Source organism: Strigops habroptila, chromosome 3 (genome assembly GCF_004027225.2).
Source record: "Strigops habroptila isolate Jane chromosome 3, bStrHab1.2.pri, whole genome shotgun sequence".
Lineage (NCBI taxonomy): Eukaryota > Metazoa > Chordata > Aves > Psittaciformes > Psittacidae > Strigops > Strigops habroptila.
The window spans coordinates 67269032-67322049 of NC_044279.2; the positions used below are offsets into that span (position 1 = coordinate 67269032).

General features: G+C 41.4%; 1 protein-coding gene and 2 long non-coding RNA genes across 8 annotated transcripts; all 3 read left to right on the plus strand.

Moving 5' to 3' along the window:
• The first annotated feature begins 10380 nt into the window (after window positions 1–10380).
• On the plus strand, window positions 10381–14884 carry LOC115605966. 2 transcript variants are annotated; one of them, XR_003990769.1, is made up of 3 exons: window positions 10381–11076; window positions 11200–11292; window positions 14818–14884. It is a non-coding gene; the product is annotated as an uncharacterized LOC115605966 (long non-coding RNA). The 2 variants fall into 2 exon arrangements; XR_003990768.1 differs by lacking the exon at window positions 14818–14884 and adding an exon at window positions 12429–12631.
• A 1819-nt stretch (window positions 14885–16703) lies between these two features.
• On the plus strand, window positions 16704–41169 carry RESF1 (retroelement silencing factor 1). Of its 5 annotated transcripts, none has more exons than XM_030481139.1 (4): window positions 16704–18032; window positions 33648–38795; window positions 39577–39651; window positions 40845–41091. In XM_030481139.1, the coding sequence occupies exons 2-4, from the start codon at window positions 33683–33685 to the stop codon at window positions 40985–40987; spliced, it is 5331 nt and encodes a 1776-aa protein (XP_030336999.1). In that variant the 5' UTR covers window positions 16704–18032; window positions 33648–33682; the 3' UTR covers window positions 40988–41091. The 5 variants fall into 5 exon arrangements, with proteins under 5 accessions (XP_030336999.1, XP_030336997.1, XP_030337000.1 ...); XM_030481137.1 differs by having other exon boundaries at window positions 18014–18159; XM_030481138.1 differs by lacking the exon at window positions 16704–18032 and adding an exon at window positions 23741–23795.
• A 4633-nt stretch (window positions 41170–45802) lies between these two features.
• On the plus strand, window positions 45803–50819 carry LOC115605967. Its single transcript, XR_003990770.1, has 3 exons — window positions 45803–46178; window positions 47207–47912; window positions 50192–50819. It is a non-coding gene; the product is annotated as an uncharacterized LOC115605967 (long non-coding RNA).
• Window positions 50820–53018: the final 2199 nt, after the last annotated feature.

The following is a 53018-nucleotide window of genomic DNA, read 5'->3' on the forward strand; positions in this document are numbered from 1 at the left end:
GATTCACTTACATTTTATTCCGCATTACCTGGCTTGGCCCTAGTGAGGTGCCTGTAGCACTGTGGAGGGGCAGAAAGATGCACAGACCAAGTAAGATCTACAGAAATACATACTTACAAACAGCGTTCTCACAGTTTTTCACTCATGTAATAATAAGCAAAACTGCTGGAGAACCTAGCCCAAAGATGCACTATATATTCTTACAGCAAAATAAACCTGAAATAAAAGGTGATGATGAGCTGTTAAATTGGCTCAGCCCTACAATGGACTTTACTTTCTGGATGTGGTTTCAGAAAGGAATAAACTGATGGGATGGAAGTAGGTGTTACTCCTCCAGACCTCACCCTGCCTCCTATCTATGCGGTGCCAACCTCACCCTTGCACTACTGCTTTTAGTTTCCACGGGAGCAGATGAAAATAGCTAGCTAACTAGCATGTTATTTTTGTTGGTGTAAAAACTCTCCTCTGAATTAAACCAATATCCTACAGTGGATTTTAAACTGGAAAATACAATGTGCATGGGGATAATGAGTACAGGGGGCTCCTGGTGGTTTGGAGCTGAGACACTGCCAAGACAAAGCTGAAATCCACATCAAGGGGACAGGACTAACTGCAAAAGAAATGTGCCCCACAAGAAACCCATTTTCCTATGGTGTCTAAAAAATCAGAGTAATTATGATGTTTAAAGAAGAGTGAACTCAGAATTTTTTATGCTGTTGCTTAGAAATTAATAGATTTGTGAGAATGAGGGTACTTTCCTGGGAAAAATGTTGTGCAATCGGTGGAAGTGAGAGTCTCTGAATTTGTTTTTGATTCAACAGAAATGAGGTTTAGATTCAACTGGGCTGCTGAGCCACCAGGTCTGCAGAAGCAGTTGTTTCCAGCTGTTGACAAACAGCTGTAAAAGGAAGCTTTTTAGCTTGGTCATGCAAGGTCCATCATGCTTTAGATGTGGACCACATCAGTTAGGTTTGTACTCATAAGGCATGAGTGGGCCACGGATGGTAAAAAACACCTTATACTTGCTTCAGCTATGGCCAGGAAGAAGGTTACATGCAAAAGCTTTTTAGTATAAATCTAATACAGTTATAGAGATATTTAATGATTGAGAAACGAATGATAAAGGGTAGTGTGAATTGTATGGTTTATGTTGATTTATACACAAGTGTTTATGGTGACTCTAAACAGTCATTAATTTAACATGAAACTCCTGTATTGCTTAATGCCTGGGGCAAGAGCTGTAGAGCTGTATAACTTTATCTAACCTCATGTTTGGAGGAGAGAGGCGTCACGGTGGATTTCAGGAGGTCCCTTTCAGACCATGATTAACATATGTTCCTGTGACCCCAGAGCAAGGCATCTCTCATGTAAAATTCTTGCATGGCAAAAGACATAAACCAGCCTTCCACATCCTTCCCACACACCTCCACTTGCTCATGTACTCAGAACTTTGTGCCGAAATGATTTATAGCTGCTGTAATTGTTTAGGTTATGTAGTTAAAGTAGGTGCTTTGAGATTAAGTTTGCCTGTAACAAACACCATGAGTCAAATGATATAAAAGAACTCATCAGAAATGCACTATATGACATGACATATGTGCACATGTGAAATTGTTTTAGAATCCCTCGGAAGTGCAGGGAATTTGCAGAAGCAACAGTACTCCTTAGACAAAAGCAGGAAGCTAGTTGTATTTCCCATAAAATGTTCTGTATTGCAGGCAGGCTTTAATCCAGTAATCCTGAAAATCCTCCAAAACAAGCACTAAATACCTATCCTTAGAAAAAAAAGTAAATACTCCAATGCCCCAAGGCTTGATTAATCAGATAAGATGGAGGCTTAATGAAACAAAGAAAAATAAAGATTCATCTTCAGTACCACAAGAACCGTGACCATCACCATGACATTTCTATCACTTACGCAGAGTTCCTGCAAACTACAGCAAGGGGAAATAACTATCTACTTGTCTTTGTTGATATCATTAACCAACTTGATTGAAACTCTCCCCTAAAAAAGGATAGCATAGATGTTTATGCACTTCTTTATCTGACAGAACACATGATTTCCAAAGGAGGCACTTTCAGTGTCGTAAAACCCAGTCATACTTCATGGAATAATTAGTTTGACTGATTTGTAAATAGCAGGTTACACAAGAGACTTCCATGGTACTAGATAATCCCCAAGTCGATGGGAATGCAGGGAAATCAAATCAAACCATTATAAAAACCTGAAGGAAAATGGTAAGTGCAACATTTAAATTACCACTGATCTCAAAGATTGAGCTTCTACAAATTCTCCAGCCAAACTTAGCCTATTTGAATCAATGACTGAGTGGCAAAGGTACCCTTCAAAACTGGGGTAGCTCTGACTCTTCTCTTGAGAGACCAATGTGCAATAAACTGGGCTGCAAGCTGACGCATGTAAGACAGCATGCTGTTTAGCATTCTGGTAAAAATCAAATATGTTAAAGAAGGTTTGTATGCAGCAAAGGGGCTGATCTATAAGTTATCTCTGAACCTAGCCATGCACACGCAAGGCATTACCAGCCTAGCTTTGGGATGAAGTTTTTCCATCAGATTATGTTGTGGCTGGGACTATTCCATGTGAAAATTATGGAAACCCAAGAGAGGAGCTGAATAAATGGTGACTTTTGTAACTGACAGTCACTGGCTTGATTTTGCTCTTGTTTTGTCATGAAATGTTCTGTAATCTTTTAAGCTCTCTGCAATGTTGTGCATGACACATACTTTGTTCAGAGGGATAAGCCGAGAAAACTACAAGCCTACTTTTAGGACATTTGATAAGCTTCAGCTCTTAAGATAGTACATGATCCTAGGTTGATAAGTCCACAAATGCTGAATATGCCTTAGCAAGCTTTATGACAATATATTAGCCTATACTGAAAGCATTCTTACTAAAAAGATACAGAAGAACTGGAAAGCGTAACAGAAAAAGCACATCAGAAGCAAAGAGCTTTCCTATGGTGAATCTAGCTAGAACTTGTTTGACAACAGAACAGACAAATAAAACTCCAGCCCTCGGATCACCTTTGTGGAGTTTTCTGGACTTGTTTGAGCAGGTCCACATCTTATATTGGGTGCCCCAGAGCTGGACACAGTACTGGTGGTGGGGTGTCACAAGAGTGAGGAGAATCACCTCCCTCAACCTGCTGGTCACCCTCCTTTTGATGCAGCCCAGAACATGGTTGGCTTTCTGGGCTGCAGGTGCACACTGGTGGGTCATGTTGGGCTTCTTGTCAACCAACTCCCCCAAGTCCTCCTCCTCAGGGCTGCTCTCAATCCAGCCTCTGCCCACCCTGTATTTGTGCTTGGGATTGCCCCAGCCCAGGTGTTGCCCTTGGCCTTGTGGAACTTCATGAGGTTGGCACTGGCCCACCTCTCAAGCATGTCCAGGTCGCTCTAGATGGCATCCCTTCCCTCCAGCATCTCGGCTGCACCACACAGCTTAGTGTTACCAGCAAACTTGCTGAGGGTGCACTCCATCCCACTGTGTCACCAACAAAGATTGTACTCAGGTTGTTCTGGACAAAGTGAGAATGGAAATGTGCTTGGGCAAGTGGAAACATGAGAAGAAACAGTAGAACAAGGACTGAAATAATGGTATATATTGTTACCTAAGGTCAGCAGTTCACCTGGATCACAGTGCAACCTAGGCATAGTTTCATTCAATAACCAGATAGCAAGAAAATGAAACCGTAAGGTAAGATGAAAGGATGATGAAGGAGCTGGTCTACAGACAACTAGATAGGGAAAACAAAAGCAGAGCATTGACTCAGCAGTGTTGACTAAGATGCGCATAGAGTGAAAATAGATATGGAGGCAAAAGCTCACAGTGACTGTTGACTCTTTAAGAGTATATAAGGCCTACCCAAAAGCAGTTTGTTCTCAGGATTGAAGAGCATATTAAGACATGCAGTGAGGATTCAGTACTGGCATGTCTCATCCTGTATGTCATCCACAAGTCGTTATGATTACTTGGACACACACATACTGATACTTCTGTTGCTGAAAATAGGAGTAAAAAGAGTCAGCTAATTTACAAAGATTAATTAAAAATCACTTTCCCTATTTCTACAGTCTTGTAGTGAGTTTTGTTTCATTAACTGCCACATTAGTTGGTAGAGAATCCAAGGTGGGAAAGCAGTTGCCTCTTTGTTGTGAAAATAAGTGGTTGGATCCATTCATTGGAAAAGAAAAAAGGTAGGAATTACACACAGTGACTGATAATTCAGATAGAGAAAAAAAAGTACATTTCTATATAGTGGTTGGGTCTATTGATGCAAAGATTTGTAACAGAAGTATTAAGATTAGTAAAAACACATATATGTCTGAAAGTACCACCAGAAACAGTAACAGAAGGGTTAAAAGGTGAGTGTTGGTGGCATAGAGACCAGATTGTCAGCAAGATCACAGAATATCAGTAAGAATAGTGGAGAAATGATGGACAGAACTGAAGATGTGAAGAGAGAATGACAGGAAGATAAGGAACAGGATTTGATCCATAAAATATCTGAAGAGAGAGGCACAATGAGGGGTAAACCAGCAAAGTTAACTCAGGAAGGTTCAATAAGATAAAAAGACAAAAGATTACAATTACTGTCAACTCCAGAAGTGCCTTCAGGAGTGGAAGGCACATTCCAAAGCCAGTTCATTTTCCCCAGCCAAAAGAGAGATATGATGACCACTCTCCAGCTCGTACCCCTGTTTCTCCTTGTCATGCAAAAGCAATCTCGGCCAGACCCAAGACTCTCTTAGTGGTCTGGCCAAGATGCCTTGAATATGACAGGTACTCATGAGGCTGGTGGTATTAAGATCATGAGTGTGAGTGAAATCAGTATTGTTTAAAACAAAAAAGCACCTTCTCTTTCTTATTTTGCTACATTAGCAGCAACATAGACTGAAGGCTTATTGGCTAAGGAAAATGATAGCTCTGGGCAGACCAGCGGTAGGTGTTGGCTGATAATGAATAGGTTTAGAACTAAAGAAAATAAAATAGAAGTTATGTGTTGGAGAACCCATCCATTCTCCTGAAGACAATTCAAGAGCAGGTGCCTGGTTATTGGACTGATAAAATGAGACCAGACAGTGCAGCCCTATGTGACACTGAGAAAAGTTTTGATCGATCATCTCATACTTTATACAGAATAAGTGAAAAGAAGCAAACAGCATCAGCTTTATGCTATCCAAAAGGGTATCCCCTCTCAGAGGAAGAGACCGTGTACTTATTCTCAGAGATGGGATAGTCAAATAGGAAGTATAACAATGTAATAATTAAACTCTGCAAGAACCAAACCAGGGAATACAAGTAGAAGTTATAGAACTGCAGATGTATTTAACTGCTACTGTGCATGTCCTGGGTTCAGCTGTAGCAGTCATTTTTCTCCTTCTTAGTAGCTGGTGCAGTGCTGTGTTTTTAACTTTCAGCCTGGGAACAATGCTGATAACAGCGATGTTTTTAGTTGTTGCTAAGTAATGTTTGCTCTGACCAAGGACTTTCTCAGTCTCATGCTCTGCCAGGGAGGAGGGGAAGCCAGGAGGAAGCAGAGACAGGACACCTGACCCAAACTAGCCAAAGGGGTATTCCATACCATGGCATGTCATGTCCAGTATATAAACCGGAGGGATTTACCCGGAAGGCCCAGATCACTGCTCGGGTCGGGCTGGGTATCGGTCGGCGGGTGGTGAGCAATTGTATCCTCTCCCCTTGTTATTTCACTAATCATTATTACCATTGGTGGTAGCAGTAGTGGTTTGGTTTAATACCTTAGTTACGGGACTGCTCTTATCTCAACCCATGGGAGTTACATTCTTTCGATTCTCCTCCCCATCCCTCCGGGAGCGGAGGGAGAAGAAGTGGGGGAGTGAGCGAGCAGCTGCATGGTTCCGAGTTACCGGCTGGGCTCAAACCACGACAGTGCAGAAGATAAGTGAGTTGCAAATAGGCATGTATCAAGCAGATGGCAAGCCTACAAATTTTGATTTTAAAAGTTGACCAAACCCAAGATGATGTTACTACAACAGATAAAGCACAATGAATTTTTGCTAAATGAATTACATTATTGTGTCTGAGTAAAGCAAAATATAAGGAGGCTGATATCTTACCTCAGTTTCACCCAAACCAAATGAGTCATTAGTCAGGTGCTGGTCTTTCTGTAGGGAAGGGCAGTTTTGTGATGAATGGTTCTTCTCTTTTATCTCTTCAGGGATTACTTTCTTTCATGTTTGTGTGTTAACATTTATGCATTAACTTCTTTTTGCTACTTCACTGTATGAATAGTCTTCTCTGTCAAGACAGCACCATCCTAATTTCATTCCAGTTTCATGTCAAAGTTTTCAAATCAATAGCAGTTTCTTTTAAAAAGCTAATGACTATTTTGTATCAGGAGGTGTCACTTCTTTTTGGTTGCCAACAAGAAAGGCACAAACATGCTCAAGAAAAAGTTAATTTTTTAATGTCCCAGAAAAGATGATAGCAAGTTATAAAATCCTGCATCCTCTGTGTTACTTGGAACCCTGAGATCGCAAAGCATAGGATGGGCCTCTGGTGATGGCACAACACACTGTGCAGATCCCATCCCTGGCAAGGTTGGCCAGCTCTGTGCTCACCTGCACTCTTACAGAGCTTTGCTCACAATACAGATTGATCAGCCCTGATAGTAATGAAGTTTGGGATGCAGACTTAGCTTTGAAAAGTCCCTTGGCAATACACCCTAATATCCTTTTCACATTAATAAACCTTCAGTTCCTAGGATCAATATATGCAATTGGTCATCAAAGACACACAGGATTCCAAGTGGACATAACACTATACTACATATGTGCTTATGATTAAACACATTGATTAATTAAACAATATTTATTGTCAAATAGGGTTGAGAAATGGTCACATGGTATTCATGATACAGGGGCAAGCACCTGGATTAGGTGTTATGTGCATGTGTGAGAGCCTGGACAATGATCTTGTCTCAAATACTGCTTACATTGCATAGTGTGAGAGCCAGGAAACTGAGCTTGTCTGAGACACTATTTGCATTCAATTAGGTGAGGCCTTGCAAGAATTATCACAAATGAAGCAAACAACAAGGATGTTAGCTCTCGATACTGCATAGACAGGATCATAGAATCATAGAATGGTTTGGGTTGGAAGGGACCTTAAAGATCATCTAGTTCCAACCTCCCCAACCCCTTTGAAGCTGATAAGCCCCCACAGGACTGAAAAATGCTTAACTCAAGCTGACTCAAAGGATGAAGTCAAATAGCAGACATCAAGATATGAGGGACAGCCTGGAGGGCCTTCAGGGAACCCCACCTTTGGAACTGCATATGTGCTCACTAAACTACACCCATAGTTATCATATCACACCTCTCTATGCTTTGTATGCAAATTATGGATAAGACCCCAAAAGAAAATGAATATAAAAGGGCAGGGCTCAGGTCAAAGGAAATGCTCCCACCACTGGCAATACCCTGAGTGAAGAGGATCAATGAGATGTTGCTGGATTGTCGGTGGTGATACTTCTCTTTCTTTCTCTCCCTTTATCCCTTCTCCTCTACTCTCTTTTATATTGAATATTGACTAGATCTAAGTAAAAACATGTGTCACTGGACTTGCTGATCTGGTTAAAGTAATCATTGTTGAGTTATTATATCTAACTACATGCCTTCTATTTTAATAATATTAATTTATGATGAATAATATTTATTTATGATGAATAAATCATAAATCTGGTTGATTGGTGTTGTTTCACCTTAATTCAGTACAAGGGGCATTGGTCCCAAGGGGAGGGAGGTTGTTCTAAATGGCTCTTTTTGGGTTGCAACAGGATCACTGATTCTTCTCACAAGTCTTACAGGCTGCATACTACCAATGATGTATGTAGAAATTCTATGCATCAGCAAAAGATTCTCTACAACTGTACTGTAAGCTTAAGATGCTTATGGGACACATGGGAGGCTGGAAACTGCATCTATCATAAGAGCCTATGCTAAGGCACACATCTATGCAGGCAAAGGTAAGGCTTTAACAGAGTTAGAACTACAGGAGATACGAAGCAGGAAACGTGAACAAGAACTAGCAGGGTGTTAGAAGTGGTCAAGCAAATGGAAAATCAATCGAAATAAAGGGTGTCAGATAATTGGAAATACAATTGTTACATCAGGAATGTCAAATGGAAAAAACAAAACCAAAACTAAAAGCTTTGCTTGAAACGCCAGTCCCTGTAGGGATTGCTAGGAATGGTATTGGGAGAACTGCACCACCAATTTGCACCTGCATACTTTTAAATATGCAGAAATAGCATATCTGCTAACACAGTTGCAAAAGAAGGAAACAGAGTGGGAATGGGGTCCAAGGCAGGAAGTGGCTGTTAGACAAAATTGGCAACTTTTCAAGCTGCAAGGCTAAAAATGCCAGATTCAACACATCCTTCCTAGCCACCATACAGTACTACAGACAATAGCCTTATCAGAAAAGCAAGCTGGTCCAAGCTACAGATCCAAAAAATACAATCAGCACTGAATCAGATAATACAGTCCATATTTGGACAAAACAAATATTTTGTTGTTGTTGTCATCTTAGGTGTGCATCTAAAGATGATTTCAGCTCTGTTATCAGTTACATGCATCCTCAGATTCTACACATGGTCAAATTCTATGTCCCTTATGCAATGTTTGAACTGCAGGATTTTGGTTTTCTTCAATATTGGGCTGCAACATGTACCATTTGTGTGGTCTGAAGAAATACACTTTACTAGCACAACCAATTTACTGTTTACATTAACATCAAAGCATTGTAATCACCCTGGTGGCAACGGTACCAGCAACAATATTTTAATTAATGTAATTACTACAGAAAAAGGCATTAATTAGCAGCTAAATATGCTAATTGTACTAGCAGTTAAAACTGCTAGTTGTACAGAAAAGCAGTTAAAACTGCTGGATGTACAGAAACTTCATAGTATCTACTCCTGTTCTCTGGTGTTAGACTCACTATGCCACTGCCCCTCTGACCCCAAAGTTTGATAGTGACAACTCTTACTTGAAAAGAAGAGTTATGGTGATTCATTGGCATCCCTTGTTCTTCAGTGGGAGGAATTTGATGTTCATGGTAAGGACTTCCTCCTCACTAGAGGGTCTGTGCTTGGATTTATTTTTATATATTTTGTAACATGTACCACGTCTTCCTCTTTCACAGTTCCTTATTATAACAAAATTCACTGTCTGTGTTTTAGTTCATATAATGTTGGATACTTGCTCTTTGTTCTCTTTGTTACCCTTAAAACCGGTTTTAGCCAGCTCCCAAGGATGCATTCCTTTAGTGACCAGTAATTGACCACCAGTGCTTTGTTTATAAACCTGGGGCCCCCCGGTATCATCCTGTGCCTGTACTTTCAAGGTCTGCTTGTACTGCAGTTGTACTCCTCTACATTTCGATGTCACATGCTGTTCCCTCTATGTGGAATAATGACCTATTTTCACCAACAATAGTTACATCAAAACTACTATAACACTGCAGCATACAACTGCAAAAAGCTAACTAAAGTTAAAACAATTTAGGTAATATTATAAGTAATCTTATTGTTAGGCAGCTGCTGTTACAGCTAAACAAGCTAAGAGAATGCCCCAGGCAGGCCAAGACAAGCCCAGACAAGGCAACTGTTGACAAATCCTAGCCTTGAAGCAGTGCAAAACTAAATCACAGCCTCTGGCCTCTGTACCAGCAATGGCAACAGCACTTTACCTGGGCTACATGGCTATTCCATGAAGATACAGTTTCCTGAAAATCCAGCATTTTCATTTGTGACTCCATCAGGTTTACATCTATTGAGGTATTAATTCCTTGGTAGCATAGCTCATGTTTTCTCTGATGTAGCTTAACATAATTTAACATATAGTGTCTTGACAACTTTATCTGGCTGTAGAGTCCTAATAGTCTCAGCACACTCCAGTATGGTCTTATTTCAGAGTTCTAGCAACCTTCAAATTCACTTTATACATTAATGGTAAAATAATACATGAATACATTTTTTTTTCCCCCCAACTATTTGTCCTTAAAATCTATCTAAATACAGCATCTTACCGGTATTAAAAATCTGATTCTTTTCAGGGTATGATATCATGCCCTTAGTATTAAGGACCAAAACATGAATGCCCAATCACTGTGAAAGAATACCCTATTGGTAGAAGGCTTTGACACATGGGTGCATGATTTCAGCACAAGCAAAATTTGGTTCACTGTTGGAAGTTTGTAGCAGCTGCACCCACCTTGATGGAAGAATCACTGAGCCACAATAACTGCTAATAAGTATATCTGCTGACTGTGGTCTCTGGTGAAGCATAAAGATATATCTGCTAGTGCTAACAGACATCTGCAGATTTTGGTCTGGCTTGGGTAACCACGAAATCTGCTGATTCTGGTTACAACAGGCTTGCACAAAGGGCTGTTGCTAGACCCACACTTTGGTTGAAAGCCAAGAACCCTCAGACCTTATTTCTGACCACAGATCAGATTTGACTGGGGTATAAATGGAGTCCTGCCAGAGGGCAAGAGTTGAGTTGGTCCTCTTCAGAGCAGCGCAGCTGCTGTAGAGGGCTCTCCCTTCTGGTCAGGACACTGCCTGAGGTAACTCCTCAAGGTTGAGAGCCCTCATTTTGACTGGTGAGTGAAATGTTTTTTGGGTTAATTCCCTTTAAAACCTAAGCTTAAATCAGTTGTATTTGATTCTGCTTGGCATCTAGAACCTGTAGTTTACTAATGTTGTTGGAGTATTAAATTATATTTTTATTAGAATAAATTTCCTTTGGGGCTTGTAACCTACCTTAGTCAATTTTGTGGGCCTCTGTGACTAATAGCATGCTAAATTTTGAAATCTTGACTATGTGACATAAAGGATTGATTGTGCGCATATATATATATATTCCTTTATATACCGACAGTTGACCAAGTCTGGGACTAGGAGTGGATCCAGCTGCCCCTAACCACTTCTTTGAGAAGGTGCTTAGAAAGCAAGGAGTTCTCCCTGAACTTCATGACTTAATAGGAGGATCTCCCTCACAGTTGTATGTAACCCTGTCCTCTATGCAGTAAATGGTCAAATGAACTTTGCCATCAAATTGTATTAAACCCCTGTACACCACTGAATTGTGTTATATCAATAAAGTATATTGTTGCTTCTTTCTTAGGGGTGAAGTTCTGGACTCCTCCATGGCAAAGTTCAACGTTAAGTGGAAGATGGCACATTGGATGTGCAGCCCCGGGGACAAACTCCTCAGCAGGTAATCCAGCCCTGCAAGCTGGCCTGCAAGTAATTTTAGAGGTCATGAGGTAATAAAAGGGTGGGTGGTTTGAGATTCAGATTATTGTGTGCAGGCAATACAATTCTGGATATTTGCTTGAGCAAAAAGGTGGTGGAACTCAGGAGATGGGAAGATTATTTTAAATAAGGATCCATGTAAAGAGACTGTTAAATGGATGAGCCAGTCTGGGAACCATTTGTGGATCAGACATGTGAAGGCTCATCAGGGCAATAGGGTTAGGAAGCTGAACAAAAGAATGTCAAATATGCCTTTTAGAGAAATTGCCATCCTGAGGCATGTGATACAATAAGTAACAGCAAATATCAGAAACATGTCCAACAGAAACATGAAGATCAATAAAACAGGTAAGGGAAAAGAAGACAGAGACACATATACACATATAATGCACTACATAGCAAGTGGGAACACACCCCACATGTGCAACTCCACAGGCCACTGACTCAGCAGGAGTCCTTTGCTTCAAGGATTTAGTGACCATGACTAGCCTCCAAGGTCCGCGGATAAAGCAAAGGTTCCAAGTGCCAAATGACCTTCAGTCATCCTGACTGCATAAGTGGTACATGAAAACCAAACCATTACAGAGGCATTACGGAAGATAGTGAAGAGCAGGAAGGACTGAAATTACCAGTTACCCCTGATCTTGAGAGCTTTAAGAAGCTCCAGATGGTTGGCATGTGGGATTTAGTTCTTCCAAACCCTTTTTTTGAATGACAATGCTGTTCATTATACCCTTAGCTTCACTAAAAAGTCCTCCAGCATGAAGAATTTTAATCTGGATAACTGAGGTTCACCAGGAATGGTCAGAGATACTAGAGAAAATAAAGCAGAAGATTGAAAGAGTAGGAATGATAGAAGTGAAGGTGCCCTTTTGAATATGTATATATGCAGAGACTGGGGACACAGTTTTGCATTTGAAGTTGTTGACGTAACACAATTTGTAAGATAAAAGTGAAGGTCCATCTGTGACTATAACTAGGATAGTTCCTCTGTCATATCAAATCAATGAAATGCTCTAATGAAAAATGAGTACGTGCATCTCAGTTCAAACATATGGACTGCTATATCCATTAGACAGCAGCGTTATTCATTTCAAGGAGAGGCCTTGGAAGACTGGTGAGGAATCAAGGACATGGCTCGGTGCGCATGACCTAGTCTCAGTTGACAAAGCGAACTTCCTGCCCCAGATGATAATCATCAGTTCACAATGACCCCAGTTTCTAATTACAGCAACATTGAATCGTTTGATGTGCAACCATGTGAGCATGATAATAAATAATGCGCTGTCAAAAAGAAAAGAGTATGTAAGTGGCGGCAGGGACATCCCTGAGATAAGTGACATCTGGATGCCGGCCCTGACTGACTGCTTTTCCCATGGGCAGCAGAGAAGAGCTGGCAGTCAGGGTTATCCCACTGCTCCAGCTGGGAGCAGGACGCCGCTGGGACATAAGCCCATGGATGGAGGTCAGGGTCAGGCCCAGCAAGGGGAACCCGGGTCAGACACAGTCCCAGGATGGCCGAGCAGGACTTGTGGATGAACGAAGGCTGGGACAGGGCATCAACCTGTGGGTTGGAACAGCTCAGTGGGACCCATGACCGGGCAGGGCAGGGCTGTGAGGAGCTGGAGACTGACACTGCTCTGTTGTCACTGGGGCAGGGAGTGGCAGCCCTGGGAAGGCTCTGAACTGGGATCTTGGGCCATGGGCAGGGTACATGGAGCTCTTGGGGAGCTGGACAAGGACACTCAGGGCTGCTGGTGCCCTCAGGTTTGTGACATGCACCCCAAGACACAGTTGGGCTGTTGGCCCAACTTTGCGCTGCTAGGGCACACTGTTGATTCATATTCAACTTGCCATCAACCCAACCCCCCAGATCTCTTTCCATGAGGCTACTCCAAACCCTCTCATCCCCCAATTTGTGTGTACAACCAGGATTACCCTGTCCCACGTGGAAAATCAGCACTGGCACTTGTTAAATTTTATACGGTTGGTGATTGCCCAAGCTCTCCAGTCTATCCAGATCTACCAGAGTAGTCCACAGCTCCTCCTAATTTAGTGTCAGTGGCAAACTTAATATACATTTGACTCCTGTGTCCAGACTGTTTACAAAGACATTGAAGAGAACTGGCACTAAAATTGAGCCTTGTGGGACCCTGCTGGTGAGTGGATACCAGCCTGATGTAATCCCATTTACCATAACTCTTTGAGCCTATGTCAAGGTCCGACTGGAGAAAAACCCAGTGTTGGAAACATTTTGTTCGTGATCCCCAGAGTGAAATTAAGATGCAAGCGAGGTCACGTACCGCAATCATTCAGTTTGTTTATTATAAAAAGATAATTATTAAAGATCGTTATTATAAAAAAGATGAGTATTAGAAAAAAGATAGCAACAGGACAGATAGGAAAAAAGATAGAAATTAAGCAAGCATTCAGAGTGCAGAGAGAGATAGTCACCACTGTGGATCCAGCAGCATCCCAAGGGTCTGTAGTCATCTTTGGTGGCCGGTGTCACAATGGTAATTACTTTTTTTCCCTTTTATTATGTGTTGGGGAGAGTATCATTGTTCTTAATGTCATGTACTGCACATTCCCGGTGGATCACATGCATCCAGTTTCACTGGTCTTGCAGCCAGCTCTTCAACTGCACATGTCTGTCGGCAATCCTTGAGATAATGGACAGCAATTCCTCGCACCAATCCTTGAGATAATGGAGGGAGGAGTCTTAGCTCAGCTCCTCACACCCATCTCTCAGGCAATGGACGATTGGGGTCTTATCTCAGCATTTCCCGTCCATCTCTCAGACAATGAACAGTGGGGTCTTAACTCCTCCCACCCACCTTTCAGACAATGGAGGGTGGAATCCCATCTCAGCTTCCCACACCAATCTTTGACACATGGGCTGTGGAGTCCGATTTCAGTTCAGTCTTCCACAGCTCAACGCATCAGCCAATTGATCACCCAGTGTATTACGGACTTGTCTAGCTGTGTGCTGGACATTTTGTCCAGAAGGACACTAAGAGATGGTGGAGCTTTCAGTGCTGATTCTCTGTTGTTGATGCCACCTCAGTCTCTGAGTAATCTTTCAATGCTTTCTCTTTTTTTGCACCACAAGATATGATAAATGTGTTTGTGTTGTGCTAGGCGTTTTGTTAGCGAAGAGAAGAACACATAACCACTCTAAGGAGGTTATACGTGGTGCTTTATTTCGAGGCCCCGGGAACTAGGGATATGCACCCAAATCTGGTTCCAAAGACCATTACAAAGTGCTCGTAATTTATCCTATTGAGATTTCACAATCTAATGTATATTCAACTGGTTACAACATCTTCTCATGCATGTGTATTTACAAATTGCTTCATCTCTTGATTACAACATCAGTCGCTTCTGCGCTTGCGCAGCCCCCTTCTGGTGGTCGTCAGAATGAAGTAAGTAGTCTTCCTCAGATGAAGTAAGATGTCTTCCTCGCTGTGTCCTTTTCACCTTTCAGAGTCCTGGATAAGTCCCAACGATTGTGCTTGTGCCAGCATTCTTCGATTTCTCCTTGACTGGTTCTGGTATGCAACTTCGTTTCTTATCTTAATTACAAGTTCTACTTGAATAATCCTTAGAATACTGTTTCTACCAAACCATCACCTTATAAGGATATTGCTTAAACAGTCCCATACATCTATATCCACATCCTAGTTACCAGACTCCTCTGGCCTAGTAACAAAACTAACAAAACACAAATCAACTAAATTAATAAGGCTAAATATTCCATATATATATATTGATTAAAACCTGATTAAACTTCTGTTGATCAAACGTTATGATTTCTAACAGTTTGATTAGTGTCCTGTCATGGCACATGATCCTATTTCCCCTGCTCTGGGTCTGCTGTCTCTGGCTATTCTTGGATTTCCTCTACTATATGTGTTGTGTTAAAAGTATAGAAATTTGGCAGAAAATAAACCCCCTTGCATTCCAGCCAGTCCTCAGAGATCAGAGGGGCTGGGTGCAGCCAGGCTTAACTTCTGACTATAACCAATTCAACATTATATGTCCAGTAGCATTCAATAAGAACTATCACAATTACGGATTCACAAATAGTGTAGTTTATTGAAGCAACAGAAATACAGATTTGGAATTGCTGTTCATAAATTCACCTACTGCAATAGCGCTAAAATCCAAGGCTAGGCAACGATTAATTGAGCTCATATGGAAAAAGAACCAATTGGTAATTCATTAAGCTTGGTTTCACCCGGTTATCATCTGAAATAGTTGGAGGTGTAAATCTTACAAACAGGCTTCCCTGCTTTGCGGAGAAAAGAGGAGAAGACTGTAACTGCTTCACTCTCCTCTCCTGACAAGGAGACTTTTCTGCACAGTGGGGTTGTATTCTCATCCTCTGCCACAGAGGAGTTCAAGTGCCAAATTTATACTTTTGGGAGAAGTGGAGATTGTGGTCAAATTATTGTTTGCTGCTGTCATAGATGGTGTGTGTGGGAAGCCACTTTCTCACTTTGGTGTATATTTTATATGCAAATGAGGGATAATGAGAGTTTCATTTGCCTTCAGTCAGGCTGCTCAAGGACTGTGGGTCTTGCACAAGGACAGAACAGAACTCTGAAACCAGCATCACGCCCTCTTTCACCTGGCTTGGGGCAGCATTAGGGTCCATCAGGCCTTTGACAGCTTAATCACCATCACCATCGGCTGGAGTATGTGTCTCCATTATTCTTCTTCCTCTGAGGGTTGAGTTGGTGACTCGTGTGCTTTCAAAAGTCAGAGTCTAGATTATGATTGCTGTATTTTGTGCTCATTACTAATAATTTGACCCGATCTGCAGGATGACTCTGCAGGACTAAAAAGCCTAGCTAACTGAAATTTTAGGTAATAGGAAAGCTACGCTAATTGCTAGAAATTCTTTGTAATGATAAGCTATGCTGACTGCTAAAATCTTTATATAATAATAAAGCTCTGTTTATAACTACAAACTTGTGGTCAGCTGTCGGTCTACCAAGGATCCTTTAAGAAACCTGCCTGTCACTGAGTGACAACTGGCCTGGAGCCAGAAGGTAGCTAGAGGTAACTAGAAAGGGAAAACAAAAGCACAGCATTGACTCAGGTATGTTTCCCAAGACTCACGTGGAGGGAAGATCACAGTAACTGTTGATGCAAAAGGTTATATATATATAAGGCTTATCAAAAAGCTGTTTGTTCTCAGCAGTGTGCAGAATGAACCCCGCAATCACCAATTAATGCCCAAAAAAGAGATAGAGGAGTCTTTTAATGAGCTTTATTCGAATAAAGGGAGAGTCCACAGTGGTATGTCTCAAATTGGTCAGAAGACGCAGCCTCTTTTTAATCCTATCTACCTGGCTGCATACCACCCTCTCCCTTTCCCCATTGGCTTAGGTACTCGGGAGGTACAGATTTCTCAATACCCATACTACACGTTCCCCTTAGTATGTACTCCCTTTACTTCATGCATTGTATGATCATTATTTCCTACTTTATGCCTCTCCTGGGTGGAGAAGTTAATATTCTAACCCTATTAAGCATGTGCACTTCTTCTAGCAGTTCCGAAGTTCATAGCCTTAAGCTTTTTGCAACATTTTGCTACTTGCCGATTACACCATTTTCTCACTCTTTTTGTGGAGGCACATCCGTCTCTGTTCCTGTGCTGTTTGCTGATTACACAATTTCCCTAATCTATTTGTAAAGATACTCTCATTTCTTGCTTTCGTTTCAGCAGTAAAGAGGAACTTGGGACGTACAGAGAGGATCCAGCAGCTGCCATCTTCTCCATCACATTCCAGTCCCTCAATCTACAGGTCACACCATCTCGCTTGGAGACAAGCCCCCCAGTGCTTATGTGAGTGAGCAGAGTCAGCTCACGTATAAAGCTTAGTAAAAATTACTTTTCCCGACTATAGAGTTGAATAAGGAGCTTTGTTTCCTTCACCGTTACTCAGGATACATAAAGTAAGATCGATTCAGTATAGGCTTGTCAGTTGTTTAAAACCTAAACCTTTTAAACAGATCACAGCCTTCTGATAATTTTGTAATGTGAAATTTATCTATAAGTACTGCATTGCTTACATGTATTTTATTTGCACGTTAAATATACAACCTTTATTTATCTATTTTTTACCACAGAGCCTTTACATTTATCAGTCCCCTGCTGCTCTAATTGCAGGCTCCCCTTTAAGTCCCAGCTGGTCTTCAGCTTACGGTGGGAGGTGAAAGAATCACTGTATTTCTCTTAGAACGCGAGGTTCCTGAAGCGGGGAGCAGCGGGAGTGCTCTGGGGACCTGAGGAGGCGGGAGGAGGGATCGCTCTGCAGGGATTGGAGGAACCGAAAGCCCAACGTGACCGCGCTGCACAGCTCCCTGTCAGCGGCTCGGTGAAACTACAGCCACGCTTCTGCTCCCGCCTGCCCTCTCGGGCGGCACCGGGCAGCCGCAGCGTCTGAACCGCTCACCGCTACCTTCGCACCGCTTCCCGGCTGGGCGGGCACGGCTCTGCCCGCCTCAGGCCCCTTACGGCCCGGCTGGACAGTGCGGCGGGAACCAGCAACCCCACCTCCCCGCCGAGGGCTCCGCCTGGAGGTGGGCCGTGTTACCCGCCCCGCCGCTGGCAGCGGGCTCCTTCCGTCTCTCACCGGAGTCACTGATCGCTGGCTCCGCCTCTACGCGCGGAGCGACTCCCCGGGCTTGGTGAGGACGGGCAGCGGGTAGTGGAAGGGGGCGGGCGGCAGTGGAGGACCCGTGGCGGGCCCATGCCTTCCTCCGCCCTCGGGGCCGGGGACCCCGCCGCTGCGGAGAGCCGCTCCTCGGGCCAGCGGTAAGGGCCGCGCCGCCCCTCCGGCGGGGCTCGGGGCGGGTGGTGCCGTCATTCTCTGGGGCTGGGCCGGTGAGGCCTTCTCCGGCTCCTCCCTGTGGGAGCAGGGGAAGTGGCGATGGAGGCGGCCCGGGGGCCCGCAGCATGGCGGTGCCGTCCTGACAGGCGAGGGGCATGGGCGCGGGGAGCTGGTGCGGAGCGGGGCCGGCAGGTTGCGAGTGAGTTCGCTGCTCGTGTCGCAGAACGAATTAACTGCAGTTAAGCGCCCTGTGGGTAGCTGAGGAGACACAATGCGGTCCGCGGGTGCGGTTGTCGGCCGAGCCATTTGCCTCCAGAAACACTCTCCGCCCTTATGACTTTGAGCAGAAGTTTATTGTCTTTATTGTGTGGCGATTCAAGGAGGTAGGACTGAAAAATGTTATTAAAAACCCGGGAGAAGTAATGCTTTGAGGGTTGTGGGCTCTCTGTTTTGAGTCTCCTGTGTTGTAAGCTCTTGCGATGGGAGTCCAGTGCTTGCTGTGATTTTTGCTTCAGCCTTTCAGGTAGGCATGGCAAGGTAAGCGGTGAGGAGCTGGTGCTCGGCCTTGTGTAAGAGGGCCACCTGCAGTCGAGTGTTGTGGTTGAACTGATAAAGCCTATTTATATAACTAACGGAAAAATAAAATGGTTTTAGAGGTATAGGTTGCTATTTCTGCTTTGCGTTGTCTTGAGTAGTACAGTTGAAAGGATTGCCTAGCTTATTCCCTCTGCAAAGGCAGATGGAAATGTGAGGAAAAAAGGCAAGTACCCCATCAACACTTCTTTATCAGCTCTCTTTATGTGCTCTGGGAAATATGTTTCACATGGTTTTGGTATTGGTGAAATAGAAAGGCATCAGGTAGGACGTGGGTGGATTTTCCCCTGAAGCACTGGATATCCTTCAGAAGTCCATAGGAATGCTGGAGGTTGTTTTCCTGGAAGTTATGAGGTTGACTCAACTCTTTCTAGGAGCTCTGTGGTAATGTCGGGCCTTTCCCTGCTCTTAACTAGCCTCCTGGGACGACTTAAAAGTAGAACAAAACAAACCGAGCTCCTTCTGACTCCTGGTAAATATTTTCTAGCTCTTGCATCTGATAATGATGGGAGTAAAACTTGTCACTAACATCAAAAGCTCCTCACTGGGCTCTTATCTCCCTGTTTCCTTGAATTAACCAGCCAGTGTCCCAAAACATTTAAGATAGATGTTCTTGGTAGAGAAAGCAGACTTGTATTAATGATTACTTTTGTATTATTGTCTGCAAAATTAAATCCTTTACTCTCAGTAGCTGTGCCGGTATAAAAGTTCCCCTGAGTCTGCAAGCAAAGCCTTAGCCAGTGTGCTGAGGTCGCTCTGAGGGTGTTTATCAGGAACTGCTGGTTCAGTCTTCGTTAACTCACTGCAGTAGGGTGCTTAAGAGTTAAAGGATGAAGCCCTCCTCATGAGTCTTAAACAGTATTTTTTTGTTTGTTTTCAGGAAATAATATATTGTCTGATGGTTTGGCAGGAAAAAAAAAACCAAACCCAAAACATTACAACATGCTTTGTATTGAGACCAAGCCATTAGGCCCTAGTTAACATAACGTTGCTATTCAGCATGAGTATGACTTGGCACTTAAAAACATGACCGCACACGCTTAATACAAACATGTCTGCAAGTAAGGACCTGCCCTCCTGGTAGGGCATAATATACAATAAGTTAAAACTTGGGTACATAAGCAACTTACAGAAGCAGATGCAAGGCTGCCTATAAACAGGGACATCCCTAATGGCAAAATATGATAACAATTTGAACAAAGAACTAAGCATGTAGCTTGCAGGTATTAGCAGTTAATAATACTAAGCTAAAAGGTAGACAGTTGTAAGAATCCTGATTAATACTAACCCATAGACTATTGTTGTAGCCCTAACCCAAGTGCACAACAGGACAAGAAAACCACAAGTTACGTAACTTACCGAATCGTATGAATATATGCTTTAGATAAAATTATATCAAGATGAAAAGTAGATATAAAAGAACCCCTAAGATTTACCGTTCTTTGGACGTGTATGGAGGTTTGAACCTCCACGTGCTCCCGGCGCCAGTAAAGGTCTGTGCTTTACTTTACAGTGCGTACCGTGGAGTGATTTCTTTGAATCAATATCAAGTCTGTTGTTGGACTGTTTTGGTGTCCTGCTTAATAGTAGCTAAAACCATTTAAACTGTTTCTCCAGGTCATTGTTCTGCCAGGTTTTTAGAAGAACTTTTATTTTGTCATTTTGGTTCTGTTTTCTACTTAAAGTACAAATGCTTTTTCACTTCCTACCACTCTTCAACAAAAATAATTGTAGATCAGTAAAATATTATGATCTGCAGGAGGCTGTCCTTCAAACACTGGCATTTTAAAAGCCAACAGGCAAAAGTGTTTTGGTAGTAGAATATTTTTGTTTACAAAAATTATACAGAACAGTGTTTCCCAGCTTCCTTTCCCCCTCTTTTTGTAATGAAAAATGATTAAAAGGGGCTTGTTGTGTTCTCTTAGCCACCTCTGATTGAGGGGTGTGTGGTGGTGTATTTCCCCATCCCCCATCCTCTGGGCCACTCTGATCTCAGGAATTTGTTGGCCTTTCTGTAATGAGTTGAGCAGTGAAGTGTTCCTTGACCGTACCAGGAACACTTGCATGGCTAAGGTGGGAGGCAGCACTGACTATACCAGGAATTCATGTTGCCTGGCCGAGGTTGGAAGCAAGAGCGGGAATAATCAATCATCCCGACAGCCTCAGAACATTCCTTCCCTTGATCATAGCCCGAGTGGAATAGTACCACTGTTACTGGAGTTTTGAACAGTTTCTAGTAGTTACTGACTCGGGTTGTGGCCAGGATGGAAACTTACTGATGATTAAAGCCTGTTATCTTGCGACCCTGTACACAGTGGTCCTAAGTGAGGCCCTTCGTGCTCTCCTGGACCAGATGGGGCTGTGACCAGCATCTCCCTCCAAGTGGGAGGCCTCTTGGAGGTCATGAACTCTCAAGTTAGAGATAATCAAAGGACTGCCCCTAAAAGCTGATGGTGGGGCCTTGGCCAAAGACTCCCTGCTTCTTGAGGCTCAGCCCTCGCCACTGAGAGATGCCGAGACATTTGATGGGAATATTTCACTGAACTCAAGGGGAATTTTTAATAGGTATATGAAGTATTGAAGTACTGAGGCTTGAACAATAGGCTCTAACCAAAGCTGACCTCTAGATGAACTTCACAACCCAACAATATGTATCTCTAATATGCTTAGTATTAATTGCTTATGTAATGTATTTAGTATGAATACATATATTTTGATGCCAATCTATAAAAGCTTTGTTGTAACGCTTATTATGTAATAGTAACCAGCAGAATGATCCTTCTTTATTTAGAGACATGTTGCAAGGCCCTGAAATAGGATGTCTGGCCTTGTTGAGAAATATGTGATCAAAGCTAAAATAGATAGAGATACTCCCTTGGGCTCCTCCTTAAGCCCTGGCCAGGCTTTGGGTGGAATCCAACAGGGAGGGTGACACCAGATGTTTCCGATCTTGAAGTTTTGCAAGATGTTTATTCAACTATATGAAAGCTGGACCCTCTTGCAGCGACCTAGAAGTGGATGCGCTGCGTAGGACCTCCCAATTGCCGGGAAAGGTTGTCCGTGTCCTCGCTGCAACCGGGGCTCCCCAGCAATTGTGGATCTGGATGATGGTAAAGTATAAGGGCAATTGGTGATGTATCTTTCTTAATCACTATGATTAACCTTATGTAGTAATGATTAGGTGCATGACCCTGCTTATTTGCTGCTTAAAACTAGACTATAATAAGCTTATTGTTTTAGCTAAATGCATTACTTTGTATTACCTTGACATAGACAGTAAAATAAGCCTACTCTTTTGCTGGTGTCTGTGTCCTTTCTGTCGACAACTGGTAAAACAATATACCTTTATATATGTGTGTGTGTGTGTGTGTGTAAAAATATATGTATATATCTTTGTGTATAAGTTGACTTCACTACCCTATTGCAAGTATACTATGAATGTTATCTCAGATCTGTAATTAAGTCACTGTTGTGACTCTAGTAATCCTATTTACTAGCTTTGTAAATGTTAAATTAGTCACAGAATCACAGAATTGTTAGGGTTGGAAGGGACCTCTGGAGATCATCTAGTCCAACTCCCCTGCAATGATAGACTGCTGATAAGTCTTGTGATCCACCTTAAACTGTGAATAAACTTTAGACAGCTGCTAGTTCTTGTGATCTACCTTAAAACTGCAGGCTGCTGCCAGGTCAAAAGCTGTGTTAAAAGCCCATCTGTGGTGAATTGGTGCTTTTACAACATCACATTAAGATCACTTTTTGCTGGTATCTTGGGCAGTAATTCTTTAGGTGATCCTAATTGATTACACATGTAACTCTTTAGACATAAACAATTGACCAAGTCTGGGACTGAGATTGGATTTATCTGCACCTGAGCTCTATCAGTTTAGAAAGCAAGGGGGTCCACTCTGAACCTCATGGCTCAATGGGTCTCCCTTACCCTTATATGTCTTCAATCTTTCTGTGAATCATTCTAAATCAATTCTAACTTGATTTTCCTGCATACGTTTCATCCATGTATTAATAGAGTGAACCTTGTCATTAAATGTGTAAGTTACACTTACATATTTAAACTACTTTTGCTAATACTTTTGGTGATTTTTGGGCAACCCTGAACTACTCATTTGTGACAGTGTGATAGTGCACTTGGCCAGGTGAGGGGGTGTGCTGCTCAGGCGGGCCTTTGCCCATAATGGACCAGCTGAGCTGCTTACTATGATCTTCTGAGCCACCACCCAGGTCTGTTGACTTTTGGCTGTGGGTTGCAAACAAGGGAAGTGGTTTCTTAAATCCTGTACGTGCTCAGCTTGCTCAGTTTCATTTGCTGCGACCATGAGCAACATATCGGTGGGTTGGAGATATGTGACTTTGTCACACTGTCTGTGGTCTCTCCTGATCCTAATCAATGCAATAATTAACCTCTTCGATGTTGAGCCTTTTTTCTCTTTGTTGATGACTAATAATCAACAGGTGGGCACAGAAGGGAGATGAATACTCCTCACCCCCTAATTTAGAAGGGGTCAGGAAGGAAAGCTGAATGCAGCAAAGAAAGTAAAGGGAGCAGAAGGTGCTATTCTGCTATCTTAATTCCTAGAGCAGTTCATGCTTTGTGAAGTCTGACTTTGGGGGTTTGTGGGAAACTGTAGAGCCTGCTGGCGACTCTTTAGAAGAGGAAAGGGAAAAAAAAAAAGACAAGGAAAGATGGTGAAAACACAGGCTATGGTTGTTAGCCTTAGGTGATTGATGGTATTTGCCTTCATGATACTGGGCACTAATAAAAAGAAGCCGTTGCTTCACAGCAAGTTGGACTTCAAAACCTGCAAGGTGATCTTATTATTATAAATCAGGAACACAGGAGACTGTCCAGTGATATTCATAGGACAGGTCATTGCTATTTCAGTAACAGTAGCACTTGCAGATTAATGACTATTGTCCCTTCTAGGAGCAAAGACCAGTAGGGAGCTCCTGCTCTTCCAGTGGATGCTACGCATCTGTCTGAAGGGGCACGCTGAAGGGGGTTGCTGAAGTAAGTGATTTTTTTATTATGTAAAAAGGAAATGTGGAAGCTATTTTATTATCTATGGTCTGGATCATCCTGAAGTAGCAGCATCTGTGCAATTGATGATGTAGAAATTGGGAAGAAAACGGGGTTGGGAAAAATGTAAACTTCTCAACCTGTCTTTCCACTCGAGGTGTTTCTAAGCTATACTTCATACTACTATAGCAATATTTTTTGGAAGAACTCCAGTACTTTCCCATTGATGACCGGAATGGATTTTTGGTTTTTCACATGTTTGATTGCTAAACACTACGAGCATCTTTTGGACTAGTATTTGTGCTTCTGATAAACAGAGTTGTAAGTTCTCAACAGTTTCGAAACTGCAAATGTAAACCAGAAAAACAGTAGGATTTTATACTTGGAGAAATTGCAAGGAAGATCATTTTATGAGTGGAAGTGTCGATAATGTAACCTCTAGTATACAGGAAACGACAAAAAGCAGAGAAGAAAGGCATTTTTACAGCTATACCTTTCTCTTTTAAAACAGTCCTGTGATCTTGAAGCTAGTAGTAATCTTTATTGCCAGTATAAACTATCTTCGTAAAATAGAAATATGCCAAAGCGCTCTTTTAGTATGTGCTTGTAAAAGATTACCATTATTGTCCATGACTGAAACTTGATTAACTTCTTGATTAAGAAGTTAATCAAGTTAATACTGACTGCACTTCAGTCAGTATTCTGTATGTAGATTGCAAATTTCTCTCCAATTAGTAGTCATTATGTGATGAATTATTAGAGAGCGATAATTTTAGAAGGAGATAGCTACAATTACTGGAGATTTAAGACAGTTCTTTGAATATGCCTGAAAACTTGGAGGGAACCTGGAAGTTCTTCAGAGTGTTATTTGCTTCCAGCAATAAATAAAATTGGGAAATGTATTGAGTGTAAGGGTATGTGGAAGGTGAGAGCATCTGCTTTAAGGACCTTTTCAGTGCAAAAGGAGGCATTACATGGGAATGAATAAACCAAATGTTCAGAGACACAAACTTCTCTGAATATATATATAAACATAAATATAAACAGTACTGGGGATATAGAAACATTACTGGGGATAATAAGAAGTAAATCTCAGCTAAGCTAATTGGTAAGAATGTGTGGGATGTGAGAGTGTTTATTTCAGCAGGGTTATCTGATCATGAACCTTGTCAAATGGGATTATAGGGAAATGAAGGAAGCAATAAAGAAAACTTAGACAAACCTGACAGGCAAATGTGAAGGAATCAAAAGAAACAAACCTTATCAGTCTTGCTAATTGATGGGTCATTGAGAAACTATAGGCAAACCTAGACTTTTAAACTGGTGAGAGTGAAAACCTATGAGTCCCTGGTGTGACTGGGAGGAAGAGGATGGTGCAACTATGCAGAGGGGGAACAGACAGAAGGGATTATAAAAGAGGCCACTCATCTAAACAGTGGCTGGTCAAGAGGTCTGTGACTGATCCCTATGCCTGATCCCTGTAGCCAGTCCTGTCATCTTAAGTCTTTTCTTAACCATCTCTCTGCATAGTGTCTTTATCCCTTCTGTGTGGTGCCAGCAACTGGAGTGAGAGGGTGTCTGGGTCAGTAGTTGGAAGGATCATAGTTCTAGGCACCACCTCCACAGGTTCCACAGGCTTTGTCTAGAGAGCCAGCTACAGGAGGACAGATGTGAGTGGATTTGGTGCCAGCAACAGGAGGTGGATCAGGGGTGTAGGCACCTGTGGCGCCAGCAGCTGGAGTGAGTGGGGGACTCACTAGCATGAGTGGAGTGAGTGAGAGGCTCGGTGTTGGTGGCTAGGGCGAGAATGTGGGTCACAGCTTGTATGCCTGATGCTGGCTGATGGTGAAGGTGAATGGGGCATATCTTCCCGACATTGGGTGTGTGGGGTTTGCCATTATAATTTGCTAGCAGACTTCAAGGTGGACTGTCTGGTGGGTAGGAAGCACTGGGTCCAGGCAGGGGTAGCAGATGGGCAGAGGGTCCATGCTAGTATTTAGGGGCATTTGTGAGTGTCATGGCTTAAGCACTGTACCAGCTACTAGGAAGGTGAAAAAAACCCCTGTTGCAGCTGAAACCAGGACAGTGAGCCTGGAGTGCTTATGAAACAAGCGTGTCAGTGTATGCATCTGTTTGCTGGTGAGCATCAAGCTGAACCAGACATCAAGTAGGAGATCCTTCAAAGTGGGCGAGAGGGTATGGGATCCATGCAAGTGTATTGGATGGACAGAGGAGCTGTACTGGTGCTTGATGGATCTTAATGTGTGTGTGCCCGTGACTGTAGAGAGTGGGGGTGTGTGGGTTTTAGAGAGACGTTCAATCCTGACCATCCAAAGAGGAGGAAACTGAATTATCTGTCTGTACTTCTGTTTTATGTGAGTCATGTATAGGTGGTGTTGAAGGCAGCACATTGTGTGTATCTGTCTGTTTCAATGTCCTGTGTGTGTCTCCAGGATGTATGCTCAGCTTTGCTTCTGGCTGAACCTGCAAACAGGATAGCAGCAGCAGGAGTGTTCACAGGCCTGCAGTGGAGACACCCAGGTCTCGAGGTGGGGTTCCAGCCTAGGGATAGGAGGAACCACTAAGCCACAGAGCTGCTGGGGGTGGTCACTTATGGCATCCCTTCAGAAGCATTGGGGCTATGCTAATGAGATAGAAGAGAATAATTTTGATGGGCTTTGTTTTAAAGGCTGTTGCTTGAACTGAAAAATCTGTCCTGTTTGTTCTGTGTGTTCTTCCTGCTGTGCTAGATTTGGACTTTGAGAATGAAGTGCATTCACTTAACAAAAAAAAACAAACAAACAACCCAATAAATCCCCAAACAAGAAAAAAAACTTGTTAACAAACTGAATGAGATACTGTTGGATGATACTGACTAAAGTCACATTAAAAGTCCAGGTGTTTGGAGGAGACAATGCTAAAAACGCAAAGGAAAGCTAGGAGGAAGAGCCTGATTCAACATGAAGTTCATGGGTGTAGAACTAGAACAGGCCCATCCAATAACCATTTTTCTAATGCTCATCTGAAGCAGCAGACGGCTTTAGGACAGCAAAGCTAATAGGTGAAAGTGTGAAAATGCACTGTTGGAAATGGTGGAATGGAAATCGGCAAGGAGAAGTTACCAGTCTTTGTATTCTTAAAGTTGCTGCAACTACTGTGTGATTGACTGTCAATTTGAGATGTAGGTAATTTCTGACAAATTATCTCCTACATAACTGCTAAGAATTGTGGCAAGAAAACCCTTGTTTGCTGGCACTGCTGTGACAACTAAAATACAGATACAAACTGAGGAAAATGAGAGTTCTCGTTGTGTATGTACTCTTTCCTTTGGGCACATTTGGTTGATTCAGGCCATCTGTACAGATGCAGGTCTGCCAAGCTGCTCTAATATTTCTATGATATTGTATATCAAATGTACTGAATTAGTTTAAAATGCTTTTGGGTAACTGAGACTGGCTGCTAAAAATTTAGAAAGAGAAATGTGGGAGCAAAGTTGTGCTGGCCTGCGGCTGAACTTTTGTCCTTTCAGTTCTTGGAAGCTTATGTTTGCTGAACTCCATGTCCTGGAGAGGTAGGAAACAACCAAGATCAGAGTGACTGGCATTGAAATACATATGCTTGGTGTTTAGAGTTTTGGTCCAATTAAAGGAAGCTTTTAGTAGTGAGTAAGAATCTCTCATAACTGTTGTGCCTCAGTTACACTTGTTGCAGGGGAAGTTCAAACTCTCTAAAGAACCATTGCCAAACGTAGCAGCAAAAGAGGTTTTATTCAAGTATGATATTGTAAAAGTGAGGCTTAAGATAAGTCCCATGGCAAGGTTAAATTTATTGCTGTACAGAGGATATAATAGTAATAATTAAAAAATACCAGTGCAAGATCTTAATGCCCTATGATACAAGGTTATGCATTACAGCAGTCACTTACCAAAGATCTGCTGGTAGTAAGGGGTCTCTCAACCTCAAGGAGTAACCTTGAGAGGCATCCCAACTCAAGGGGTCATCACTGTGCAGCCAGCTGCTTAGTAGGGAGAGCTCGGAAAATACTTGCTCAGGCTGTCACATTTATGGAATAAAATGGTTGGCTTGTAGTCAAATTATATGCAATGGGAATGGTAAACATGAGACTACTTGTACCCACAACTTCATTTGTTCCTTGACAAATTAGTCTTGGAAGAACAACCTGCTATTCATGTGTTAATTGCATGGTTGGGTGTTCTGGTTTCCTAGCTTATACACATCAAAGCTCACCGTGTCACTGTGTTCCTGTGTGGGTTTTCAAAGAGCAGGTTGGAACTAGAGAAGTTCTTGACCTGGTTGTGGCCTTGGCATTTACTTCCTTGGCAGGCTGAATCAAGCTATCACTATTTTGGTCAAGGAGTTGAGCACATCTGTCACACTCCACCATGTCACTACATTCTATCAACCTTATTGAATCATAGAGCTGGTAGTATGCTTACTTCTTGCCTCTATGTCATAAATATTCAACATACTGTAGATCAATGGTAAGGTATGCTTATTTGATGAGTTGCTTAGCTTAAGTGTTACTATTAATTCTAATTATATACTGTTGTGCAAACAATCAGTTTGATTGCATGTGTTTTACATATTGCTGTAGGAATGAAGTCTGAGGCCATGAGGTATATAATGAAGGGATTAATGTGGTCAAGATTCTAATGGAGTGATTGGTTGCTGATGAGGGTAATACTGGACAGAGGCTAGATGGCCTGCCACAGCAGGGTGGAAGAGGGAGAGATGCTAATGATTTATGGTTCTGTTCCACCCTAGTGCAAGACCCACCGCCCATGGGGTGCCTGACTGAGACTCTTATTGTCCCTCGTTTACATTTGATGGGACAACTTTGAACACGGCTTTAAGCTGGACTCCTGCACTTCCATCTCATTTCTATACCTGCAAAGACAACGAATCTTGAATGTGCCTTAGGAACGCCTACCTTATGCCCATGATAGAAAACTCCTATTACACCACATTGGTGTAGTGAACCAAATGTAAGTTATATCCTGACCCAGAAGGGTGGAAAGATCCTGGTGCAGCCACTGGATTGGCGTGGGGTGTTGCAGAATTGTTTGAATTTCGTGTGCACTCAAATCTGGTTAAATAAACTCACCTATCAAGTAGAAACTCCTGCTAGTGCTATTTGTGATTCTTTAGCTTTACTTAATTATCAGCTATAAGCCACTTCCAAAATGACCCCTGCAAAGTTCATACACCAACACGGAGTAAGTGGATATATCGATATCTCCCAAGAGGACTGCTGTATCCGTGTCCCAAATGTGACACATGACCTAGAAAAACAAATAGACGTTGTGAACAAAGTTGCAGAGGAAACCCATGAACTTTGGGAATCAATGTCCAGTAGTTGGTTGGGATGAATCTTCAATATGCTTAGTTTTGCTGTGACAGGATGGCTTCAAGACTTGATACAATATGCATTAATATTTGATTCTCATGGTTGGTATTGCTATATCATATATTTAAATCCTTGTGACCAAAAGCTATAACCTTACATGTCAGTATACTTCAAGGTTGCAGCCCCGAATCTGTACTGGTTGCATCTACCCTAGGTACAGAATGTTACCAAATGAAAGGTATGCTAAAGGAGGAGAGAGAACAAATTTTAAATTCCCTTATTGCTACTATAATGGAATTCTAGAATTGAAGGTAGTAGTCACAGGGTGGATAACGTAAGAATGAGGCCTGAGGCCATGAGATAAGTGGAGAAGGGATGAATGAGATCACGACCCTGATAGGGATGACTGGCTGCTGGTAAGGGTGCTATCAGATGGAGGCCATCTGGTGTGCCTCAGCAGGGTGGAAGAGGAAGAGATACTAACATTTCATGGTTCTGTTCCAACCCTGCGCAAAACCCACAGCCCATGGGGTGCCTGGCTGACGCCTAACTGGCACCTGACAGAGACTACTGTTATCCCTCATTTACATATCAAAATACACCAAAGTGAGAAAGCGGCTTCCCTCCCGCACCATCTATGACCAGTAATTTGTCCACAGTCTCACCTCTACTTCTCTCAAAACTTAAATTTGGCGTTTAAACTCCTCCATGGCAGAGGATGAGAATACAAGCGCCCTGTGCAGACAAGTGAGGCTTGTTCTCTCTCCTCCCCAAAGCAGGGACACCTCTTTAGTAAGATTTGTGTTTCCGACTACGTTGGATGATACCTGAGTGGAACTAAGCTTAATGAATTACCAATTGTCTCATAATCTCCCTCTGTTTTCCCTGTTTAGGTGTTTTGTGGCTCCAGGTGTACAGACTTTAATGTTAAGTTACAGTGTTCAGTGAATGAAGTATTAAATCTTTGTAGGAATGTCTTACCCACTCCAATTGACCAAAAGCCTGTAACAATTTATTCTGTGTTTTAGGCTTAATTTATTTTCCTAGAGAAGTGCCTCTCAGAAGAAGTAATCAATAATAAACATTGCCAATAAAAAAATTGAAGTCTTCCCTATCAGAAATCACAGAGTGATTCCAGGACATTACATAAGATAAAAGCCAGAGACATGCCTGAAACTATCTGATAGAGAAATCTAGGTGTAGGCATTTTAGTCACATGATAGATTTGTTGAGGAGCTGTGCTGTTACTCCTATGTTCAGTTGGGGTGTGTTGGAAGCATAAAAACAATGAAGAAAATGCAAAAGTTCAATGTGGGTGAGGGAGACCAGGGTAACAACATGGATATGCGGTGGTTTATCTTACTCTGGCACTGGGGAGGAATGTGAAGTGGGGCAGAAGCTATCAAGCAGTCCCGTTCTGCTTGATAACTGAAAACACACAACTGTCATCTATGCCATTACTCCTTGCAAAATCTTGCAAGAAATGATTACCAGCAACTGCTACCAAGTACAGCTGCTCTGTACAATGTGACCACAAGGAATGGATAGTTTGACCACAGTCCGACCCACCCACAGCACTCTGTGCAATAATAGTTGGTGAGGTATTAAGAAGACCCCGATTTTGTACCTAATGAGGAGGATGAGAATTTGATACCAAATCATAGGGACAGATGAACAGGTTGGTCCTACTTGCTGTCTCTTTTGTAATACTATCTGATAGAAAAGTCTAGGTGTAGGTGTTTTGGTCATATGATAGATCTGTTGAAGAGCTGTGCTGCTACTTCTGTGTTCATTGGGGATGTCTCTCCATTCTGTTTCTATGTGCTGTCAATCAGAAATGGGCAGTTGCCTGTTTAGTAGCTGCTGATGATTTCTGAGACTTGTGGTCTGGGTGAAAAGCAGGTGAAGGAGTGAAGCAGGCATGTGTAATGGATAGGAAACTAACAGAAGGTTAATCCTTGCTCATGACTGTGAGAAACATAAAAAAATATGTTTTTGATAAAGTGTATTCAGTAAAGTATATATTTATTATGACTGTTTTTCAGAAAGAGGCAGGAAAATGTAAGTGTGCAGCTGTTCCATGAGCTCCACATTTGGCCAATGCTCTTGGCGCGGCCAACAGTGAGGTCATGAGAAACTGCATGGCCACACAAATAAACAGTTACAGATCTGGCATAAAGCTGGCTTTGTTTCCAAGAATATAAAAGCAGGATCCTCTTGTAGCCAAATCTGAAGCCTCACCTATGGGTCGACGCACCATGTAGGAATTTTCCCACTTACCTGAGACTCCCAGCATTGTCTGCAATGGGGCTTCCCAGCTGATGTGTGGGCCTGGATAATGAGGATGAGGTGGTAATTGGTGATGTATTTCTTCTCAATTGTTGTTCTTTCTATGTCGTAATGATTTGATGCATTGCTAATTTTCCTCTGTGCTATACGTGTATGTGTGTGTATATATATCTGATTCACTTTACTGTGCTTGTTTAATAAACTGTTCATGTTATATGACTAGTGTGTGATCGTTTTGTTGAGTACCCTGCCTGTTTGCAAAACAGTATGTGTGAGGAATAGTCCTTTCTTTGTCTTTTGGAGTCTTGTACTGATACTGAACTTCTCAGATGTTCTTCCTAATACAAGCACTTTCTGTCAAATACCACTTTTAAAAGTAGCATGTTTTGTCGTATTAAAGCTATGAAAAATTTTAAGGTTGTGATCACAGATACAAACTTAGTTTTCTCAATCCAGCTAGTAATGATGATGAACTAAGGTTGTATTTGTTACGGTCTTTGACAGTGAGAAGAATTAGGTTTTGTTCTTGGCTAAGTTGTGTGTTATATGTAGTCAAAGTTTCTCTGTATTTAGCAAGGACTTTACAATTATTACTAGTTGGCATCTTAGTCTTGTTGACATATCTCAGTCTTGTTTCTGGAACACATAAACATTTTAAATTTCTTCAGCAGTTGCCTAATTCAGGGACATGATTGTTTTATCCCCTGATTATTTTTCAGGAAATACCCAGTGTAACATTATCAGTCTGAAATCTTTAGCTTGGATGCAAAAACCTGTTTTCTCATCTAAGGTTCCTGCCTGCATCACTATTTTAAGTATTGCCTTAATACTGTTTTTGATGGTTTTTTTGAATTTCATAATGCAACTTTGCTTTCCTGTTTTCTTTTGTTACTGGTGTCCTTCGAGAGCAGAGATAGTAAAGAGTGAGGGAAGATGGAACTATCGTTGAATTTTGATAACACCTTGAAAATTATAACTTTGTAGGTCTTATAGGCTGGATCTGAGTGATGCTTCTAATTCCTAAGTTTGAAATAGGAGAGTCTTAAAAGCTAAAAGAGCCCTGAAAGATAGGAGCTTTGGGCTAACACCCTGCACAAAGTGAGTTTTTTGTTCTGTCCTTGGTGGGTTTGACCATACCGAGAGGAACTTACAAGGTGCAAATAGCATTCTTGCTCATAGTTTTGTCATGGCTTTTTTGTGTTTTACCATTTTTGAAGACTGAAACAGTGCTTGGATTTTAAAACATTGTCTCTAGCAACTTTCCAGAGGTCATTCAGAAGTAACGTGCTCAACAAGCTGTTGGGCTTGTTGGTAATCAGTATAAATTCTGGAATATAACACATGAAGAGTTAGAAGTTTGTGACTTTGTCACCTTCTGGAGGTACACTTACTGCAGTAGCAGAGGTGTGGATGTCGTCTTTGTGCTTCATACCTTCTGATGGCTGAGTAAGTTAATGTTACCAAACAGAATCAGGGGTGGTTTGCTTGAAGCTACCTATGCTGTTAACTAAAGTCAGAGTTGTGTTTCTCAAAAATTAATAACTGCCCACAGTGTCAGAGAAGAACAAATGGCATGTAAAATAAAAACAAGTGGGCCACATTATCAGAGATCTTTACTGTACCCAAATTAATTTTCTCCTTTTGTTGAATTGGATACCAGAAAGGGACTCTTTGTCAGGGACTGTAGTGATAGGACAAGGTAATGAGTTCAAACTCAAACAGGGAAAGTTCAGGTTAGATATAAGGAAGAAGCTCTTTCCTGTGAGGGTGGTGAGGCAATGGAACAAGTTGCCCAAAGAAGTGGTGGATGCTCCATCCCTGACAGTGTTCAAGGCCAGGTTGGACAGAGCCTTGGGTGACATGGTCTAGTGTGAGGTGTCCCTGCCCATGGTAGGGGGTCAGAACTAGATGATCTTAAGGTCCTTTCCAACCCAAACCATTCTGTGATTCTATTTGAAGGTATAATTGAAGTCAGTTTTCTTGTCTGAAAACTGACCTGTATTATATTCTGTAGGTGGTTCTTATGCTCAGCCCTTAAGTATGTGCCAATGGAGTTGCTCTTCTAGCAATATAAGTTCAACACTTCTGTTCATAATGCATTCTAAATCACTTGGTAAGTGAAATAAGTTTTGATCAAAAGATTAAGGCTTGATTATTTATTAGTCTTTCTATATTTTTTTTATTAGCATTTCGGTTTTTGGCTGGAAGAAATCAAGAAAAGATGGACTGGAATATAAGGCCACTCCAGAATGCTGATGCAAAGAACCACCTGCAAAGTGAAGAGACATGTTACAATCAGTTGCTTTCTAATACACATGCTTTTCCTCAGACAAATGTCTGTTCCTCTAACAACGCATGCACTTATGCCGGAAATAACCAAGTAGCGTATCAGCCAACTAGCAATGCTGCCTTCCTTCTTGTAAATGCCGAAGGATTCAAAACTTCAGATCAGGCCTTACCAGGAGCATCTATCTCAGTTGATCGATGTCCACCGTTCTGCATACCAGTAACTCAGAAACCTCCCAATCCAACACCACGTCTGTGGGCGGAGGTGACTCAGACTTCTTTACCAAAGTCTGATGCCTACTTGTATTCCCACAGAAATTTACCTCCCATGTCTTCTGAAAGCAACGCTGGAAATAATGTGAGGAATGTACATTGGGAATTTCAGTATGTCGCCACAAACAGCTATGCTGTGCAGCCACAAATACCACAACATAATTCTGTGAGAACTACAACGTTATATCAAAGTAACATTAATTCCCAGAATAATTCTGTGTCTCTTGGTACCTCTGGGCAACATGTCCAAAACCAAATATATCATCCCAACACTCAGTTTAAAGTTTTACACTCTCTGAATCAAAATACTGAACCAAATGTGCAGCTGCTACACTATCGACCAAGTCAGATAGGATCAGAAGTTCCTAGTGGATGTTCTGCACCATCTTTGTTGCCTGCCAATTGTGATTCAAGTGCTGCAGCACAATCTTCAATAGGTGTACCACAGGCAGTTCAAAATGTGCCTAATGGATACAGCCGTAGCCAACTGCAGCGCCCATCAGATCCAAAAAATGTTTCTGGTTTTAACAGTGGTCAGCAACACTGTCAGAAACAGCAATCTGGAGATGTCAGTCAGTCAGTTAGGAATGTCTGTAATTCAGGTGGAAACATGACAGCAAGTCAGCCTTTTAATGAAATGTCTGTACCATCCCATGACATTTCCAAAGAACTGTGTAGTGCTATGCAAGAAATGGAAACTTTGTATTCAGTGTCTGCTTCAAAGCCACTGAGTGATCCTGCTTCAGTTCAAGAAAGCCAGACTAATAGTTTAATGAATGGGCCTGTTAATTCTCAAATTTTTTCATCTGCAGCACATGGAAGAACAACTGCAAAGGACAGACTAGCTCGGGAAGCTCAAAAACTTCTTACTATTAAAAAAAAATGTGTCCTGCTTGAAAGGATACATCAGTATAAAAGAAAACTCTTAGCAGCTTCAGAACGTGACAAAAGTATTCCCCCATTTCCTCCTCCAAGTTATCATGATACTCTTCATAATTTTCTTCCATGGGTGCCCAACCCAAATGTACCACCTTCCCCATCTGAAACAACAAGGACAGAGTGTCCAATGCTTAACTCTTCACTTGAAGAAAGAAACGACAAAAATGCAGCCAATGCTGACAACAGGGCATTACAGGTGGCTCAAAGTAACCCTCAGGTAGAGCAGGGAAGCCTTTCATCAAGCTCCACTTCTATTCCTTCTCAGAGCAAACTCTCAGCTCAATTAAATAATCCTGACAGCACTCCTGTCTCAAAACTAAGGGACCCGTACGCCTTGGCCTCTTCTCAAAAAGCTGTGGCATCTTTGAACAATGCTTCGTGTTCCAGTCAGGTGGATAATTCTATCAAAACTGCACCAAAGAAAGTGCCAGCTAACTCCAAGAACTCATCATTTCTTCAGTTTGTACTGAGCAGCACAAATGTATTGAAAGAGGAGATAGCTGGTGCTACTGCTGATAAAATACTGACTAGTCTCCTGTGTAGTGAAAACACACTGCTAGATACATCTGTCTCAGGTGAAAGCTTACTAAAAGACACTAATGCGAAGGTAGAAAGTTTGAAAGGTGAGCAGGCATTTATGGTTCGCATGAGTGATACAGGAATGATTCCTATATCAGAAACAACCAAATCTGGTGAAGCTAAATTGCAGAGTGATGTAGATCAGAAAAAAACACCACTTACTGGAAATGCATCTTTTAAACAGAGCAATTATAGTTACTCTGTGGAAGAGCTGACTACATGCCTGGGCTTGTTGAGAAAGCATCCGTCGGAGTCTGTAAGGGTGCAAAATAGCCAGTCAAATGAAAGCCCCACAGCAAATCAGATTTCACCTTACAGCCAAAACACAAAAAATAGAGAACAAAATAATGTTCTGGTTAGTACAGATGAAGCAACTTTGCCTGTAACAACAGCTTCTGTAGGACAAAAACCTGATACTCTAAGTAGCAATTTGATAAAAGGTTTTGAACCCCAAGTTGCAGTTGTCTCACCTTTAGTACTCTCTGAGCAGAGAACACAGAGTGAGCAGGCAGACAAATGTCCAACATCTGCAGGTAAAACCTGTCCAGTGGCTAACTCAGGAAGCACATGTAGCTTGCAAGAAGAGGAGAAAAATGGCTTAAATTTTTCTAGTAAAATCTTTCAAGAAGATGTAGGAGACCATAAAGACAAGCAAGCTGTGTTAAAGACAGGCAATAAATCCACAGCTGTGTTGGAAGAACGGATGTTTTGTATTTCTAGTGTATGTTCTCTTGTTGAAGGTAATACATTTTATAATCCACAAATAGCAAGTATCTTCAGGTCAGTCCCTGAGACACAAGCATTAAATGGTACCTCGTCAGAAGGAAATGAATCTGACCCAAGACAAAAGGAGCAACAGCTGGACTTGTATAGAAATGAGCTAAGCAGTAACGCTGTCCAAGGAGAGACCTTGCCACAAAAGATGTTGGAAGACTCATCAAGCTGCATAAGTAAAGCAGTTAAGACTTTAGATGGTGTTACAGCTAGTCATTTGGAGAAAGAAAGCAGTGGCAATCCTCCTAAAACAATTTCTACCTCAGGAAAAAAAATGTCATTCAGTGCATCTTTCAAGCATCCTGAAAATGACTTGGAAATTCTTGCTAGTATAAACCAGGAGTTAGCTAAAAATTCACTGGATTTCTCAATCAGTGTAGCTGCTGAAACAAATGCGATCACTGTTCCAAGAGACAACAATAAAGAAAATTACATGTCCAGTGGAAATAGTACAGTAGAAGAGATGAACCTTTTTGGAGCAGAGCCTATTAAATATCTAAACAATCAGCTGTCTGAACTAGTGAAAGAGTTTCCATATGGCATTGAAGGTGGTGATGTGCTGACAAAAGAACCAGTAAAAAATGATTCTGTGGCTGAGCGGATAAAGAACCAACCTCAAAAAGAGAATCAAATTTGTGACAAGAATTCTCATTTGAAGGACCCAGTAGATCAGATAAAAATTGTAGTGTTGAGCTCTAATCAGAAACAAGAACTGTTTCCTGAACACAACCTGAATTCCTCTAGTGATGGCAAGGGAGTGATGAGTCAACAGTCAGAAAAAGCTTCAGCTGAGAAGAACCTTGAAGGCAGTATTCAGCCTGGTCAGAGTCTATGTGAGAAGGAAAACAAAACAGAAAAAATTTCCAAGCCCAGGAAAAAAAAAAACGACTGTTCTTTAATGGGTTGGCTATCTGAAGCACCTAAAATACCACCGAGCCCTTGTAAATTTGAAATGTGTGGTTCAGAGAAAGATGATCAACTTTCGAAAGCTGAAAATGCTAGCTCTGTAGAGGGACAAGAAAATGACAGCCAATCTGATGCTATAATGAAGGACATCTCTGCAGAGGGAAACCTGCCATTTTCTGAAAAAATCCCAAACAGTGTTAGCAAAAATGAAAAAGATACTTGCAAATCCACCTCTGTAATGAACAAAAATGCGAGGCTAAAGGTGGATAATGAATACAAACCACTTACAACACAACAGGAAAAAATTGGACCACTTACTTCCTCTGAAAACCAGGAAGTTGATAAAGTTAAAAGCAGCAGCTGGAAGGAAGAGCTGCAAATCAACAGAGGAACCCCATTGTTAGGCAACGAATTTAATTCTGACACAAAAGAACATCAGACAGCCTCAGAAGAGTTGTCGGAGAAAAAAGCTGGTCGTACGGATGATGATAACACAACAAAGTCATCCAGAAAGAGAGTTTTCAAAATGGAGTCCCTTTCAAAAGATAAAACCAAAACGCATTTAGCCATGAAATCCAGTACAGACATTCACAAATTTACGAAGTCAGAAACTGTTGAAATTAAGCATGCTGAAATCAATCGAGGACAAAAAATCAAATCCTCTGATGAGAACACAGATGAAGAACAAAACTGTAGGAAACGAAAGCAGATAGTTGGGCAAGATGTAGGAATTAACATAAAAGAAAATGCCAAATTATCAGCAGAAGTAAAACATAAAAAGCTGAATAGTAGTTGTGCTGATGCTGTAAAGCTCCCAAATTTTGGCTCTGTAGACGTAAGAAGTCCCAAATATTCTCAACATAAATCGATGAAAGTTCTTCCTTCACAGGAGCAGTTGTACAAACGGAAGAGGAAGCAAAATATGGTTGGGAACAGAGACCCTAAAAAAACGAAGGTGGAAGAAGAAAGACTGAAACAATCTGAAGCAAAGAAATCCAAGCAGCTTTCACATAATCGCATGATAAGTACTGACAAAGCTAAAAAATTGAATGGAGAAAATGTCTGGAAACCGAAGAGTTCATTAGCAGATTGTTCTGCACTTAAACGACAGAGAAAAAGGGCTCGATCTTCTACCATCTCTAAAAACTACTTTTCTACCAAAGAGAGACATCTCGATGGTCAAAACAAAGACAAGTGCTGTGAGAAAATGTTTCCTGATAAAAATGTGCTATACTTAAACAGAAGAAATAACAGATTAAAAATGCATCTTCAAAAGGAACCAAAAAAACACTACCTGAACAGAGTTGCATTTAGGCGTACAACACAGGAACGCATATATCTGACAAAATTAGAGACATCGCCTGTCAGACCCACCTGGCATCTAAAGCACAAAGTGTCTCAAAACAAAAACAGCAGTGCGAAAAGAGATGCTTCTGTCTCAGAAGCTGAGAAATCATGCAAACTGGAACTACTAGAATTTAAGCTGTATCCAGAGATACTGTTGAGAAGTCCAACCACTGATGAGGAAAGATTAGCTGCAAAGAATTCCCTGGAAAGAGAGAAAGCCATTGTGGCAGGTATGATGCTATCTTGATTATTGATTTGTAAGTAAACTAATTTGCAAGTAAAAAGTATGTAGTCCTTTTAAAATTTGTATTACACAAAAGTACAGACAGTGAAAACATGGGACTCTAGAAGCTGAAGGTTGAAATAGCTTAGCTAAATTTTTCGACTGTAGCTGTGTGTTAAACTGAAAAAGAACATGAGACTTTTCTTTCAATTCAATGTTTTATTCTTTTTCCTTAAGTTTTGCAGAATAAAGTTAGAGTTGTTTAGAGCATGGCAGTTTCAAGTAACTTTGCAAGAAGGCTTTCTGACCTACTTGTAGAAAATGGCTTGGCTTGTCTATAGAAACAAGCATAGTTAGGAAAGGTGAACTGATCTGTACTCGGCATTCACCTGATTGTGTATAAATCTGGCTAAGTAGACAGAAGAGGGAGAGATCTTTTGCGGCACTGAGGAAGAGAGAGGGCTTGGGCCAGAAATACCCTGTACACAGTCTCCGTAACCTTTGCTATCTTTGCTTTAAGCTGCCTTTCTTTCATCCTCCTCTTCCCTTGCCCAAATATTTCAATATTTTACATGGTGCATTGTGAAACATACTTGTGTCAAATACTGTATTTGATTTTAAGTAAAACCAAATCTTAACTTGTGTATGCTAGCCCTTGCAGTCATTTTCACTCCCAAAGGAAACTTCCTTTTGCATGTGCTAGTATGTGTGTTTAAACTTGATGCTGAATAGAAACCAAAACTTATGATATAGGAACCTGAAAAACATGTTTTAAATTTTCTTTTTAGGTGTCAAGAGTAAAAGAGAAGATTGGTTAAAATGTGATCCAGTGAAGCAAAAAAAGCTGGAAGAGATCTCTACAGGTGAAATGACTTCTGATTATCTATTTTGAAATATGAGTTAAATAAATCCTCTTTGCTTGGTTTTAAGTGTTTCTTTACAATAGTAAATCTTAATAAAGTATTTTAACTTATTCTTTACTAGCTCTGCTGCTGAAATGGCTACTGTAGAGAAGACATGTAGTTGTAAGATTCGTGGAGATTTCTATTGCTATGAGAATATGTTATTCAAGAGGGAATTTTCCTTTATGTGTGTGTGCAGTTGAATTGGGGGTAGCACGGGTGACAAAGTTCAAGTACAGTTTTAAACTGTAGGTAGAGACCAAGGTAGCTTTTTTCCCACATTAAGATGTAGGAAGTGACATAACAAAATCTAGTGTGACACTGTAAAAACAGTGATTTTTTTAATCCTATTTAGCTTTCACAATAAGTTGGCTCTCTGCACATAGATCCATGCTCTGAAATGCCAGGACCTATGCGTCCCAGTAGTCTGGACAGGATTATTTGCATGACGTACAGAGGAAGAGTGGTGCCATTACTATATCTTCCTTGTTTCTCTTGATTGGCCAGTTAGTATTTGGATTGTCTTTTGTACCCTTTAGAAGTCAATAATTACAACAATGGCATTTTTCATCTTTGGATCTTGGTTGTTCCATCCTTTCTAAATTGTGGCTGAGGTTGCTCCCTGCTTTGTTTTTTGTTGTTTCTTTTTTGTTTGTTTTAGGTCACTTTCCAGCTGTAGTCTTGTTTTCCTCATGGTCTAACAGGAAGTGAAATGGTGCATGCTGTAACCTTGTTGCCATCCTCTTCTTATCAGAGTGCAAGTCCTCTGCTGACAGGTTATCTGTGTTGTGATCTTGACGCATTTTGTGGTCTTTACATCTTTTATTGCTGTTGCGTGTGTCCTTGGCTGTTGGTGTCTGCCATTCTTTTATTCCTTCCTCTTGTTTCTTCTCTTACTTTCATAAATGCACGTTTTCATTCACACCTTTCTTAATGTTCTTTAGAAATGTCTTTTATGAAGACACTCAAATGATGATTTGGTACTTAAAGATGCATTAGAGATTGATTTAAATCTGAGGTGCACGGTGCTTTAGGAAGGAAGTTTGTGGCATCCTTTTTGACAGTCAGTGGCCGTAAGTACCATATGCTTGATGAGTAGTCATTTGAGACTCTTAGACTTCTGCTTTAACTTGCTTTTCTATCTTGTCTTTCAGCTGAGGGCAGTATTCCACTTGATACAGCTATACAGATCCTGGATGGAGATGGCGAGGCTCTCCACAGTCCAGTCAAAGACTCAAAAGAGATGTTTCAGACTTACAGGAAAATTTATCTGGAAAAAAAGATGCAGAAGCCTTGATAGCACTCATGTAACATCATAGTCTTATTCAGTCTCACTAGGGAAAAAAAAGGCAAGACTAAAATGCTTTTTTCTGTTTACTTTATATTTCTGAATAGTTGGGGGGGGGGGGAAATTTGGGGTGTCAGAAGTTCCCCCCTTATTTGCCTCATATTTGTGAATGAATGAGATCTTACTCTGTATTTGTTGCACAAATATGTTTTGGTGCTGAAAATGCCATCATCAGATGTCTTGTTTCTTCTTGGCATATTTGAGGGTTTTGGTTTTTTTTTAATTAAGATAGAGAAATTAGTTGAATCTTGACCAAAAAACCTCAAACACATTTACATTGTCTTAGTCTGTTTTTGTTTCTGATTCTGGAAACCTTCTATTTGTGGTCTGTTCCTTTGCTGGTAGTGGGAAAATATTCCTGCTGGAAAGGGATTGCAGTGGATTCACAAGCATTACACCTTTATTTCCTGCTTATGCTAGTCTGATTGTTGTGCTTCTAACAAGGCTTTCTATTTTTGTAGACTTGTTTTCTTAAACTGGGCTTAATAGCTTGAACTATTAAGCAAATATAAACCCCTCAAATCAAATATACATATTGGGGATACAATGAAGTACTTATGCTGCTACCCAGTTTCCTTACATTTCTTTTTGTGGAATTTGTGTGAACTGAACTCTGAGTTCTTCATCTGAATGCAGTGCTGTAAACTCATAGTTGACTGAAGACTTCTCTTGTTTTTCTCTCTCTCTGCTTTCTTTACACTTGAAAGAAAAGTGTGATTGTTAAAGTGCAGGGAGTTTGAATTCACTCTTGTCTGGACTATGTTGCTCAGTTTAACCAGACTGTAATTAATTTCTTTGCTTATAAAGTGTTAGATAACGTTTGAATATAGATAACGTTTGAGTTCGTGTTAGCTGTGACATGAGTTGTATTTGTTGCTGGGTATCTTTTGTTAAGTGCCTTGTCATTATTGTTCAGAATTTTTAGTTGGATCATATTTTTTCAGAAATTTGCTACTTGATTCTTTCTATCTGTTAAAACCTTTATACTGAAAGTAAAAACTCTGTAGATACTTCATTGAATAATTTTTATACTTGAAATAAACTTTTGAAGTCTATGGGCTATGCCTTGTCTCTTTTTTTTTTCTTTGAAGTATGAAGCTGTATTTATTGCAGTTAGTTTTACAGGCATTGAAGATATTCCTGTAGATGAAAAGCAGCTTCCTTCTTAAAATGTTTCATAGTTGCAAATGAGAACTGGACTTGAGTCTGAGCTTTTGCTAATGTTCTTCTAACAGTTCTGACAGCACGTACTTATACTTTGGAGAAAACATCACGAATGTTGTTGTCTTCAGCATCTGCTTTTTCAATTACCCAGTGGAACATAGCATTATAATTTCCTAGCTCTGCCTGTATGCCAAGTTATAAATTTGCTTTTTTGGGAGAAAAAAGTCCTCCCCTTCTATCACACATCTCCTTTCAAAATCGGGAACTATTCGTGATGTTTTTACTCCCTTCTTGTCTGGCACAACAGTCCTAATAACATATTTTTTAATATAGATATATTTTTTTTTCTTCTGGCTGGATGCCCAACTGTTAGTCATGGGAGCATGTTGTCACTGGAGGATTTCATAATAATATTGGCAACTCTGAGAAGGTTTGATTTTCCATTCTCTTGGAGCTGAGCACCTGTATTATACTGCGTGCATTAAGGAGGATTCACTGTAGCCTTAAGTGTACCCGGTACAAAGAACATCTAGTTCCTGTCAAGAATTTATTTTGGGTTTTGTTCTGCATAATGATAGATGAAGCTGACTTAAATGCTTGAGTGAATTCTTTTTAATAGGAAATCATTCAATCCATTGACCCATGACAGTTACATTCTAAATATTTGGAGAAGTTTGCTCACTGACCCTGTGCACCCAGTAAGTCAGACTGCCAGGTTTGAATCCCAGTGTATATAGCTACATCTTCTTCTTCTCTCATACCAAGGAGTGAATCTTGGCTCTGTGACCATGTTTACATGGTGACTTATGTCTACATTTCTTCGGTATGGCTAGAATCTCTGGGGTAGATTAGCCACATTCTTTCTGCCTGGTTCGCTTGTTGGCTTAGTAGTTATTCTGTAATCCTTTGCACTTAAAATACTTTGCACTAAACACTGGCCTCTAGCCTGTGCTACACTTATATGTGTAGTTGCTGCATGCACCTGCCTATTAAGAGGGCTGTGCCTGATGCTCTTACTCAGTTGCTATTTCTCCTGGTCCTTATGGTGCTGGCTAAAGCCATGATACTGTAGCAGGCCCTTGGCCTTGGACAGGCAAGATGCTGACATCCACCTAGATGTGATACGGTGAAAACACTAGTGCTATGTTGCTTGGAACGAACTGGCAAATGTGGGTATGAGGGCATTTGCTATCAGTGAAGGTACCCATCATGCATGTGATGTGTGCCAGCTGTTGTGTGTTGCCTGTACTTGAAAGAGCTTGTAATATGAATGTCACCATTGGGGTTGCTTTGTACAAACCTCTGGCAGCTGCACCCACCCTGATGGAAGGACCATTGAGCCACAACACTTGCTAATAAATCCTCTGTTTACTCTTATCTCCACTGAAATATAAATATATATCTGATACTTCCAATGGATATCCACTGACTTTGGTCTGGCTTGGGTAACCACAAAATCTGATTCTGGTTACAACAGACTTGCACAATGGGCTGTTGCTAGACCCCCACTTTGGTTGAAAGCCAAGAACCCTCAGACTTTATTTCTGACCACAGATCAGGTTTGACTGGGGTATAAATGGGGTCTTGCCAGAGGGCAAGAGTTGAGTTGGTCCTCCTTGGAGCAGCACATCTGCAGTCAAGTCCTTTGGTCAGGACACTGCCTGAGGTAACTCCTCAAGATTGAGAGCCCTCATCTTGACTGGTGAGTGAAATGCATTTTGGGTTAATTCCCTTTAAAACCTAAGCTTAAATCAGTTGTATTTGATGCTGCTTGGCATCTAGAACCTGTAGTTTACTAATGTTGGTATATTAAATTATTTTTTTATTAGAATAAATTTGGGGCTTGTAACCTACCTTAGTCGCTTTTGTGGGCCTCCGTGACAGCGACTAATAGCATGCTAAACTTTGAAATATTGACTATGTGATATAAAGGATTGATTGTGCATATGTATATCTATATTCCTTTATATACCGACAGTTGACCAAGTCTGGGACTAGGGGAGCGGATCCAGCCACCCCTAACCACCTTTTTGAGAAGGAGCTTAGGGAGCAAGGGGTCCTCTCTGAACTTCATAACTCAATGGGAGTATCTCCCTCACAGTTCTATGTAACCCTGTCCTCTATGCAGTAAATGATCAAATGAACTTTGCTATCAAATCATATTAAACCCCTGTCACACCACTGAATTTTGTTGTGTCAATAAAGTATATTCTTCTCTCTTACAGGCGAAGTGCCTGGCTCGTCCATGACAAAACCATGGAACCTGTCATGGCTCTGAGAGCGCTAGTAGGTCTTAATGGTCCTGATCGTATGTGAGACCTCCACCCACACCCCCTGCTCATGAGCTCAGGAACTCCATCTAGTATCAGGCCAGGGCTTCAGTCCCTGTCTAAGTGATGTTCAAGATCTACCTGTTTGTAGCTCTGTTACATACCCGTGTGTGGGCATGGAAATTGCCTATTGATCCAGACCCTGACCCATAGACAGTCTTCCTGCCTGGACTCAGATGTTTGTTATTACTATGAAGCTGCTTGTCAATCATGACTATGTCTGACTTCCGTTACCATCACTGGATCCGATCCTGGCCTGCAGATTGACTTCCTGGCTTCGCATTGTCCCTCCTTCATCACTACAAGCTTGTCTTGTGATCTGGACTCTGGCTTGACCCTGGTTGACATCCCTTTTCTGCTTGCCTTGCTTGCATGCTGTGGGGTTGGGGCCTTGGCTGGTGAGGTCCATGCCTTGCCGGTTGTGGTGTCTCCCTCAGCTTCTGGCCCTTGGCCCTTAGGGAGCTGCTGGTCCTAGCTGAGCCATGACAGGTACAGAATTGTAGGATGTGGGTGTGCAACATCCTATCCTGTTAGTGTCTGTCTTCTTCCCCTTCCCTTCCAGGAATCTTTCTGTGTCAGTAGGAAGAGCTACCACTTTTATCACTCCTGCCTTTTTGCCCCAGGAATGTTGCTGGTAAGTGTAAAAAGGAAAATGTCATTTGCCACTCATTTTCAAAGGCAAGATGTTGTCCCATGGAACTACAGGAGACTGGTCAGGCAGCCTGACTCCTTTCTTTGGGAAGATTGTAGAACAATCCTCCTTGAAGCCGTGTCTAACCAAATGCAGTAACAATAAGGTGATTTGGAACAGGCAGCAAGGTTTTACAAAGGGTAAATCACACCTGACCAACCTGATGGCCTTTTATGATGAGCTGACAGATTCTGTGGATAAGGGGACTGTAAAAATTGTTGTTTACCTTTAACAAGGCTCTGGACATCTTTTCCCATAGTATTCTTGTAGCCAAATTGGAGAGAGATGGTTTGCATAAGTGACTTACACTGTGGATGGATAATTAGCTGACCAGCTGGGCTTGGAGGGATGCCGTCTGTGAGCAGTGGTACAAAGTCCAGCTGGCATCTGATTACTACTGCCTTCTTCAGCAATTCATTCAGGGGCTGTCACTGTTCACCATCTCCATTAATGAACTGGAGAATGGGATGTAATGAACCTTTGCAGGTTTGCATGGAGAAGTGGGGTCCTCAGGAAACCCAAAAGTATCTTTCTGTGGAAGTTCAGGAAAGGCTTGAGACACCCTTGTGTGAGACACAGGGTGTCTCACAGAACACTTGCTTTCTTTTGCTCACTTTCAACAGGTGAAAATAGAGATACAGACAAGAGCTGTTTTCTAATGGTGTGATGAGGCCATGGCCCCAAAGGATGGCCTGTCCAGGAGATGCCTATCTTTGGCTTCAGGCAGTAATGCCTGTGTGGAAACAGCTCATATCTGCTCCAGGACCTGATAAGGAGCCCCTGCCCTAAACATCTAGTGAAGTGATGTTCAAGATGGTCAATAGGATGGAAGTATGTAACAGCAAGATAATGAATTTGACATGGTTAACCACTACACTGTTATTTCCTTTGATCAGATATGAACATGCATGCCGTAAAGTCAGTGGCCATTTACTTCACATAATTGTCATAACATGTAAATCAGACCTACTGTCTTGCCATGTGTCCAGTCATACAGTGACCTGGTCCTTGTAAACTGAGAATAGAGCCAGTCATCAAGGACGGCATGCAGGAAAACATGTATTACAAAGTGCTGGGAACTTCAAAAATGTTACCACCACATCTGGTGTTGCCAGTACTTTCTTTTCCAGGTGTTGCAAGTAATCTTTTTTCTTACTGCTGCCTCATTAGCTGAGTGCTAGACAGGTGTGTGCTCTGCTTCCAATCAAGAGTGATTTTCTTGGCGGCAGACAGGTGGGTTATAATCTAGAATAAAGTCTTCCTTTAAACTCAGCTGTAGTGGCTACACTCGCTACTTCTCTGTCTCAGTCCTTGTCTCTCTGCCTTCCCAGATGTAAATATTTTGCTCTTCCTTTTGGAAACCTTGCCTTCATCCTCACTTTTTTTCTCCTCCTGGGACTTCTTGTCGAATTTGCGAGGTTGCCACTGCAGCCTTGTCTTTTAAAATCTTTCTCTCATCTTTTTGGGCTCCAACTTGTCTCCCTCTGCTTGCAGGCCCACAGCGTGTTTTCATCCCAGCAAAGCTCACTGTCTTGAAACTTTTCCTGGACTCTAGCTCCAGTGCTACCAGCTCAACCATGCAAAGCCTACGTCATGTTTACTCTTCTGCATTTAAGACAGAGAGCTTTTTATTTTTACTTTATTTACTGTCTGTTCATCATCAGTATTATGACTACAGGGGGAAAATGTTCTATGCTTCCAGCTCTTGTACTCATTAATGTAACATCTTCTAGCTGACAAGAAAAGCAACTGAGAATCTTTGCTTTCTCCCTGTAGGCTTGGGCTGGAGCATGCCCATGGCAGTGGGAGCTTTGGAGCACTTAGATCCGAATCTCAGCAAGTCTCCTTAGGCACATGCAAACAAGCTATCCAGGCTAGGGTGCTCTGATTTTGTTTGCTTGCCCCCCCTTTTTTTTTTTAGAGGAGTGGTGGTTCTGGGGGAGATCAAAAGGCACAGAGCCACACCAGGAACCTGTGGTCCAGGTTTTCAGCTCTTCATCGTCAATAGAAAGATGTTGAAATTTCCCAGTGAATGAGTACAGTTTTTCTAGAATTTTCTTCAAAATGACTGGGCTGTTTCTGAAGTAACTTTAAAAATAACCTGAAGCTAAATTCCTTTCATATGGCATTTCAGGTAAGGCACTTAAGTTTGGTAATCTGTGGTGGGTTGATCCTGCTAGCAACAAAGTGCACCAGCCACTCATTTGCTCCACACTTTACCCACAGTGGGATGGCAGAGAGTATAGAAGGAACAAAAGCAAGAAAAACTAAGGAGTTGAGATAGAGACAGTTTAGTAAATGAAGAAAAGGAGGAAAAAAACCCCAAACCAAGAAGTGATGCCAAGACAATCACTCACCACCTTCCACTAGCAGACCAATGACCAGTCTAAAGGCATGACACTTGTCATAGGAAAATGAAGTTCCATGTGGGTCTCTGCAAGCACCTCAGTTCCGATGCTAAGACTCTGTGAGGAGGACACCTTCTTATCATTAAGGCTGTGATGATGGAAACTGGTGTCTGTTGAAGTTCAAATAGATGCAAGCCTTGAAGTCTTCAATGTCAAAGGTAAAATTCACCTCAGTGTTTTCATTTAATGAGCAGTAGGAAGAGAAAGATTTCTATGTTTACAGTTATATCATGGCACAAAGTGAAAGACATTCATACAGCATAATGGTGGACATTGCCAAGGTATGTTTTCTGTAATGTTGCTTTCTATGGCTACAGGCGTATGTGTTTTGCAGTACTGATTAGTGCATATCACTCGTGTTTCTCCATGTGGTGCTCACTGATGAGCATTGCTTGTTTGATTTTATAAAGCTGTTTTAGATTATTCATAAAATTATTTTAGTCTTAAAATATAAAATTTGACACCTTTGTGTAAAATGACCAAGATTTCCTCCTGTTTCAGTTTTACGTTGCTATGGCACTAATAATTCAAGTGCATGGGAAACAAACCCGTGTCTTGAAAGGGTGTTAGGACTGTAAACCAGAGCCTGCACCATCATGTACCTCAAGCCCTCTCATGTCCCTGGGGGACTATCCTCTTTCCTCCAATCAACGTTACTATTAATAAAGTCATAAATAGCATTCTCCTTAAAAATAAAATTAAAAAATTAAGTCCCTCTGCCGTAGCAACACTTGTTCAATAGACTACAAACTGAAAGCCAGAAACTATAATCCTTGCAACAAAATAATCCCGCAGTAAATCGCCACCGAAGATGATCTTTAGATCAAAATGTGGAGATACAGTTAATAAGGAGTAAAAAAATACTCTGTATGTTAATTGGCTCATAGTGCCTTTCCCTTACGTCCCATTAGATATTTTTCAGAAAGAAATTAGCCTGTCACTGTGCTCCTACCCAGTAACTGTGGACTCTGTTGACCAGAATCAGGCAAAACCCATAGGAGATAACATTGGTGGCTGGTTTGAAATCAGGAAAATGATGAGTCCTTCCTTCCCCCAACACTGTGGTAAAGCCACAGAGAACTCAGATCTCAGGTTAGCCCACAAATCAGCATACATGTGGTTCCCAGTTAGCCACAAGAGATGCTGACTTCTACGCTAACAGGAAATGACGTATGAAGTTAGGCTGCTGTATTTGTGCCACGGGATATATGGGTCTGAACAGGGTAACACTGTACAGAGGTTGCTGATTGAAGCATTGGGGAAATATCTCTTGGAGATGTTGGATGCACTTTGTCAGTCTCACTACTTACAGTACTTCTCTGCCTGTCTGGTTCTTTAATGATTTAATTACACTGATGAAAAACTATACGTCTCTTGTGTTTTAGAAGTACAGAGACTGTCCTGAATCTCGGGCACTGCAGAAAAAAGATAAAGTGTTGCTGGAAGGAATAGAAGAAGCCTAGGCAAAGACGATTTATTGTAGGATTCACCTTTAAACTGAACCAATATTAAGTTTGGCATAGAGAGGTGCTTGTTCATACTCGAAGACGAGGAACTAGAAAGAGCAGTACCAATGCGAACCTGAAAGTTGTTTAGTCCATAGTGCTCTCTCAAGAGGACTTCAAGGAACAGACAAAACAATATACATTGGAAATAACAGGCTATAAATACAATGGATATGAACAAAACCTACAATGAATACCTGTGCATGCATCCATTCTGTAAGTAATAGAAAAAGGAATGCTCTTGTTAGACCCCAGCAGGAGGTAGATTGTGGCCCAAATACAACAAATGAATTTTCTAGGATATTTAATTAGAACAAAAAAAAAAGTCGAAAATATTTGATGTGCATAGCAGACATATTCTGTAGGTGGATGGAAGTTTTCCTAATACAAACTGGCAGCACCATGACAACAGCTCATCAGCTGCTGGAACAGGCATTTTACTTTAAAGAGTTATCTTCAGAATCCTAACTGGATCTGGCATATCTTTACAGGAAACTAATGCAAAACTCTTCATAAATATAATGTGTAAGAGATTCATGTTCCTTGCTGTACACAGTTCTTAGTGTAGGAGGAAAAGACAAATAGACTAATCATATCAATAATAAGAATGCCTGTGTCAGCAAATCAGCAAAGATCATCTATTTCCAAATACGAACAAATATCAACACGCTAAGAAAAAGACAGCAGCAAGGCAGCAAAAATTGTACAGGTAGAAAAAATGCAGGTTTTTTCTATTCATTACCAAACTGGCTCTCCAAGGCATATTGACAAAAGGAAAAGTGTCTGATCTTATAGACATGAAATAATTAGTTCAGTGGCAGTTATCCTTGAGATATGTCAGGGGTTATTATACATCTCTAATTTGTCAAGCTCTATAAACAAATGTGCTTTAATGTAATTTGCAGTTTGGGTTCAATGCTGCCATAGTCGGCAGGTTGCTGTTATTTTAAACCACTCTATGCAGTTCCAGTGTATTAACTTCGTAGTGATTTTGCCAACATTGGAATCTCTTTGATAAATTGCTGTGTCTGATAAATTGGCCACTGTCCATTCAGACAGCTGCTCAGAGGAAAATACCTGCAAGGAGCAGTACCGTGACTACAAGGAGTACCTACCAGCAGCAGCACAGAAAGCCTGAAGACCATCTGTTAAATAAAATAAGCAGTCTGAATAAGTGCATAAATATCGCATGTTAACATCAAACCTCTTATTGTGGTCATGCTGGCTTGGCACAGATCTGCATAGCAGAGGACCAAACACAACTCGTACTGTCTGCTACACCTGTGGGCATCTCCAGCAACTACAATATAAATGGGCAGCTTTGCAGCAGAGCCAACAAGAAAAGCTTTCCGTAGGGAAGGCTGATGTGGCTTCTCAGCATTTCTGCTCTGCATCTCATGCAGCTAACTATGGTTGAACCTGTTCTGATGTACAAGTATATCCGAAGCAAATTTCTTCTCTCATCAAACCTTAAATAGCTGCAGGCATGACTTAAACACGCATGAGTCCCTAACCATAAATTTTAAAACGTTGTTATGACAGAAAGATACTCCTTATAGAGTGTGGGAAAGAGAGCTCGAATAAAGCACAAAAATAGGACATGCTTTAATATTTGGAGGTGACTATACATATTGTCACTGAAAGTTGGGAGAATAAAACTCCTTAATACCGATGTAGCATTAAGGAGCAGGCATTCTTTATTACGGTGCTGGATGCATGGGGGATAGCTCCGCCGAATGTGCATGCCGATTCTTACAGGTTTCTTGCTTATAAGCATCCATCTCATACATATACATTATAATTCCCAGAAATCTTATATCATAATTTCTTCCCAGAACAAATTAACATAGGTTACTACCTGCTACAGCATGAGCAGTTTATTTTGGGTGAGGCTCTCAAAGGTCTTTGGGACACCTGGTGGTTGTATCTTTGTTGACCTTCGGTTGAACTTCTCTCATTATCTTCCTTTTATGGTCTTAGGTTGGCCTCCGTTCTGACTTTATGAGGAATGGTTCCCAGTTCACTGAGCTGGAGAGGCACTTCATGAACAATGGTTCCTAGTTCAGTTGGCTGGATAGGTAAGGAATGTTCTTTACCTGTTGTCTTGTTCCTTCTTGACATGTGTATAGTATTGTTTAGTTAAAGTTCAACTTGGTGGTTTGCTTCAGCTAACAATCAGTAAAACGAATCCTCTTCTATCAATATAACTAAGGTTAGTTCTGAGGGTTTAATGGCTCTGTAAACTTTGTTGACTTTGTGTCATTAATGTTGAAAGACATCTTTATACTTCGCTATGCATATTCAGGGTATATATATGATATATGAGTGTATCTATGACATATATATTTTGAGTAAGCCACTGCTGTGTCTCACACAGACATCTTTTGAAAGAACTTCACCTCAATATAACGAGAAACATGAAAGACGTATTTAGTAATGACTGTGCCCTGAGGATACTTGGTTTATTTGTGAACACTAGTCCCAGACTGCTTTTGACTTGTATTAATTTGGCACTGAGATGATGGGTTTGCACACACAGTGTAAAAAAAGGCTCTCAGGGAGAAAAAACAGAGTAAGGTGAGAAGTCCCACTGCTGTCTGGTGGAGATGCACTCTGTGCTGGGTTAGTGCAAGTGGCTTTTAGCTCTTCTGTGCACCTGGGATGTTTTGTTGCAAGAGAGAGAAGCAACTGCAGAGAGTTGTTCTGCAGTGTTTTGATGAGAACTCCATTGGTCTGTGTATTAGGAAGAGGAGAAGGGTCAAATGCATAGTCAATGATGACTAGAAGTATGGATGCTATAGCTGCAAGTGCTGTTTCCCATACGGAGCTGGTCAGAGGTCTTCCTGGGTTTTCAGCAGAAATCCCTGCTTTCTTTCTGTTAGCCCTGTCTGCTTTGTAACTCTTTCTCAGTTGTCATACACATTCATGATTAATTTTGATGTGGATACAATTCACAGAAAGCACAAAGTGGATTGAAAATATGCCAGTTTACTTCTTGCAGCTTCTCTTTTGAAAGATCAGTGGTGACTGAGAGGTCAACTGCTTGATGAATAAACTTGAAATTAGCAAATAGACATGTTTTTGGAGGGCTCCTGGATTTAGTCAGGCTGAGATGTCCCTTTGGTTCTGACTCTAGGCCATGTCAATGAGAGAGAGTCTGGGAAGAAAGAGGGTAAACCACTGTAACAGCATGTTAGTGGTTTCTTATTTTATTAATAAGATGTACATGTGATTTTTTGCAAAGGGTCATTCAAATGGTTATTAAACTGGACATTTTTAATAAAAATAATCTCAGAATGCCCTCACACAAGAGGTTTTCAATAGAGTCTCTGATGTGAATGCAGAAGCACAGAGAAGAAGAGCTGGTTTGGACTATTAGCTTGTGGTTTGTAAACTGTTAGACTAAACAATGTTTAAAGTCTTACTCCCCCTTTCAGTTGCATGTCAATGGCCTCATGTTGTTTGTTTACAACTTCTGACAAGTCATTTTCCCTTCTCTCTCGGTTTTTGTAAGAGAAAACCTGGAGGCAGTGTAGGGGTCACAGACTCTTGCTGCAGAAAAGAGACTCTTAAGCTGAGATGGGGCAGTGACATTTCAAAGCAAGCACAAACATATTTAGCCTTTCTTCTGATGGGACAGAGACTGGCCAAATCACTGACTTAATATAACTGTAAAGCAGCAATAGAATTGCTGACCTGGAATTAATATATTTAGCTAATTGCCAATTTAGCATCTGGTAGACCATAGGGTTGATGTCGTATAATCACTGTGGTTAAAACAGCTGCAGAGTGAGGGTGAAGTGATCAGTTATCTCTGGGTGAGCCTGGGGAGCTGACTCCTCAGGAAGTCAGCTGCAGAATGCGGGTGGAATGACGGGTTAC

What these genes read in the sequence shown, in the direction of transcription:
- RESF1 (XM_030481139.1), top strand. Translation starts at nt 33,683, where the DNA reads ATGGACTGGAATATAAGGCCACTCCAGAATGCTGATGCAAAGAACCAC. An exon ending in AGAGAAAGCCATTGTGGCAG is followed by an intron (nt 38,796 to 39,576) that starts GTATGATGCTAT and finishes TTTTCTTTTTAG; the next exon opens with GTGTCAAGAGTAAAAGAGAA. An exon ending in GCTGGAAGAGATCTCTACAG is followed by an intron (nt 39,652 to 40,844) that starts GTGAAATGACTT and finishes CTTGTCTTTCAG; the next exon opens with CTGAGGGCAGTATTCCACTT.